The sequence below is a fragment of the Lathyrus oleraceus genome, chromosome 3 (assembly GCF_024323335.1).
Source record: "Lathyrus oleraceus cultivar Zhongwan6 chromosome 3, CAAS_Psat_ZW6_1.0, whole genome shotgun sequence".
In the NCBI taxonomy this organism is placed as follows: Eukaryota; Viridiplantae; Streptophyta; class Magnoliopsida; order Fabales; family Fabaceae; genus Lathyrus; species Lathyrus oleraceus.
Window position 1 is genome coordinate 327,873,888 of NC_066581.1, and position 72,089 is coordinate 327,945,976.

General features: G+C 38.0%; 1 long non-coding RNA gene across 1 annotated transcript; it reads right to left on the reverse strand.

Moving 5' to 3' along the window:
- Positions 1 to 21,836: 21,836 nt before the first annotated feature.
- On the reverse strand, positions 21,837 to 24,012 carry LOC127127456 (uncharacterized). Its single transcript, XR_007805351.1, has 3 exons — positions 23,683 to 24,012; positions 22,850 to 23,037; positions 21,837 to 22,249 (listed from the first exon to the last, which is right to left on the reverse strand). It is a non-coding gene; the product is annotated as an uncharacterized LOC127127456 (long non-coding RNA).
- Positions 24,013 to 72,089: the final 48,077 nt, after the last annotated feature.

Here is a 72,089-nt window from a genome sequence, read left to right on the forward strand (position 1 = left end):
AACACTAATCATTAACCATTAACATTTACTTTTTGCTCTTTACTTTTTATGCAATTTACTATTCTTGTACATATTATTCATTTGCTTTTTCCTTTGCTCACTTGAGCACATGTTTATGCTAATGCCATTTGCCTTTTGCTCACTTGAGCATATAATTGTATATATATCTTTTGTGTTTGTGTTTGTCTGTTTGTTGTAAACCAAATGCAAAGAATTGGACAAAATGGACTTAGATCTTAGGACTTTACCCAAGCTAATGGAGTTGAAGAGCAACTAGGCCTCATGCCTTTAGAATGCTTAAATGTCAAAGAGCAACTAGGCCTCCTGCCTTTAGAATGCTTAAAGCTTGAAGATGAACATTGAAAGGACCATATTCTAAACTCCCTCTTGTCCATTCTTTGATTGTTAATAGAACTTTTTGATGTGTGTTGTCTTTGTGCTAGGGACTCTAACATTGAGCCAATTTGGGGAACCATTGCCATGGGCTTCCAAGAGAGAGAAATCCAAGATTCATTGAGGAGTTTGCTAAGAGACTTGTTTGTTGATTGCTTAAGTTTATGCTTATGTGATTGCTTATTCCAAAGGGTGGGAGCTACTTGGATCATCAATATGATCTCAAGAGAGGAACTCCATTTTTGGTTTTGTTTCTTATTCCTTACCTCTTTGTATGTTTAGGACTCTAGCCATTCTTCTTCTTCCCTCCACTCTGACCCAAGCCAAAACTTTTGTGCAAACATCTAACACTTGTTTTTTTCAACCTTAGAAACCTAAGCCTTATGCTTTTGATTTTCAAACTTTTCTTTTCATAACACTTATTTTGAATTGAATCTCTAAGTCAACTTTGACCGTATTTTGTATATACTTTTCATTGGTAAATATAACCCATTCAAATGTTTTTTGTGGTTTCAATGGCCAGTTGATTAATCAAATTTTTCATAACCTTTAGCTATTAGGTTTGAGTTATCCTTGAGGTAGATGTAATACTCACCTATATCCTTAGTGATGGACAATGAGTCTTCCATGCTTATTATAGGGTTAACCCCTCACTAGCATGTTGAAGCTATCCTCACATGGTGGATTTGTGGTTTTAGGTTGAGTTTTCTCCCTTGGATAACAAAAGACCTTAAGGCTTTTGGACCAATCAATTCACCAACTCATTTTGAGATTTTTACCCCAAACTACGAGGTTTTGATCCTACCTTTTTAAGATGGTACGTAGGCAATGGGTTTATCCATCCAAACACAAAATGTAAATAAATTTGTACATTCTCCTCTCATCTCTTCAATCATGTTTGCACAAACAAATTTTTCACAAAACAATAACCTTACAACAAATGTGAAAAGGGCTTCCTAGGAGTACCTAGGATGTTTTGGGTGCCTAACACCTTCCCATTGCATAACCAACCCCCTTACCCAGATCTCTGACTCTCTTTTACTAGTTTTTGATTCGATAAAACTTTTAGGTTTTTGTTCGCTTTCTAACCATTCCTTTGGATAAATAGAAGTGCGGTGGCGACTCGACTTGTATGATTTACCTTGGATTTAGTCAATATCTCTAATGGTAACAAATACCCCGCTACAGAGAGTATGTTTATCTGAACTTGGAAGGAGCTAGCTGAGGCATTTCTTAAACATTATCATTATAACACGGATATGGCTCCAAATCGGACCCAACTCTAAAGCTCGACATAGAAGACTGATGAGTCATTTAAGGAGTACGACAAGCGGTGGAGAAAGCTAGCAGCTAGGGTTCAACCCCCGCTCCTTGATAAAGAGTTGGTTGACATGTTTATGGGTACTCTTCAAGGTCCATATCTGGAGAAATTGATAGGAAGTACTTCTGTTGGATTCTCAGATCTAATAGTCGCTGGAGAAAGGATCGAGAATTGTCTGAAAAGTGGAAAGATACAGAGTGTTGTTGGCCCATCTAATGGGACAAAGAAACCCTACGCTAGTTTCACCAAGAAAAAGGAAGCATAAACCAATAATACATCAGTGGCTAGGGGAAAGCGTAGAGCATATCGAGCGCCTTATCAGCAAGTGGTTGATGTGGCATTAGATCCATATCAATAACAGCCTTATACCATACCAGCAGAGCAGAATGTTGGTCAATATCCAGCTCTGTACCAATAACTAGGGGTGTTCGTTGTGCGGTTTGGGCGATTTTGACGATAAAAATCATTCGAACCGCAAGAGAAAAAAACATGTGGTTCGGTTTGGTTCGGTTGGCTTTTAGAAATAAAACCAAACCAAACCAATGCGGTTTGGATTGGTTCGGTTGGTTCAGTTTTTTACAATATTTTTATTGAGCCATACATACACCTATAGAGAACAACATAACTTTGTGTTTAGTCATTCATACATTACTAAATAACATCAAAACTTATCATATTGAGACAAAAACTTCTCATTCAATATACAAAAATTAGATTAGACAAAAATGAAATAAAAAACATATATAAAATAGTAGAATAAAATAATATCAAAGATATTATAATAAAACATAAAAAACATATGAGATGAGAGATTGGAGAAGATGAAAAAAAGAACATAAGAGATGCGGGATTGAGAAGAAATGTGCGATAAAAACATAATTGGAAAAGAAAATAGTAACATAAAAGATAAAAAATAAAGAACATAAGAGAGGAAATATTAGAGTAGAAAAGGCGAAACGTACATGGTAAAGAAGATGAGAAGAATATGTGATACTACTATGAGAGACTTAAGAAGGTTGAAATTGAAACCCTAAGTGTGAGTAAGAGAAAATCATTTTTAATTGTAAGGTTAAGGCATACTAAGTTTGAGTTTTAGGTTGGATGTGGGATAATTGAAGTTTGTTTTGTAACATAATGCGGTTTGGTTTGGTTTAGTTCGGTTTGAAAAACACAAACCACAAACCAAACCAAACCATGCGGTTTTGTTAGAAAATGACCCAAACACATCCAAACCAAATGCGGTTTTTTACGGTTTTGGTTTGGTTTGCGGTTTTCTATTAGGTTGGTTTGGTTTTGAACACCCCTACCAATAATCATACGCTCGTCAACAACAATAATACTATCAACCCGGACGATATAGGCAAAGGAGGCCCGAGTGGAAATTTGATCCCATCCCGACAACTTACGCACACTTATTGCCATACTTGCTCAAGGGGTCTTTGGTACAGTTGAGGGAGTTGAAGCCTCCAACTGATATTCCTCTTGGACCTGATGCCAACGCCCATTGTGAATTCCACTTAGGAGCACCCGGCCATACAATTGATAATTGCAAGGCTCTAAAATATAAGGTACATGATTTAATTGACACTAAGGCTATTTCATTTACGCCAAATGGTCCCAACACCAACAACAATCATATGCCACCTCATGTCGGGCCTTCCGTAAGTGTGATAGAGGAAGGAAAAAAGGTAATGTTCTGTATGGATGAGATAAAAACATTGTTGGTTGTTGTTAAGGAGCAATTATTGATGAACAAGATACATCCTGGATGTGGTATGGATCGTGAAGATTGCTTGATGAATCCGCAAGTCTGTGGAAAGTTGAAAAATGGTATCCAGAAGTTGATAGATAAAAGAGTTATGCTGGTAGAACATATATCCACCATAGATGAAGTGGCTACTCTCGAGATTCCTTATGATCTGACACATGTGCCTATCGAGATTCCCTATGATTTGATCCCGATACGTGCAACAACGTAGCCCGTTACACCACTTATGATTATAGTACCGTCTCCATTTGCTTTTGATAGTACAAAGGTTGTGCCATGGAATTACGACTCAAAAGTCTATATCTATGGGCAGGAAGTGAAGGAAGAACAAATGGAGTCCAAGGAAGCTAGTGTGAATATTACTAGAGTCGGGGGTATAACCCGAAGTGGTAGAGTATTTGCACCAGCACCTCCCTCAGACAATAACAACCGGGGATCTTCGAGCAAGAACCAGGGTGTCATACCCCAAAATTTGCCCATTAATATTTCAAGACATTTTGCAAGGCATTCCGACTCATATATAACACTGATCTTGAAGAAACAAAGGCCCAGCTCACGGATGGCCCAATCCAGAAAATGGCCCAAACTGGCCTGTTCGCTACGCGCTCGCCTAGTGAAGCTGACAGACAACAAAAATTTCGGGCTTCATTCTGAGCCCATTAGGTCACCATTATCACTATAAATACCAGCACTTCAGTAATAAAAATAAAAAAAAAAAAAAAAAAAAAAACGAAAAACGAAAAAAAAAAAAAAAAAAAAAAAAAAAAAAAAAAAGAAATTTTTTTTAATTAATTAATTAATTAAATAATTAAAATAAATAAATAAAATATAACAAATTATTTTGGACTTGGGTCTCCCTCATTCCAAGCCCATTACCCACGAAATCAGTCTATAAATACTGAAGTTTCAGTAGAGGAAAGGACACTTGGAGTTACACTGGGAGATTCACTGAAAAAAAAAGAGGAGGAGAACAGAGAAGAACGAATAGAAGTTTTGGCATAGGAACCCTGCCTACCCGGAGAATTCAGAGTAAAGAAACCCTGAAGGCAGCCCATCTGCACCGAAGCCATCGCCGTCCAATTCCCGCTGCCTAACTTATTCCGATACTACAAGTGGTCAATCCCTTCAACCTTGAATTGGCAAACAGGTTTGCGTATCTCTATTGTTTATACTTTCAATTGGCCATATCTACATATATAATGCATCATGATAAAATGTTGATATATAATTTGCTTTCGTATGGGAATTTAAATATGCCTGAATACCCTGAATGTTTGACCATGTTATTCCTGTGATAAAATGCCATAAAATTCAAAGTTCCTAACATGGGGCTGTTTTCAAATTCAAAATCCGTGGCCGCTCGCTAGCACCTCGCTAGGCGAGCCTGGGGCGAGTATTCGCCTGGCCTTCGCTAGGCGAGGCAGAGGCGAACGAGACAGTAGCTGACTTTTCTATTCTTTTTTTTTTATGTTTTATCATAGCCATGCATTATTCATCCTATCCTATTTATTGTTGTGATATTTCTCCGGTGTAATCTTCGATTGCACCCTGATTTGGTGTTCTGACATGTTTCTTTTTTTTTTTGAGTTTCGTAAAGGTTCGCATATCCCAGGAAAAGGTTATTGGCTAGGTATTCCACTTTAGTTGTGGGATACCCTTGTGGAGTTTCACCCTAAATTAATTTTTAATGTATTAATTTCTAATGTATTAATTTTTTTTAATATATTATTTTTAATAATTTTAATGTGGAGTTTCATCCTAATTATATAATTAATTGTAAAACTTTGCCTTTGAATAAGTGATCTTGGACCTCTCTTTGTTGCCTTACGATTACGATATTACGGTCATGTCCCGCGAACGTGGGGATACCCTTAGCAAAGACCCTTCGGTTAAATCATCATAAAATAAATTATAGTCCCTCGGATGTTGCCTTCGAATATACAACTTTGTCCCTCGATGACCCTCCGATGTTGCCTACGGTTAAAAGATGATAGTCCCTTCGAATGCTAAGATATCCTCGTAACTGTTGCCTTCAATGACCTATCGATGACCCTACGATGACCCTTAAACATCCAAAGGATAAAACTACTTATTTCTCAATAATAAGGACAGTTTTACCCTCATAAGGATAGGAAATGCTCATAAAGACCTTGGGTCGGTATGACTCTTAATTGTTGGCTCACAATCTAAAAACAATTTTCACACCTCACACCTTTCAAAATATCTTTAGAAAATCACCACTTGGTATATATTCATACTAGAATCATTACCGAGTTATATTTTTCTAAACAATTTCCAAAACTAAACGAGATAACTACTTTGTATATATTCATACAAGAATCATTACAAAGTTAAATTCGCTTTCCAAAAACAATTTTCCAAACAATTCACAAACACTTTTTTTTCAGACAAAAATAATATAAGTGATCGAGCAATTAAGAGCCCATGGATAACCATGGATACAAAGGGTGCTAACACCTTCCCTTTGTATAACGTACCTCCCGAACCCAAAATCTAAATTAAGGTCTTTCCTGTTCTTTTCCACCTTTCCTTATTAGATAAAAGAAAAGTCGGTGGCGACTCTTGCTAACCGCGACATTGCGATTAAAACCACAAAAAAGTCCAGTTCACCGTATGACACAGGGTAAACAAGTGGTGAATGATAGTCAGGGGTAGAAAGCAACTCCCAGTGATGAAGTTGAAGAATTTCTCTGACTCATCAAAAAGAGCGATTACAAAGTGGTTTGTCAACTCAACCAAACGCCTTCAAAGATATCTATGCCGACATTGTTAATGAGTTTTGAGGCGCATAGGGAAGCCTTGATGAAATTCGTAAGAGTCGCACACGTGCCTCAAGAGATACTGATGAACCAACTTGAAGTTGTCGTGGCCAATATTTCTGCGAGCAGCTGTTTGGGTTTCAATGATGATGAATTGCCACCCGAGTGTAAGAACCACAACAAAGCGCTGCATATTTCAATTGAATGTGTGGATACTCTTTTATCCAGAGTGTTGGTGGATATTGGCTCATCATTGAACGTCCTAGCTAAGAACTTGTTGTCCAAGTTGACTATCAAAGGATTGGTGATAAAATCGAGTACACTCATAGTGAGAGCCTTCGATAGCTTGAAATGATCAGTGGTGGGAGAGGTTGACCTTCCTATGAATATTGGACCTCACATATTCTTTATCACATTTTACATAATGAACATATACCCTGCCTACAGTTGTCTCCTCGGACGTCCATGGATACACTCAACTGGCACGGTAACTTCAACCCTCCACCAAAGACTAAAGTTCATGATTGGAAATAAACTGGTAGTGGCGGAAGGATAAGAGGACATTGTGGTGAGCCATTTGGCATCATTTGAAGGAGAGATCCATGAAACTCCTTTCCAAGCATTCGAAAGTGGTGAATATGGAAATGGCTCCACCAGTGAAGGAATCTCAAGGCACAAAACTTTCTATGGCTTCATGGAAATATGCAAAGATTATAATACAGGCCGGACATCCTGCAGGCTAGGGCAGAATACTTGAACTACCGGTGAACAAAGGCAGATTTGGGTTGGGATTTCGTTCCCATCAGTCGACTCAGAAGAAGGTAGCCACAAGTGTGATCAAAGGGAAAATTACCACGATACCTAATACTTTTACCAATGCAAGGCATCTCAAAGACAATTCAATTTTTGTAGTGGGAGGAGAAGGCGGTGTGTCTAACGAAGTGTGCTTCGTGTACCAAAAGACTGAAGGACAAACACTCAATAACTAAACTATCGTGGATATAGCAGAAGTCACTTTCATTGAAGAGTAATTTTCTTTGTTTTGCTTTGAAAACTCTATGCTCTTCCCAAGGCATAGGGAAAACTTGTAGGGCCCCATATTTTTAAAAAAAGTTCATTAATGAATAAAATAAACATCTTCGCATTCAATTTGTGCTCCATGTCGTTAACTATTTCCTTTTTATCAAAAAATAATAATATGGCAATGTTTTTCATTTATCATCTTTTCCTTCCCACCATCCTAAAATCAAGCATAAATCATGCATATCCGCTTCAGGTTCCATTGATAACCAAACTGCTATAGTCCTATATGACCTTGACAATCCGATTTACCAAGATGACGAAGATGGTGAAGAAGATTGTGAACTCCCTGAAGAGTTGTCCAGGTTATTACGGCAAGAATCAAAGGTCATTCAACCGCGTCAATAAGCAGCGGAGATTATCAATATCAGGTCGGACGAGGAAAAGAAAGAGGTCAAGATAGGCACAACCCTAGATGGCGAGGTAAAGAAGAAGTTGATTGAACTCCTACATGAGTATATATATGTATTTTCCTGGTTTCATCAAGATATGCCTAGGCTGGATACAGACATCGTTGTGCATAGACTACCCCTCTGAGAAGAGTGTTCTCCTATAAAGTAAAAACTGAGGAGGTCTCGTCCTGATACGGCCATCAAGATTAAAGAAGAGGTCCAAAAGCAGTTGGATGTCGGTTTTCTTGTAGTGACAAATTACCCTCAGTGGGTGGCGAACATAGTACTTGTGCCAAAGAAAGATGGTAAGGTACGTGTTGATTACCGAGACCTGAATAGGGCAAACCCTAAGGACGATTTTCCTCTGCCTCACATTGATGTGTTGGTAGACAATACATCCCAATTCTCGGTATTCTCATTCACGAATGAGTTCTCTGGGTATAATCAAATAAAGATGGTTCCCGAGGACATGGAGAAAACCATGTTTATTACCCATTGGGGGACTTTTTGCTATAAGGTTATGCCTTTTGGCTTGAAGAACATTGGTGTGACATATCAACACGCGATGGTCACTATCTTCCATTACATGATTCATAGAGAGATTATGGTATATGTGGACGATATGATCGCAAAATCCCAAATGGAGGAAAAACATATGGTTCATCTAGAAAATATGTTTTCACAACTGAGGAAGTTCAGGTTTAGACTAAATCCCAATAAATGTACTTTTGGGGTAAGATCTGGCAAGTTGTTAGGTTTTATCGTCAACCAACGTGGGATTGAAGTCGACCCTGATAAAGTCAAGGTTATCCAAGTTATGCCAATTCCAAAGACTAAGAAGGAGGTTCGTAGATTTTTAGGGAGATTAAACTACATCTCTAGATTTATATCTCACCTTACAGCCACGTGCGAGCCTATATTCAAATTACTCCACAAGGATCTGGCGATCTATTTTGAACGATAATTTCTATAATGCATTTGAAAAGATAAAAGAATATTTGCAAGAGCCACCAATCTTGATGTCGCCCGTACCAGATAGACCTCTTATCATGTACCTCACAATTCTTGAGGGATTCATGGGTTGTATTCTTAGACAGCATGATGAAACAGGTAGAAAAGAACACATAATCTACTACCTGAGTAAAAAGTTCACCGACTGCAAAAGCATATATTCATTGCTCGAGAATACGCATTATGCATTGGCTTGGGCCGCCAAACGCTTGAGGCAATATATGTTGATGCATACAACTCTCTTGATCTCCAAAATGGATTTGATCAAGTATATTTTTGAAAATCCTGCTCTCACAGGAAGAGCCGCTCAATGGCAAATGGCATTAACAGAATATGACATCGAGCATGTCACATAGAAAGCCATCAAGGGTAGTGTGTTGTCTGATTATTTGCCTCATCAACCCATGGAGGATTATCAGCTTATGCATTTTGACTTCCCCGACGAAGACATTATGTTCATTAGAAATTTGAGCATTCTAGATCTAGGGGAAGGACCAGAACTAGGATCGTGATGAATGATCGTGTTTGATGGTGCTTCTAATGCTCAAGGAAACGGAATTGGGGAAATCATCACCTCTCCGACTGGTTTCCATCTCCCTTTTACTACAAGATTATGTTTCGATTGTACCAACAATATGGTGAAATATGAAGCATGCATCTTTGGCTTAGAATTAGTTATTGACCTAAGGATCAAAATCCTAGAAGTCTATGGATATTCAACCTTGGTAATCGGGAAAATTAAGGGATATTGGGAAGTTCGTGATCACAAGTTGATCCCATACAAAGTACATGTCTTGAAGTTAATCTCATATTTTGATGAGATTACATTTCACCATATTCCTCGAGGGGAAAATCAATTGGCAGATGCCTTGGCTACCCTGGCATCTATGTTTAAGTTTAAATGGAATAATGAAGTTCCATCTATCCACATTGACTACCTGGATGAACCGGCATACTGTCTGGCGGTTGAAGAAGAATCTGACGCCCATCCCTGGTTTCATGACATCAAGAGGTATCTGAAAAAAAAAGAATATCTAGAGGATGTATCCATCACAGATAAGAAATACCTTTGAAGGCGCTCAACTATGTTCTTCTTAAGCAGGGATGTATTGTACAAGAGAAATTATGACTCGGTTCTGCTCAGATGCATGGATATACACGAAGTGAACCGAATCATAATGGAAATTCATGAGGGATCCTTTGGGACACACGTCAGTAGGCATACCATGGTTAAAAAGATCTTAAGGGTTGGTTACTATTGGATGACTATGGAGGTTGACTGCTACCGCCACATCCAAACATGCCATAAATGCCAGATTTATGCAGACAAGATCCACGTGCTACCGGTTCCGCTCAATGTCTTAACATCACCTTGGCCTTTTGCCATGTGGGGCATCGACGTAATCGGGGGCGTCGAGCCAACTGCCTCGAATGGGAATCGCTTTATCCTTGTGGCCATTTACTATTTCACTAAATGGGTGGAGGTAGTCTCATATGCAAATGTTACAAAGTAAGTGGTGGCTCGCTTCTTGAAGAAGGAAATTATATATCGTTATGGGGTCCCAAACAAGACCATTATGGATAATGGGTCTAACCTCAATAACAAAATGATGAAAGAATTTTTCAAAGACTTCAATACCAAACACCACAGTTCATCGCCATATCCTCGAAAGATGAATGTCGTTATTGAGGCAGCCAATAAAAACATCAAAAAGATCGTTCAAAAAATTGTACAAACATACAAGGACTGGCATGAAATGCTCCCATTTTCTTTGCATGGATATCGTACTTCGGTACACACCTCCACTAGGGCAACTTTGTTCTCTCTAGTGTATGGCATGGATGCGGTACTGCCCATCAAAGTAGAGATTCCTTCTTTAAGGATATTAACAGATGTCAAATTAGATGAAGTTGAATGGGTGCAAGCGAGATTGGATCAACTAAACCTAATCCAAGAGAAACGACTGGCAGTCATATGACATGGTCAGCTATATCAGAGGCATTTGAAAATGGATTTTTACAGGAAAGTTCACCCTCGAAATCTCGAGGTTGGAGACTTGGTAATAAGGAAGATTCTGCTGATTCATCCGGATCCACGGGAAAAATGGACGCCTAATTACGAAGGATCATATGTTGTGAGAAAAGTCTTCTCTGGGGGAGCTTTAATCTTATCAACTATCGATGGTGACGATCTCCCATCCCTGGTAAATGCAGACATAGTAAAAAAGTACTTCGCCTGAAAGAACCCGCTAAGTTGATCTCCCAAGGGGCAACTTAGGCAAAAATGGGTATCCCGGTGGACCATAAAAAAAAAGGTCCAGGAAAAAAATAGGGATAAAACTAAAAGAGATAAAAGAACCCACTAAGTTGATCACCGGAGGGGCAACTTAGGAAAAAAAGGGTTTCCCGATAGACTGAAAACCCGAAAGGGTAGTCTAGGAAAACACTAGGGATTTGAAAGGCAAGAAGTTGCAGTCCATGAAGGATTCGTACATCCGTTACTACAAATATGGAAATATTGAAGGGGAAGAATGAATCCAATCACCTCACTCGGAGGCGAAGAAAGAGGATCTCCAAGGACATATGTACTATAATAAGATGGGAACCCGGTGGATACTCAAGTGTTGCCATTATATTCTCTATTTTTTCTCTTTCACAATTACCTCTTTAAGGAATTTCCTCCTGTTGTAAATCACCCATTCATGGGGTTTTTCATCAATAAAAAGTGTTGTCATTCAGATACGCTCAATATTTTTACTTTTTCTGATTATTTGCAAGGATGAATCTATTTGTTAATAAACAATGTTTTGAAAATTTTGGGGAAATACCAATAAAGTATTCAAAGTAAACATGAAATTAATTTTTCTCTGAAGTGTCCAAAGAATAATCACGGTTTCCAAATGATGTGTCTTGGTACACGAGGAATTTCTATCAATCCTTGGGCTCGCCTTAACTTGGTGGTTCTTCACGAAGAGTAGCAGTTAGCTTGTTGGCTCTAACCTAGCTTGGACGCTCCAGAGGATCCAGATCTTTCTAGGGAATTCTCATGGTGTTTGAGGAGACCATGATGTCAAGAAGTCAGATCCCTACAAAAAGCCTAATCATACTTGGCAACTCCAAAGTCCAGACCATTGCATAAACTGCATCAGGCTCTTGCATAAGCAATCATTCATTACAAAATATTGCATCCTGAAACGTGTAGCATGTTCCATCAGGGTGGAGCATTATGCCATTCGAAATAAACATGTATAACTGCATGAAAGTCTTTCTCGAAAGTATAAAAGAATCCTCTGTTGAGACATTCTTCCTCCCCAGTTGAGAACATTATCATGAAACTCTCAAGTGGTATTCACGACAGGTTTTCTTGAACTATCTCTTCTTCGTGTTGCCTTTTGCAGTACCTTTTGAACCTTTCATCAGTTGCTTACCTTTCCTAAGTATCCCCCTGCCTTTTGCACGGGAATCCTTTTGTCACTTGCTTACCTTTCCTAAGTATACCCCTAGCCTTTTGCACGGGAAGCCTTTTGTCACTTGCTTACCTTTAGTAAGTGAAATTCTGGCATAGTCAGAATTCAGATGTTCTACTCCAAGTAATGACATCTAATCCAACTTTGTTACTAATACAACAAGACAGTTATACAAATTAAAACCCAGTACTGATAAGCACACATTCACAGATGTCACGACATCTGCTACTATATCACCATAGAATGGAAGAACACCCAGTTCTGTCACTTTCGATGTCACACGAGTTGTTATGACATCCAATTCTACGCAGACAAGAATTAAGCATAACTTATTAAGTAAGTGCAGTAAATAACACAAGTAATTGTTAACCCAGTTCGGTGCAACATCACCTACGTCTGGGGGCACACCAAGCCAGGAAGAAGATCCACTATCAGCAGTATTAATTCAGAGTTAAACTCCCCCGTTTATAACTCTTCACTTAATCCCTACCCAATGCAATCTATACCTAGGAACTCCTAGATAGAAACCTCCAGTTTCCATTCCTATCACTACAAATACAATGTAATGCTAAACAACTTGAACTTGCTTCACAGCTTCGTTCAAGATCATAAAAACTCATGCCTACAGGCTTTGAGTCACAAATACTCTCAGTGTTGGAACACTGAGAAACACATGGTAACCTTCCCACAGGTTGGGAGGTTTTACCTTACACATACCTCTAATTTTACATTCTAAGAGGCTTACAAAAACTAGGTTACGATATGCTATTTATAACCTAATCACCCAACTAGATTTGGGCCTTCAGAAATCGCAGCAAACTTCTTCTTTGCTGTTACAGAGTCAGCAGAAACTTTCTGCTACAAACAAGGTCTTCAATCTTTTAGTTCCTAAAATATCTCCATATTTAGTTCCTAAAATATCTCCATATTTAGTTCCTAAAATATCTCCATATTTAGTTCCTAAAATGTCTCAAGACCTCCACAAATAATGCCACATAGGATTCTAACTAATTTCCACATATTAGTGTGCTAACAAATAGGCTATTTGTTAGGTTCCTTAATTGTAGCTCAGTTGCTAGTTTCCTGGATTTTAGATCAATTGTTGGATTCCTGAAGAATAGCCTGAGAAAAATCCTGAAACAGAAAAACTAAACAACCTACAATTTAGCATATGCTGTCAGGAATGAATGTCACAACATTCAGTTTGACGTCCAGAACATTAACCATATGCTAAGTTTGTTTTTCCTGAAAACAGACTGTACAATTTGTTGTACTGTACAGAACCAATCTGTCCATACTTCAGTATCAGCGTACAATAATAAATGTCAAAACCTCCAATTTGACATTCACACATAGAGCCTTACATCAGGTATGTTATCCTCTTGATAAGCAGACTGAGTTGTATACTGAAATGTAGCATAAAACCAATATGCCTATTGTTCAGTAAATGCTGTCAATGAATGTCATAACATCCAGTTTGACATCCAGACAGTAGGCCTTATGCTAGGTTTGTTATCCTCTTGATAAACAGTCTGAAACTAAATGCTGAGTTATAGCAGAACACCCACTATTCTATTCCTCTGTATCTGCTGACAGGGATGAATATCATAACATCCAGTTTGACATTCAATAAATCCTGTATTAGCTAAACCTGCAGTACACTACTCAGAATGTCATGACATCATCCAAGACATCAGAGTACAACTAGATATTCTAACATACAATGCAGTCAAACAAACATCTCCACAGCATGTCATGACATCAGTCAAGACATTAGAATCCAGCTAGTGTTTTACCATACAATGCAGCCAATTAAACATCTACAAACTCCCCCTTTGGCAAATTTTTGGCTAAAACACTTTGGTCTCACAACAGAGTCCATAGCAGCGGAAATCTCACATCTAGCAGGAAATTAACCTAGCTTATACACTCAGAGTTGCAGCACACTCACACACATGGAAGTTAAATAAAAACTTCACATATCAGCACACATACAGAAGTTAAATAAATACTTCTAATTGCAGCACACATAAACACACTCACACTCAATAGAAGTGGAACAACAGCTGCAGCACAACCTCTGGGTTAGAGGATCTTCAATATCTGTTTAACACATAATCTGTTGTCCTGGGGCATCATAGGTGTTTCTCCCGCTTTTTGTCAAAAATGTTGCCAAAGCAACACTTTAAATTACAGACCAAAATAAAACAGAATTACACATAAATGTCAGACAGACAATCTTGATTTTACTTCACAGTTTTAATCAAGAATACCCCCTCTTGATCTTGCTTTACAACTTTGATCAAGACATCACCCACTTGATCTTGCTTCACAACTTGGATCAAGTAGTCACACACTCTTTCCTAAAACCAATTTCTTATCTCCAGTGGTAGCTTGACATCTAGCACCACTACAACCAAAACAACAGTAGATGGTTACTCCCCCTGTACCACACAACTGTAACACACAGGCTCATTCTAATATATCATAATGAGACACACAACATCCATATTTCCTTATGACTGTAAGTTTTGGAAGGAAATAACAATATTGTGCAAGGCAATGTCATGACATCCGGTCAGACATTTTTCTGCTCACTCAGCCTTGACACACACCACATCATCCCACTAACTAACAAGGTGCCATACCTTGTTATCTGAGAACACATAGACCATAAGCTTGATGATTACTTGCAGCGCAAAGACAGAACTCCCCTTGTCATGAACAACCAACTCTGCTCTTGAAACATGGAGATCACACATGAACATATCCAACACCCCAAAGTTGGACCTTCACATACTTCCTGATTCAAAGAGAACCCAGACCACTTGATGAATGGAAAACATAAGACACATCTTCATGTCTTCAAGAGAACACCCTCTGTTCAACCCTCTTGGCTGAACACATCCACACTCTGTGTCAATCTCTCTTCTAACCATAACAGAAAGCCACTTCACAAAGTGTTCTAACATTAGTTAGGACATCCTTCACAACATAACAAAGAACACCATCTGATAGTCTTCAGATATCACTGAGTCACCAGCTTGATCCAAAAGAACCCAGACATAAATTGGGACATATACATTGTCATCCCATTACAAGAGATAATCTTCCATAGATAGCTCAGAACTTCTACCACAAGCTCCAAGAGATGAATAGAAAACACCTCCTTTTGTCTTCAACTTACTACTTTTCTACTCAAAAGTAATTTGTCTCAGACTTTCCTCAAGAATAATCAGCTGCCATATGTTGATTATCTTGATTCTTCGAACTCACTTCTGAGATGGACCAAATGCCACTGGTTGATTACCTCCTTCATGAATCCTCATATGAAAAAGTCAAATGCCACTTATTGACCTCTCCACGTTTATCAGACTTCTCCCAAAGATATTCTGACCTTCCAAGTGAGACTTGAACTTCAAGCTACATGTTACACAAGACTTAGATTCTCTAAGACATGAACATGTAACATCTTCTCCATCCAGCAACTCCAAAGAACTTCAATGAGCACGATCTTTTTGAAGTACCCAATTTACAACTCTGTAGACCCTTCTATCTTAAGTTGATGTGCCACTTCACCGACTAAGATTCTGATGTTGAACCAAATGTCACAACATTGTGTTTTAACATCTAGCTGTTGAATTCAGCTCCTTCTTCTGCCACTTGAAAGAACTTCCTCCCTCCATCCTGCAGGTTTGCAGTTAAGTCATCCAAGCTCACACCTTGATGAATCCCTACTTCTTCTCCAAAGACATCAGACACTCCGATGCATGAGTCTTCAGAAGGACCAGTTAGAAATTAACCCTTTAGCTATACCAAGGATTTCACTTCCTAAAGCAAGGCTGTTTCCATGATGTCAAGAATGATGCCACTTATTCTTAACTCCACAGTGTGCATTAGCCAATGCACTTCCTTACCTAGATCAGAAGTAAACTGATCCAAGTAACCACCATCAAGACTATGATGTCTTCTTCTTCTTGTACATACCAAGGCTGAACATGTTTCTTGCCAGGAAACCTTTTCAGAGATCATATGCTTTTGTTGCCACCAAAGAGATAGATCAGAAGCCAATGTATTATCCTTCCTGTGATTCTGCACAGGGTCTTGAAGAAGTGATGTTCCAACATCTTTAAGAACATCAGTTATCTTGAGCTCCAAGGATAATCAATTAAACACTTGTACTTGGCACAAGTAGACATTGATCTTAAGTCCTTTCATAATCATCCTTTCAGATACTTCCACCATAAGAATACTTTGAACGTACTCTTCTCGTGTCAACATCTTCTGTTTGCAAGCACCTCGACAATTTTGAAAGTCTTCCCAGATTAAATTCATCCTTAGGAATGAGAGAGATGAATTCTTCCTTGCAGATGTGTCACACAACCACCAGAACCCATGTGACACAGGTCAACAGCCAACCAGACCCTAGGTTGTCCAAACGTGAGGAGGTTAACCAAAACTCCCCCTCAAATTAACAATCATGGAAACTCCACACCAATATCCATGCATTATACACAAATGTCTCAACATGACATACAACATCCCTACCAGTGTCAACTAACTCTATGAGTTACACCTATACTTACTCCAATCACACCAATCAGACTCCAGCTGACCATAAGTACTAGGAAAAAACAGTCAATAGTAGATATGCATTGCCAGAGCATACTACCTCAACCAACCTCTGAATCTTCATATTCTCACTCCTTGAAGGAACTGCCACTTCTGAGTGTGGTGTTTGAATAACAAGATTCATGGTCCCACTCCTTTTAAATGAAGTAGCAATAAGGTTACCCCATTATTGACTTCTAACATTCAGGGGACTTGTCTTCCACCATAGCATAGTACTTCAGGGAACAACTATCCAACCCTGATCAATCCATAGGAATAAGACAAACAGCAGGAAGTTGCACACTGTCATATTTCAACCAACTCCACTTCTAGAGATCAGACGTCTAAAAGTGACCTTCTTGAGCACACACACAGTTGACCCTACCCTTGTCAACTTAGCACACACAGATGTCTCCTCTTCCAGGTCAGGAGTAGTTTCCAAACAAAAGTATCCCTTTGTTTGACACCTAAACAACATCTGCTCTTCAACTAGTAGCTGCATACTTGTTGAACAACATGTTCTAACATCCCATAGAACATTAGTTCCACCTCCTTGGAACAAACCCTCCTTGAAGGACTTCAAGGTCTTCATATACACTACCCAAGAGAGTAAAAGAACCAGTGATCAGATGATTCTTATCATCCTAAAGTGAGAACGTCATGATGAGTGGACTTGAGGATACTCAAGTATCTTTGACATCTTCAGTAGATTATGATGAAATCTTGAATGCAATAACCTTTCATCCATATGAGGGGAAACTTTATCAGAGTTTGAGTTTAGCCAGGTATTATGCAGCGGAAATCATAATACAACTCAACCTATGACCACACACTTCACCAGATCAGCCTTCAAAAACTTACCAAGTTTGAATATGGTCCAATACTAGCATAGCTTTTCCACACAAAGGCCAATTGCCAACCTCTAGAGACAAGTATACGCAGTTCCTGTCATGAATAGTCCAACCACCTACTTCAAGGGACCATTCAGGGGAATCACAAAACCTTCCAACGGTTCCACCATCAGTACTAACATAACTCCTTGCAAGATACCAGAAAGTATCACCCATGGATCTCATCCAGAAACAGAAAAGGATGCCTGCTCTGATACCAATTGAAATTCTGGCATAGTCAGAATTCAGATGTTCTACTCCAAGTAATGACATCAAATCCAACTTTGTTAGTAATACAGCAAGACAGTTATACAAATTAAAACCCAGTACTGATAAGCACACATTCACAGATGTCACGACATCTGCTACTATATCACCATAGAATGGAAGAACACCCAGTTCTGTCACTTTCGATGTCACACGAGTTGTTATGACATCCAATTCTGCGCAGACAAGAATTAAGCAGAACTTAAAAAGTAAGTGCAGTAAATAACACAAGTAATTGTTAACCAAATTCGGTGCAACATCACCTACGTCTGGGGGCATACCAAGCCATGAAGAAGATCCTCTATCAGCAGTATTAATTCAGAGTTAAACTCCCCCGTTTACAACTCTTCACTTAATCCCTACCCAATGCAATCTATACCTAGGAACTCCTAGATAGAAACCTCTAGTTTCCATTCCTATCACTACAAATACAATATAATGCTAAACAACTTGAACTTGCTTCACAGCTTCGTTCAAGATCATAACAACTCATGCCTACAGGCTTTGAGTCACAAATACTCTCAGTGTTGGAACACTGAGAAACACATGGTAACCTTCCCACAGGTTGGGAGGTTTTACCTTACACATACCCCTAATTTTACATTCTAAGAGGCTTACAAAAACTAGGTTACAATATGCTATTTATAACCTAATCACCCAACTGGATTTGGGCCTTCAGAAATCGCAGCAAACTTCTTCTTTGCTGTTACAGAGTCAGCAGAAACTTTCTGCTACAAACAAGGTCTTCAATCTTTTAGTTCCTAAAATATCTCCATATTTAGTTCCTAAAATATCTCCATATTTAGTTCCTAAAATGTCTCAAGACCTCCACAAATAATGCCACATAGGATTCTAACTAATTTCCACATATTAGTGTGCTAACAAATAGGCTATTTGTTAGGTTCCTTAATTGTAGCTCAGTTGTTAGTTTCTTGGATTTTAGATCAGCTGTTGGATTCCTGAAGAATAGCCTGAGAAAAATCCTGAAACAGAAAAACTAAACAACCTACAATTTAGCATATGTTGACAGGAATGAATGTCACAACATTCAGTTTGACGTCTAGAACATTAACCATATGCTAAGTCTGTTTTTCCTGAAAACAGACTGTACAATTTGTTGTACTGTACAGAACCAATCTGTCCATACTTCAGTATCAGCATACAATAATAAATGTCAAAACCTCTAATTTGACATTCACACATAGAGCCTTACATCAGGTCTGTTATCCTCTTGATAAGCAGACTGAGTTGTATACTGAAATGTAGCAGAAAACCAATCTGCCTATTGTTCAGTAAATGCTGTCAATGAATGTCATAACATCCAGTTTGACATCCAGACAGTAGGCCTTATGCCAGGTCTGTTATCCTCTTGATAAACAGTCTGAAACTAAATGCTGAGTTATAGCAGAACACCCACTGTTCTATTCCTCTGTATCTGCTGACAGGGATGAATATCATAACATCCAGTTTGACATTCAATGAATCTTGTATTAGCTAAACCTGCAGTACACTACTCAGAATGTCATGACATCAGCCAAGACATTAGAGTACAGCTAGATATTCTAACATACAATGCAGTCAAACAAACATCTCCACAGCATGTCATGACATCAGTCAAGACATTAGAATCCAGCTAGTGTTTTACCATACAATGCAGCCAATTAAACATCTATAGTAAGTATACCCCTAGCCTTTTGCATGGGAAGTCTCATCACTTGCTTACCTTTCGTAAGTATACCCCTATCCTTTTTCACAGGAAGTCTCATCACTTGCCTACCTTTCATAAGCATACCCCTACCTTTTGCATAGGAAAACTTTCTCTCGCTAAAGAGTCGTTGCTACCTTTGGCGCGAGATAACTATCCTTACCAGTATTCCTTTTAACCTTTTGTTGAGAAATTTCTCACTATCTTTTGTATGAGAATCCCCAGCATTGTGTCTAAAAATCTATCGTTACCTTTTGTACGAGCATCACACCCTTTCTTCTTCTTGACCTTTTGTCAAGGGGTTCTCATTACCTTTTGTAGGAGAAGTTTAATTCCAGCCTTATTCTTTAAACTGTTGTTAAGGAGCTTCTCATCACCTTTGGTGCGAGAAAGCTACCCATCTTTCTTCTTAACCTTTTGTTAGGAAGTCCCCTTTGTTCTCTTTCTAAGGATCTGTTAATTCCTTTTGTATGAATAATCATATCCCTATCAAAGTCATCCTTCACCATCATCTTCTTCTTGACCTTATGTTAAGAAGTTCCTCATCGCCTTTCGCATGAGAAGTTACAGTCACCTACGTGTGTTTTCTTAGCCTTTTGACGAGATTGTCTCATATACCTCGTGCATGATAAAATACTATACTCTTTGCTTGCCTTTTACAAGTATCCTCTACCTTTTGTAGCAGGAAATTTAACCGTTCTTCAGTCAGATCACTTGTCTTTTGCAGGACGTCTCTCTGCCTTTGGCAGAAAATTTCAATTGTATTTCTATATCCTCTGTTACTTGTCTTTTTCAAGTACAAGCTTTTACTTTTCGAAATCCCGCGGGAATACCTTGACCATCGGTTACACGCCAAAACTTGTCAGCGGAAGCAAGAGAAAAAGAAGAAAAGAAAAAAGGAAAGGAATAAGAAAGATGGAAAGACGGGGAAAATATCGATCATGCACTACATACATAGCATATTGCATATGGCATATGTCATACATATCTAACCTCTCATAATTATCCATTTACTCGCAAATAACCTTTCAAACCCCCAACAACTACCCTGCACAAAAGCCAGTTTGTTCATCCTTCCCCCCCAGTGAAGAGACTCCTTGTGCCTTATCTTCACATTAAATTACATTTGTTCCTGGTGGGATTTTTTCGATATTTTAGTATTTAATTCTCTCCTACCTTGAACGTCCGGAAGTCGTTGATGTCCATACGTTCAAGTCCAAGAAGATTAAATATGGGCAGCTTTTATACCCCAAAATTCACCCTACCCTTCACAATGTTCATCTAGCTCACTAACCCTATTCAATTTCATATCCCCGTGAACATTTATTTCATTTGCATAAGCATGGTTCAACACAAGAGGACAATCCACTTAGATTCATGGCTTTGCGTTTACATTTGGTGAAAACTAGGGTTTCTCAGCAACTTGAAGTGGCTCAATCAACCAAACCCTAACTTGGAGATAACTCTTGATGCTTAGGTTTTGTGCCTATCCTTGGTGATTCAATTATGGCGTCTTGAGGAATCAAAACTCTAGTTTGGGAGGTCCTCATTTGATCATGGATTCACTAACCCTAACCATGTCCAACACCCATTGTGTGGCCTCATAACCCTGATTTTAACTCATCCATCATCATGCATGGTGCTTGATTCCCTCGCTTGGTCAAAATACATTCAACGACCTTTGGTCATGATCCATTCTTATGGGTCTTCTTAGTTTTGAACCCTATTTTCAGTGTCCTCTCCATCTTATTTATGTCCTTTGGTTTGAGCACAAGTACATGGTCCCATAACTTTAATCTACTTCTATTCTATAGCATTTCATCTGGGTCATCTTCATGCCAATTCCTAGTCCATGCCTTGCTATTTCATCTGGCCAATGATATGCATGTTTAGTGCTTGATATTTGGTCCATGGATCTTGGGTCCGCTCATGTGTCCATTTTTTGCTTAATATGATTCATTCAAGATTTGTCACATGTCATCGTTTTATGGGCCTTTGTTTGCTCCATCCATTTCAAGTCATGACTTCATCCAAGTTATAAGTCGTATTCAATTCATGTACAACCCTCAAATTCATTCACTTCAAGAATCAAGATCAATTCAAATATTAGTCTTATTACCTAACCAAATTTCATTCATTCAAAACCATGACTCATTATAAGTTCCATTTATCTTTCATTCAAAAAAATCATGTCCAACCACACAATTCCAAAATTTGATACAAATTCCAACCATGAACCAAATTACATACATTTCTATATAAGCCTTATATGACCGCAAACTATGTCCTTAATTCCTATTACAATATCATTTACATCATTCTTACAAAAAAAGAAGAATACAAAAAAACTGAATGACAAATTTGACCAAAGTTGACTTTGGTCAACAATTGACTTTTTGGTCAACTTTGACCAAAGTCAACTTACACTTTCTCACTAAGGTCCGAAGTCCTACATTCTATTGTAACTTCATCCTTGTGGTTCCTCCATGTTGCAATCTCCTTTTTTCTTGCCCTTTTTAGTAAGCTTCACCATAAATATTTCAAACTTTGACATGCCAAAAAATCTGCATTTTAAACATGAGAAGTTAGAATATCATTAACATAATTAAAGCATGCTCTAATCAATAATAAACTCGTGATCGGATGGCATTGTCTATACATTACCAACTACCAAAACAAGTGGCATGTACATGGTTGAGCATCAAGGTAAGAGGCAGACCGAGCAAACCACTTCAGCAGGACAATTAAGTTGTAATTTAGCTTTTTTTTCATTGAAACCAAAGTTAAACTAACAATTCAAGCATCAGACAACACTATTAACTCACGTTAAATAACTTTCTCATAAACCTCATAACAAACTCTAACCGGTTCAAAAACCATCTACCTTCGAAACTGAATGGTAACAGACTTCAACCACTTCCAACTACTCTAAACTCCCAATAGAAACTACTAACCAAAAAAACGAACTGTAATAATTCTTCAATACCTGGAATCTCCCTCTAAAAAAGGCTAATCGATTATAATCAACCTCCAAGAAAAAAAATATGTAACTTCTGACCCTCACAAGAAACCACTAAGCATCACATTAGCATACCAAATCACTTCATAAGTACATGAACTAACTAAAACAACAATGAACCAAGGTCGGGATCAAGGATTTTTACCCGCAGTGCGACACAACCCAGGTGAATCACTTCATAAAAAACTAGGAACAAAACTTGAGGTAAGTCAGAAATGAGGCCACGCTATTAGGATGTGATCTGCAAACATTCATCATCAGAGCATGTTAGGAGGACTTGTTATATCAGTTCAGGCCAAGACTACAAACCACAATGCTCCATTGGATACTCATCTGCATAATGCATAAGCCAAACCCAGTAAGTGACCTTGAAGCAGAACTAGACCCGAATTGAACTTGATGTTCACCATAACTAAATTCGACTTGACTGAACCATATTAAAGTATGCTTTGAAGTCCTTCAAAAACCAGTCCAGAATGGCCAGAAATGAATGTCAAAGCATGAATAATTCAATATTGCAAACATCATCATAACAATCCCATTGAAACCTAAGCCAAGCATTGCACAAGAAACTTAAACCGACCCTAAACCACTTGAATAAACCAAGCCTAAAGAAAACCGGTTCACTAACTCATCTAATTTGATCCAAGAAAATGAGATTTTTCAGTATTTTTCATTTCGATTTAATTCAATAAAATCTGAATTTCATGTCTAACTCACTAATCTTTTTCCCAATCTACCCATTGGATCGCTCTATAAAAAGGAAATCATTGCCAATCATTGTGCCCCAGATCATTCTATCTGACACCAGGATTCTCACTCCCTTATTCTCACCCTAGTCTCGTTTTCATCAGAACAAAAAAAGGGACTAACCAACTCAGCAGCATGAATAAAGGAGAAGAGGGAAGAATGTCAAAATAATATGCATAAGCATCACAAAGAAGTAAGAAGAGAGCATAAGTCGAAGAAGTTTTGTACCTGAGTTTCTTCGGTCGCCACGGTAAGAACACTTCCCTTGATCCGTATTTGCCTAGTTTTCATTTTCATTTTCGTTTGGATTCAATCTGTGAGTTGTAGTAGGAATTAGACGGAGTCGTATTTGGATTCGGTTTAAGCGAGGCGAAGAAAGTGGAGTGGTATACGGTTGAATCCTCACGTGCTCCGCCGCTGCCGGTATAGAGCTTCGGTGTGGCAGAGCTATTGAATACTCTAGTGTGATGTTGGGAAATGGAAGAGTAAGGATACGCAGGATCATGAATGAGGCTAGGTTATGTTCTGAGCCTTATTGATCCCTTTTATGTCTTATGCATTGGCCTCTTAGTCCCACTCAGATTCATTGTTACACTTCCAAACGGAATCACACCTCCCTTTGCTTTGGGGAAACGAGGTTATTGGGCCTCTTCCTGTGAGGCCCACCGAATACCTATTTCACACCCCTGCCGGTTTCACACCTCATGGCCAGTTTGTTACTTATTTTCTTGTTTTTTTTATATTTTATTTTTCCATTTTTCTCTTCTTATTATTTGTTGGTTTTCTTTTCAATGTTATTCTTGTTCTCTTTTGTATTGCATTTTCATGGAATTTTAATATTCTTGTTATTTTTATGCAATTTATTTTTACTATGAATAATTGTTTTGTGGTTTGATTTGTAGTCTCATTTCTCTTTGCAAGCTTGATGGATCCTTGACTATTAACATCTAACCATTGACTTGTATTTCTTTTCACTTTGTTTTGATGGCTTGATTGACAAATCTTCCACATTTCAAATTATTGATAGATGGATATTTTGGTTGATTTGATCTTATTTTATTTAAACTTATTGATAAATGATCATTGGATCATTCTTGATATGAATCATTGATAGGTTATCCCTTAATACACCATATTTTGAGTCCTTTGGTTTGTGGATAGATAGTCTCAAGTAATCGGTTCCTTTTTAAATTAACTTATAACATCTAACTTCTAACATTTATATTACGCATCTAACTTCTAACATTTAAATTCTTGTAATTTATTTCTTTACTTTGTGTATTATAATTCTCATTCATCATCGCCATTCTTCACCATTATTGCTTTATTTTGTTAAATAATCTAAAATGAACAAAAACATGATAAAATGGAAAATACTAAAAGACTTAATTTGAGGACTATTGGACTATGGACTTGATGTTTAACCTTAGCATTAGACATGGAGTATTATGGATCATATGGACTTTGTTTGGAGATTTAGAGGACTTATTTGTACCTTAGGGAGACATGCTTTGTAATTTCGCTATCCAGATGTTAGCTTAGGACATAATGCACACACAAGGCTTTCTCTTGGACTACCTTACAACGAGAATCTTTATTTCTCGCACAAATCCCTTGTATTTTTTATGTATCCATCTCCCCACTTTGGTGTACTTCTTACTCGCTTTCCTTTGTCTTGTTGTTGCTTGTTAGCAAACTCTAGGATATAGGATCATCACTATTTCATAAACAATAAACAAACCCTTGATCTAACGTCAAGTGGTATTTTCTCAAATCAAATTCAAAATCCAATAAGATGTGATTAGGATTGTATGCCACGAGCCTTAAGTGGTAGAGAAGGGATGAGAATGGAGCTTTCATACACTCATTCTGAGTATTTGGGACACAAGACGCTTGGCTTGGTAGTTTAGAATATTCACCTCTACCCATAGTCTTTAGTGCAATCCAAAGTCAAGAACAATCTCTTTTCAAAACCTAAAATCAATATCAACTCATCAAGCCTTTTGTTTAAGCCTTAGGGCATCACTCTGAAAACCCTTTTTCAAGGTATAAAATCAATAAAACAAACAAACATTTTATACCATAAACTACGGGGCTCTGATTTTTCACTTCAACGAGTGAGCATACGTAGGCACGATAACCTAAATCCTTAGCGAGCACACTAATAAAAAATCCATTTTCACTCTGTAAACTGTTAGCAAGTAAGCATTAAGATAACGACACCTATTCAAGCGTAGACATCTTAGATGGTTCCCATCGAGTATGATGGATGTGAGGGGTGTTAATATCTTCCCCTTGCATAACCGAATTTCAAACTTGTTCGTGGTTGTGATGACCATTCTTTTGGGGTATTCTCGATATTTTCCCTTTCCTTTGGAATAAATAAAATTTGATGGCGACTCTGTATTTTTCGTGTAGCGAAAAAATTAACCAACTGTTTCTTCAAATAAAGTTCCTTCTGATACATATTGTCCTCCTTGTAGACATATTATCCATTCCTCAACAATAAATTAGCTTTGTTCCAGTACTTATGAAATAGACCAACACACCTATCTTCCACCTCGGTCCCTATGGTACACACTGTTGCATGAGCCTTTTTATGGAGAGGAATGAACAAAGAAGAACCTATTTTCAAAATGCTCTAGGTTCTTGAAATTTTTTTGAAGTTATAAATAACCTGCACCAGATTATTCAAGTTATGGCTCCGCGTTTGGTTCGTAGATATAAGTTGTACTTTGAAGAGATGGAATAAAAGAGACAAAAAGGGTTTTCTCCTTTGATATTCACACAAATACTGGAAGACTTTAATATACGTCCAACTTGCAGGGTGCATGTGCGAATGAGCATCCATCAAGTGATTCAAAACTTTTATTTCAAAGTTGTTGAAAGGCAACCGATTATCTAGGATCGAGAAGGTACATTCATATAAAAGAATGACACAACACATCCAGAGAAGGAATGACCTACGTCTATAAAGGACCTATCAAGGCTACCTTTTCAAGCAAAGATAGAAATATTTGAGGAGGTGACATGATTAACCCATGAAGCAGAAACATCTTATTTGGATTTTCAACTCATGATAGACACTACTTTCTCCAATTACACAAAAGGGTATGTGTGTGTGTAAGGAGTGCATATAATAAAGAAGCAAATGTAACGTCTCAAGAAAATGCAAAACTGACTCTTTGAGAAACGTGTTATGACTTACCAAAAGAAATTAAACATCATTGAAGCTCTAGATCGCCTTAGAAAGATACATGAGTATTACGGTTTCCAAGAACCTACTAAAAGACGTATGAAACATGGGGTGAATTAATGGCACAAATTTGATCAACATCACATATTGGTTTTCAATTCAATCTGGATATGGCCGACACGAAAGATCGAATACTACAAAAACCCTCACACTACCAAAGGCTTAAGGGAAATTGTTCTGGACCGACCGAAAAAGTCAATAGATCCAGCCCATAAAAGGCAATGAATCGTCTAAATCACATGCAGCGTATCATACCCTAAATTTTACCCTAATTTTTTCTTTTCATCTACATCAGCATGACATGAGCATTCCATTTTATCATATATTACACCACTCATTTCATTGCATTATTCAGAGGTTCGAAGATTGACTTTGTTGACTTTTATTGCCATCTCATTTGCATTGTATTAATTTTATAGTTTTTCTCGGTTTACGGTTTAAAATTGATTTGTGTCTTATTACTTAATTTTAATCTAAATGCTTTAATGAGATTTGAAGTAAAAATAAGAATAAGATGCAAAATAAAATAAAGTTAAATAAATTATTTCAATAGAGTCAAAGCTTTATTATTTAAATCCATGACCAATATATTTTTAGTCCAATTATTTGTTTTTTAAGCTATTTTGTTTTTATTTTTATTAATACCATAAGCCAGGTATATAAAATCACATTTTAATTCCAATTTCCTTCACAAAATTGAATTTCACATACATTTACATTTGCATTTGTATTCAAATTGGAATTTCCTACACATTTGCATTTACATTTCATTTCTAATTAACTAAAACCAAGTGAAATGCAACTTCAAGTAAACCAAATTGAATTTATATTTCATTTCAAACAAAGACAAAATTTACATTTCATTTATATTTCATTCCTGACTATCTTAACTACCCTTAACTACCTTAATCACTCAAAACTAGCACAATCTCCAACTAATTTGAAAATTCAATCCTAGCCACTCTTAAACCCATCACAAGGATCATTATCCAATGGTTATGAATCATCTTCCATAACTAACTTTAACTCCATTTTATTCCTATTTAAACTTCATCATTCTCACCATGAGGAGACTAATCACACTTTATAAACTCACTCTAAAATTCACAACTTCACAATCCACCAAAAAAACCATATTTCACCAATCTTCTTCATTCTTCCATAATCATAATTCACCATAAAAAGTCACCAAAACCTTCATCAATCATCATCTTCCATAAGCCCAATTTTCACCAAAAAATCACAAAATTCTTCACCATTCTTCAAGAACCTTCAACCTTGAACAAGCCTTCATTTCCTCCAAATAACTAAATTTCAAAATTCTTAAAATTATTCACTAAACCTCAATCCATCATCATCAATCTTCAACCTTTCTTCAACCTTAATTGTAAGACCCCGATTTTAACCGTAAGATCCCTCATGATATCTCATCATATACATTGACTTTGGGATCACACCTTGGCATCCTCCTTATCCCCTATTCATTGGGTTTGCATTGGGAGAGGTCACCAAGAATATTTTATTATATCATACGTTGTTTTTAATTATTTACTAACCAAAATACCAAAAATATGTTTATGTATAGCTTTGTTTCTTTTATAGGTAGTGTGTATGCTCACCAATGCCTCATCAAGATCATACCTAGGGTTTAAGACCCTTAATAAAAGGAGACTAATCAAGATATGATTAAAATTGACTTTAGATATCATATTTGAGTCCCCATGATCTTCACATATCATTTTGATCAAGAAATCATCAAGAGTTTGAAGCTTGTTTGCCTTGGAAGCCCTAATTCATCTAGGTATCTTGTGTGACTTCCTCAGCAAGTTTCTTCATAAATTGATCAAATATTTCAAGGTATACTTCATATTACATCATCTTACACATATATGATCCTCCATGAGTCCCAAAAATCAAGGTAATGTCAAGCTAGCAAGATGGTTCATGGTGGTTGACCAGAGAAAGTCAACTGGTTAAAACTGGGGTTCCCTAGACCCTATCTCCTACAATTGTTGTCATATGAAAATTATTCCAAGATAAACGTTACGCATAATGACAGTCCAAACAACTTTCATGTTTAAGTCGAGAGCTAGTTTTGCTTGGAAAGTCACTTTTTATGGTGAAATATTATAGGTCATTTTGTGTGAACCCTAGTTAGGAGGTCAACTTCCCAAGACCATAACTTGCTCAATTTTTATGAGATGAAAGCCATTAAAATTCCATGATACAATTCAAGATGTCCTCTTAAACTTTGATGTTTGGAATAAGTTAAACTTCAACTTGAAAATGCATGTGCCAAGAGGAAACATTATAGGTCATTTTTTGCCATTACCATTGAACAAGTGATTTTCCTCAACTTCTAAAATGCATAACTCCTTCATGCCAAATCCAAATGAGTTCAAATTCATTACCACATTTAATAGGTTTAAAATAGATACAACTTTTATGAAGGAAGTTTTTCCGTTTGAAGTCCATAACAAAAGTTATTTAAGGTGGAAGAAGTAAACATTTGACTTGGTACTCAGAAAATTTTCATTTAATGTTTGATTTTCCAAACTTCCACCTCAAAATTCATAATGATCCAAGATTCAAATGGAAATGTGTTCAACATAAAACTTGTTCCTCTTGATCTCACCTTTCCAAAAAGTCTAAGATCATATCATTTGGATCAATATTGAATGACTTACGCATCGGTGTAATGCTTGGTACCATTTGGAAGTTTCTCATGTTCAATTTCATTTCAACATTGCATGGCTTAATGCATTGCTTTCAGCGTCACATGTGCACGATTTTGGACCTTTTTCAATCATTCTTTGGGATTTGTACACGCCCATGTAAGCTCATGATGCAAATTTCTATTTTTGGATTTCAAATGAAAGTGTGTAGAAAGCATTTGAATTGGCTATAAATAGAAGTGCAATGAGCACAGAACTTCATCAATACCTTGCCCAAGCTTTGCCAAGACGATTCAAACCCTTCACTCCATAAAAATTCTTGAAGATTTCATTGAAATCGAGTTTGAATTTCACTTTCTGTTTTGAAATTCAAACTCCAAGAATTCATTGCCCTTTCCATCTCAATTGATCACTGCAAGCAAGAGGAAGAGGAATCAAGAAAATCCAGATCAAGATCAAGCAAATTTGAAGCAACTCGAAGGTGAAAATTCAGAAACTTCATCTCTTTGATTCTCTTAATTCTTCACTATTCTTTGTGATTTTTAGTTTGCTGAAGTCCTACCAATGTAGGCAACAAGATTGAGTTGCTTTGAGGTCAAATCGAAGCAACTCAGATCATGAACCTCAAATTTCAAATCCATGTATCTTTCAATATCCTTGGAATTGGAAGAAATGGAGGTCTGATTCGTGCTCCTGGGCATTTTTTCTTCAAATTAGTGTATTCATTTTTCATGAAGTTTTGGTTGGACCAGTCTGGTGGTCCTCATCGGGGAAGATGACCGGAGCTAGGGCTCCGGTGGTGTGTTGGTTAGTTCCCGACCATCTGATCTTGATTCCACGTTTTAATCATGCCCTTTGTTTTGTTTAATTCATGTTGCAGCACGCTTGACTCATGTGTTTGGTGCACCTTAGCGCGTGGCCATCAGATCTGCCATCTCAATTAATAAGGGAGATCTAATGACCCTTGTTTTTTTGAATTTCTTTTTATTTTCTGATTTTTCATTTAATCCCTTTATTTTGTTTAATTTATATTAGTTTCATTTTTAATCCAAAAAATATGGGACTTTCACCAAAAATCTTTAAATTACATTAGTTTTATTTTGTTCTGAATTAAAATTATTTTTTGGATTAATTTTGATATTTTTCATGAATTAAATGTTTTTGTGCACATTTTTAATTGTTTAAAAATACTTATGACTTTTCAAAAATCATGAAATTTTTTGTCTTAAGGTCCTTTGACCTTGTTTGACCTAGGATAAATCTCTTGGCCATTTATTTGGTGTTCTGAAGAGGTTTTAGGTTTTGACCAAACTAATTTGTATTTTTATGCATTTTTTAATTTGATTTTTAATTGATTAATTGGGTAAAAATTATGTTGAGCCATTTTTATGGTCTTGTGATGTTTGACTATTTGCTTGGGCATTGGTTAAGGTTGATTTGACTTTTATTGGATTAAAATCATTGGATTTAGGGGATTGATGAAATGTACATTTCATCTCCCAAAATGAATGAATGATTTTAATTTGATAAAATTCCTCCCATGACCAATTTGTGTTTCTCTCATCTCCCCTCCCTCTTCATCTTCATCCTGATTCTTTCCTATCCTTTTCATTGACCAATGAATTCTCAATATTCTAAGGCTAATTCGTTCATCAATGACCTTGTGTCAGATGAACCAATATAAGTATGGATGAGATAGGTCCATCCTTTGTGATCTTTTCTTTTAGTGTGTGGTATGTTTTAGGAGTTTGGTTCATTATACCAAATCTCTAACATGCATTAGCACCTAAATTTTTATTGCTCGGCCTCAGATAGTTGTGACGTCTACATAAGTCCAATTACGATTGCTTAACATAGAGGTAAATTTGACCCTAAAGGCATAACATTCCAGTAAGTGAGATTGCAAGTCTCCCATCTTTCATGGTATTGTGTGGAAACTTGATCTTTTTTCCTTCCTTTTGAAGATGTCTTGGTTCAAGGATTCATGCTTGTGAATAGATGGTTGAGTGTTCTCCAAAGAATGACTTAATCAGTTGAAAAGCAAAACACCACTAACATAATTAACTTTGACTAAGATTTGACTAATTCTTATTAATATTTCTTTACTTTCAATTCATTTACTTTATGCAATTTAATTTCAAGTCATTTATCATTCATTTTCCTTTACATATCATTTAACTTGTTTATGTTTATGCCATCTTCACTTTGCCCATTTGGGCCATATATTGTGATTGTATATATTTGTTTGTGTATTTTGTTTGTGTTTGTGGTCTTAGGACCTTAAAATACCTAATGAACAACAAAAACCCTAAAAAATGTTTGTGTGGACTATTGAGCTTGATCTGAACTTTTGGACTTGGGATTAGGCAACATTCCCTATGCAAAAGGACTTGGCCAATGCCAATATTTTGAGACCAAGTTATTGTGATTTGAACCTTCATCTGATGCAAGTATTGGGATCTACCTGAACTTATATGCTACATGGTTTTGATGTAATTGTTAGTGGGATTTTGTGTCTAATGTCTTATTCTGAGTTAATCAATGAGTATTTCATCTGATACACGAGAAGACAAAGAAGACTTCTAGCTATGAGATTTGCTTGCTTTGATGTGGCCATATTTATTTGATGCCTTGACCTTCATGATGTCTGATATTGCTAATTGCTTGTTGATAATTTCTTGATTCAAAGTCCAAAGGGAAAGTACGTTTTCTATATGACATTCTTGTCTGTTGGATTGCATCTCATTGGTCAGATCTTTTCAACTCTTAACTTTTAATTTTTATGTTTAGGATTAGTCTCTTCATCTCCTCCCACTTCTTAAATTTCAAAATCTCTCCCCTTTTTTTTCAAAACCTTCTTTGCTTGTGATTTCAAACTTAGACTTCATTTCAAATTAGAAACTTTGGCCTTATGCCATTGAATTTTCAAACTCTTTTCTTAAATCAAACTTGTAAATAAATCTAATCATATTGACTTAAATTTTCAAAATACAAAAAGAATTAACACCCATTCAAACTGTTGGGCCCTTTGTGCCTCATTTAACTTAAAACCTTTGATTAAAAGCAACTCACTCATTTTGAAATTGTTACCACAAACTACAAGGTTTTGATCCCTCATTTTTATGTTGGTACGTAGGCACAAGTCCGAAGGTCTTGTCAAACACAAAAATATAATCAATAAGTTCTTTTCTTATCCCCACACTATATTTTTCTCAAACATCATTTTATGCCAAACACACATACACACATAAAAAAGGGCTCCCTAGGAGTACCTAGGACACTTTGGGTGCTAACACATTCCCTCTGTGTAACCAACCCCCTTACCTATAATCTCTGGCATTTTATTAGTTTTGATTTAAAAACTTATTATCTTTGGGTTTTGTTCGTACTTTTCCCTTTTCCTTTGGAAACAATAAAAGTGCGGTGGCGACTCTGTTTTTATTGACGTTAAGCTTATCCATAACTTGATGGTCATGAATTTACCGCTACAGAAATTAAGTGGCGACTCTGCTGGGGAGTAGCCCTCATTGGGTTTAGCCTAATTTTTTATGTGTATATATATTTGTATAGTTGATGCTTGTATGATTGTTTGTGTGATATAATCTGCTTGTTATGCTTGGTGATCTCTGAGTGGTGAGATAATTTCTAACCCGAACTTGAGTGCAATTAAGATAGGAGGATGGTATAGTCTGTTAGTTGAGTAGCACCTAAGAGGGGGGGTGAATTAGGATCTTTGAAAACTTTTTCCGATTTATGAAAAACTTTGTTCTTTCTTTTCTGGTTATGTTAAGCGATGAACGGTAAAGTGCAGAAAGATAAAAAACACTGAGAGATATCCTGGTTCCCCTCACAGATCGAGAGTACTCCAGTCCCCTTTCAACATGAAAGAGATTCCACTATCTGTTATGACTTGTACACGACAGACACAATCACCAAGAACAACCTCTTGTGATTCACCAAGTTGATATGAGAACAATCCTCTCAAACTCAACTCTCTTGCTTCCAACAATCCTAGACAACAAGGTGTTTACAAAACACACAATCTTATTTTTCAACAATTCTAAAAATAAGATACGGATTACAACAATGGTTTGAATGTAAAGTTTGTAGTATAATGATCACTCAAAGTGATATATCAATTTGCTTGATCTTCTCTTCCAATGAAAATAATTCACAACACAAAGATATTAGATTGCTCAAGAATTTTCTGTTTTGAATGATATGAAAATATGCAGAAAATATCTTGAATGAAAGTTTAAAACAATAAGTGTGAATTCTGAAAATTCTAAGAGATTGATTGGAAGAGGTGAAATTTGAATTTGAAAGATCATGTATTTATATGCACATAACACCTCAAATGAAACATGGTAATGTTCTGAAAGAATCATGAACAATTGTCAAAGATGAATTGAAAAGATTCCATGAAATGGTGCATGAAGAGGTGTATGAACAACCACTGATTTTTCAGAAACGCACAGTGGTAAATCGATTTACATAATGGGTAAATCGATTACCCAGTTACAACGTTTAAAATTTTTCAAAATCTTTCAGTGGTAAGTCAATTTCCCTAAGAGGTAAATCGATTTACCTAGTTAAAAAACTTAAAATTTCGCTTCTGGAAAAGTAATGCTCTAGTCGTAAATCGATTTCCCTAAGTGGTAAATTGATTTACCTAAGTGAAAAAATTAATTCTTTGCATTTAAAAAATATGAAGGCTTCAGTGGTAAATCGATTTCCCTTATAGGTAAATCAATTTACCCAGTTTGAAAATGAAAAATATGATTCTAAGACATTTTCCAGGCACTATGAAAAGTTATGCAATAGCCATATGAATACTTGAGCATCTAAGACTTTAGTGAAGGTAAGTATTCTCATTATACCTTCTTGAAGTGAAAAGCTTAACTTCTTGAATCAAGATTCTTTATCATTGAATAAAATCTTTGCCTTCTTATTGCTTGGAGTTTTGTCTTCATCAAAAACATTTATCATAGAGAAGCTTGACTTCACATAGTCATGTTTAACTTGTGTGTAGTAGTCCTTAACAAGTTGGCTTGAGACCCATTTACTCAATGGAGACCCTTTTGGAGTTACTAATGTCACACAAGGTATTTGTGGTTAGGCATTACTTTCTATGATTTAGGGTCCGAGAAGCTGAGGACCGTAGAACATTTAACCCAACTTGGCCTATTTAGGACATAGTGCAAAGATTGTTCAAGTGTAGACCTGATAACAGTTGTTACACGATACTAGACTCAGACGACTTTCTCTTGAGAATATTATGGGTTGATGAATCAGTCATCCTAACCTATAATATCCGATAAATGTCATTAAGACTCTGAGAAATTTTTAGAACATGATCTACAGGTTGTTATCCTTAGTACACTCCTTTGGGATGGTTCTTAAGCTGACTCTATGCTCGTGACTCACAATAAACCCTTTGATTCTCTGTTGATCCGATCAAGTCTCATCAAAATTAATGGAACTTGGATGTTGATAAGGTGAAAACCATAATCCACCAAAATGGATGATTGATCTTGATGATGACTTGATCCATCTCGTGACCTTTGTTTGTGTTTGCCTTGTGTGTGATCCCTTGTTTGTGATTGTTGCATTCGTACATTCATTCACATCATAACATTCCTAACAGAAAATAAATTTCAAGGAACTGAGGTCTTATTTGCAAATATTTTCAGACCATGGATTATGGACGAAGGAACACTAAGAAGTACAGTTTCAGATGTCCTGACTTGAAAGAGCTAAGGAAGTTGTCATCTTTTGTATTAGATCCCTTGGACTTCAAGCAACGTCATGGGAAGATTTTATTTGTGTTATCTGCTAATGTGGTTGAAGGACTCTTGAGTGTCTTGGTTCAGTTTTATGACCCTCTCTATCGTTGCTTCACTTTTCTCGATTATCAGCTTGTGCCTACGTTAGAGGAATATGCCCGTCTCTTGGGAATACCCGTTTTTGACAAGGTACCTTTTAGTGGGTTGGAGGAGATTCCCAGATCTCATATCATAGCTGAAGCTCTTCATTTGAAGAAGTCTAAGATTGAAGCTCATTGGGTGAAGAAAGGAGGAATGTTTGGGTTGACTTCTGAGTTCCTTATTGGTAAAGTTATTGTTTTTGCTCAAGCTGGTAGTATGGATGCTTTTGAAGCCATATTCGTTTTTCTCATCTATGGTCTAGCTTTATTCCCTAACATTGACGGTTTTGTTGATGTTAACGCCATTAGAATCTTCTTGATTGGGAATCTTGTTCCGACTCTATTGGGTGACATGTATTTCTATTTGCATTTAAGGAATTCTAAAGGTGGTGGGACTATTGTGTGTCGTGTTCCTCTTCTGTACATGTGGTTTATTTTGCACTTGCCTCAGACGTCTGCTTTCTTGGAGAACAAACAATGTCTAAGGTGGTCCCAGAGACTTATGTCTCTCACTAATGATGATATTGTTTGGTATGATTCTATATTGAGTAGTGTGGATATTATTCATAGTTGTGGTGAATTCTCTAATGTGCCTCTTATTGGTACACAAGGAGGAATCAACTATAACCCTGTTTTGGCTTGTCATCAGCTTGGTTCCCCTTGAGAGACAAACCTAATAACACTTAGTTAGAAGGTCTTTTCTATCAAGAGGGTAAAGATCCCTAACATTTGAAGCAGAAGATGATATATGCTTGGCATAAGGTGCATAAGAAAGGAAGACACGAGCTTGGTCCATGCAACTGTGTAGCTTTGGAAGCTTACACTACTTGGGTAAAGAAGAGAGCTTTGAAGTTGAAAATATCATATGCTTGTGAAAGACCTATGTCTTTGGTTGTGGCTGAGCCATCAACTCTCCCTAACCAAGATATATAGAAGTTTGAAGATGCACTCACCAAGATGAAGCAAGAGAGAGATATGTGGGAAGAGCGGTTCCATGCTTTGAGCCAAAAGCATGAGGAGTTGCAGCTTGAGTGAAAGGAAAGGACGTGCTTATTGAACTTATTGAAGACCGAGCAGTAAAGAGAGAGAGAGAGAGAGAGAGAGAGAGAGAGAGAGAGAGCCAGAGGGTCTATATTCCTCTAGTATGCCTCAGTCTTCCGGTGCTTGGAAGAAGATTGTTGATCAGGTTGTCCTTGAGAAGGCTCGGATAAAGACATCTTTTGAGTCTGAGATACGATGCATCTGAAGGAAGTACGCGCCCGCAGCCAGATCATCTGACATTATTGCTAGGGGATCCTTATGATGATTAGTTTCCTTTTCTCTTGTATTTGTACTTTGGTTTCTGAAACTGTACTCAGTGTAATCCTTCCAAATTTTATGAATAAAAAGAGATTTTATGGTCAATCAAATTGTTATTACTATTATTATTTAAATATATTTGCAAATAGGACTTCATGTGTCCCTTGAAAACAAAAATATTGCATTACATGCATCATATGCATAGCAGGTTTTCTTCCGCCAGATTGTCTTATCGGTTATTCTTTTGTGTTTCAGCCAAGATGACTCACCGATACAACACTCGCGCCAATCAACCCAAGATCATGGAACATTTGGAACAAGAGAATAGAGAGATGAAGGATGGGATTACACAGTTGACCGCTATGATGGAGTTTGTTCTTGCTGCGCATAATCAGTCTTCACCAACTCCCGCAACTCCTCCCCAGAGGACTGTTATTTCTGACGTTGCTACCTCAATTGTTACCATTTCTAGCCAATCCGGTCCTTTCATGCCTGCAGGATTCTTGTGGGGAATGTCGTCCAACTTTGTGCCTGAAGGGTTTGCACCCACCTTTGTCTCTATGCTGGCATCTAGCCCGGTCATGTTTGTGCCTCCTCCAGTTGTTCATACTTTGCCTCATGTTGAGGACACCATCTACCATTCTGAGCCATCTGAGGGCCCAGATGTATATGCGAAGATGGACGAGATGGAGGGTCAGTTCCTTGAGCTGTGAAAAGAATTGAAGACTCTGAGGGGAAAAGACATGTTTGGGAAGAGTGTTGCTGAGCTCTGCCTGGTACCAAATGTGAAGATCCCGATAAAGTTCAAAGTCCCTGACTTTGAAAAGTATAAGGGAAACACTTCTCCACTGAGCCACCTTGTTATGTATGCCAGAAAGATGTCAACTCAAACTGATAATGATCAGTTGCTGATTCACTACTTTGAAGACAATTTGACTGGTGCTGCTCTGAGATGGTATATGGGGTTGGACAGTGCAAGTGTTCGTACTTTCAACGATCAGGGTGAAGCTTTTATTAAGCAGTACAAATACAATGTTGATATGGTGCCTGATAGAGACCAGCTGAGGTCTATGTCTTAGAAGGATAAGGAAACATTTAAAGAGTATGCTCAGAGGTGGAGGGAACTTGCTGCCCAGACTAATCCTCCATTGGAAGAGAAAGAGATGATGGAGATTTTCTTGAAGACCCTGAGTTTGTTTTATTACGAACGTATGATTGCCAGTGCCCCTAGTGACTTTACCGAAATGGTAAACATGGGGATGAGGCTAGAAGAGGGAGCCCGTGAAGGACGTCTGTCTAAGGAAGAAGCATCGTCTAGTAAGAAGTACGGTGGTAGTTTCTCCAAGAAAAAGGAGGGGGAAACTAATTCAGTATCTGTTGGGAGGCAGAGGAGGCCTCATGTCATAAGGAGTTCTCAACCGCGTCAGCATCAACATCAAGTTTCTTCAGTGATTCCTGTATTTTCCAACAATTCCAACAATTAATTTGTTCTGATTCAACAACAACAACATCAACAACAACCGCAACAAAGAACCAACTACAACAACAACAATAATCAACAACAAAATTTTGATAGGAAGTAGGTCTCCTTTGACCCTATCCCTATGTCCTACGCAGAATTATATCTATCTTTGGTTCTCAAGAACCTACTTCAACCCAAAAATCCACCTCAAATTCCCGAGCCACTTCCATGGTGGTTCAAACTTGAACTCCGTTGTGTCTTTCACCAGGGAGCCCCTGGCCATGACATTGAGAACTGCTACCCGTTGAAGTACGAAGTACAAAAGCTTGTGAAGAGTGGGATGGTGTCCTTTGAGGACCGCGCGCCTAATGTGAAAGCTAATTTGTTACCCGCCCATGGTAATGCTTATGTAAATATGGTAGATGGTTGTCTTGGAGAGTATAAGGTTTATGATGCCCGCCATATCAGACAGTCTTTGGTTGCAATTCATAGAGATATTTATTTGGTCAGTGATTGTGAGCATGACCATGTTGGTTATGTGATATGCAACATGAACCCTCGAGGATGTGTTATTGTCAAGAGGGATATTCAGAGGTTGATGGATGAAGGGTGTATCCGAATTTATCAGTTGAGAGATATAAATGATGTCAATGTAATTGTTCCTGTGTTCAAGACCCTTGAGTGGATAGTAATCCAATTTGATAGCAGCAGCAGCAATAACATTAATAGATCGGTATCATCATTGGTAATACGATTAGCGGGACCTATTCCGTATGCATTCGATAAAGTGGTGCCTTATCAGTATAATGCCACCATGGTGGAGAATGGTCAAGAGATTCCTTTACCCGTAGCAGATTCTATGGTGAATATAGCTGATATTGCAAAAGTGACCCGTAGTGGTCGTGTCTTCGGTCCGGTCTTTCTGAAGGAGATAGAAGATGTTTCAATCAGTAAGAAGGTGGATATGCCAGTGGTAAATCCAGTCAGTGCTCCAGTGTGTCAGTCTGGTGAATCTAGCAAACTGAAGACGAATGATGATGATGAAGTTTTGAGGTTAATAAAGAGGAGTGAGTTCAATGTGGTGGAGCAGTTGCTCCAAACCCCGTCAAAGATTTCAGTGTTGTCTCTGTTGATGAATTCTGAGGCACATAGAGAGGCATTATAGAAAGTGCTCGAGCAAGCCTATGTTGAGCATGATGTAACTGTGGATCAGTTTGACCATATTGTTGCTAACATTACTTCCTGCAATAGTTTGAGTTTTTGTGATGAAAAGCTTCCTGAGGAAGGCAAAAATCACAATTTGGCGCTCCATATTTCGATGAATGGAAAGGAGGACGCTATGTCCAACGTATTGGTCGATACTGGTTCGTCTCTGAATGTGCTCCCGAAACCAACTATGTCCAGACTTACTTATCAAGGCGCCCCAATGAGGTATAGTGGCGTGATTGTCAAAGCGTTCGATGGTTCTCAAAAATCCCTCATTGGTGAAGTGGACCTTCCAGTCAAGATAGGTCCGAGTGATTTTCAGATTACTTTTCAAGTGATGGATATTCACCCGACCTATAGCTATTTATTGGGAAGGCCATGGATTCATGAAGCGGGAGCTGTGACATCTACTCTACACCAGAAGCTTAAATTTCTGAATAACGGCAAGCTTGTCGTTGTTGGTGGAAGAAGGCGCTTTTAGTGAGCCATCTGTCATCCTTTTCTTATGTTGAATCTGAGGAGGAAGTTGGAACTCCATTCTAAGCCTTGTCTATTGGTGAAGTGAAGAAAACTGGGACACCCATGTCACCTTTGAAGGATGCTCAGAAAGTTATTGAGACTGGCAGCACTGATCAGTGGGGTCTTGTGATAGAAATTGTTGAAAATAAGAATAGGGCTGGATTGGGATTTCAACTAGGGCCGTTTGTAGCGGTAAATTCATGATCATCAAGCTATGGATAAGCAAGACATCAAATAACAAGAGTCGCCACCGCGCTTTTATTGTTTCCAAAGGAAAAGGGAAAAAGTACGAACAAAACCCAAAAATAAGAAGTTTTCAAATCAAAACTAATAAAATGCCAGAGATTACAGGTAAGGGGTTGGTTACACAGAGGGAAGGTGTTAGCACCCAAAGTATCCTAGGTACTCCTAGGGAGCCCTTTCTTGTGTGCATATGTATTTTGTACAAAGTGATGTTTACAACCAAGTAGAATGGGGGGATGAGAAAATAATTCATTAATTATATTTTTGTCTATGACAAGACCTTCGGACTTGTGCCTACGTACCAACATAAAAATGAGGGATCAAAACCTCGTAGTTCGTTATACAAATTTCAAAGTGAATGCATTGCTTTTAATCAAAAATTAAGTTTAAAAGGCACAAGGGCCTAGAAAATGGTTTGAATGAGTTAGTTCTTTTTGGCTTTTGAAAATCTTAAGTTAGATATAGTTAAGTTTATTTACAAGTTTGATTTACGAAAAGAAGTTTGAAAATGCAATGGCATAAGGGCCAAGTTTCTAATTTGCAAAATGGTCTAAGTTCTAAAAAAGACAAGTACAAACAAAGAAGTTTTTTTTAAAAGGAGGGGGAGATTTTTAAATTAAAGAGATGGGGAGAAGATGAAGAGACTAATCCTAAGCATAAATTTAAAAGTTAAGAGTTGAAAAGATCTAATCGATGGGTAGCAATCTAATAGACAAGAAAGTCATATAGAAACCCCAAATTCCCTTGGATATTAGAATCAAGCAACAAACAATGCATACAATATTAACTTGAAGAGTAAGGCATCAAATAAAGATAGCCACATCCAAGCTTTATACACTCCATGATCTTCTTCAAATTGGCCAATGTAGCAGATGAATTCCCTAAGTCACAGGTTCAAAATAACAGCTTCTCAATGATCATGTTGCAGATGAACTCAGATGGATCTTCAATGATGTATCAGATGAAGTTTCAAACTACAAGCACTTGGTTACATGAAAGTTGACATTATCCAAGTCCTTTTGCATAGGGATGTTGCCTAGATTCTAAGTCCAATTGTCCAAGATCAAACCAACAGTCCACACAATAGTTTTTAGGGTTTTTGTTTCTTATTATGTACATTAATGGTCAAAGACCACACAAACAAACAAAATATACACAAACAAGATATATCACACAATATGGTCCAAGTGGACAAAGTGAAAAGGCATTAATGTAGACAATTAGAATGGTATGTATAATGGCAAATGAATAGAGCTTAAAAATTAAAGTGCATTAAAAGTAAATGGCTTGAAATTAAATGCTAGTTGTTAATGAGTTAAAAGTTAGTATTGTTTTTTCTTTTGCTTTTCATTTTAAGTCATTCTTTGGAGAACACTCAACCCACTTATCACAAGCATGGATCCTTGAACCAAGTTCCAAAGGAAGGAAAAAAGGCCAAGTTTCCACACAATACCATGAAAGAGGGGAGACTTACAATCTCACTAACTAGAATGCTATGCCTTTTGTGTCAAAATTTAGCGCTATGTTAAGCAATCGTAATTGTACTTATGTAGAAGTCACAACTATTTGAGGTCAGACAATAGAATTTTGGTGTTAATGCATGTTAGAGACATAGTATAATGGACTATGCTCATGAAACATACCACACACAAAAAGAATATGCAAAAGAGGTGGCCTAATCTCATCCATACTTATGTTGATTTTTCAATCAACTAGCCTTAGGACTTTGAGATATCATATGCCAAATGAAATGGATGTATAAAGAAGGGGAATTAGATGAACAGTGAGAGGAATAGATCAAAACTCAAATTGGTCAAAGGAGGACTTTTACCAAATTAAGATCATTCATTCATTTTGGGAGGTGGAATGTACATTCCATCAATCCCCTAAATCCAATGATCTTAACCTAGCAAAGTCAAATTAACCTTGACCAAGGCCCAACAACACAAGTCAAACTTACACAAATCATCAAGATAGCTCAACACAATTATTTGGCATTTATTCAATTTAAAAATACTAAAAATAATGCATTAAATTAAATATGGTTTATCAAATTCCTAAAATCTCATCAAAACACCAAAGAAATGGCCATGAGATTTATCATAGGTCAAACAAGGTCAATTGACCTTGGATAAAAAATTTCATAATTTTTGGAAACTTAAAAGTATTTTTAAACAATTAAAATATTCACAAAATCAATTAAATCATGAAAAATATTAATAATGATCCAAAAAATAATTTTAATTCAAAATATGAAAGATATTTTATTTAAATTTTTTTGGTGAAACTCTCATATTTTTTGGATCAATATTAAAATTAATATGAATTAATGAAAATCAAATGAAATAAAATAAAAATCAAAAAATCAAAAAAACGTGGACCACTTGATCTCCCTCATTAATTGAGGTGGCTGATCAAGTGGCTGAGTGTAACACCCTTCTAAATACCCCAAATATTTAATTAAAACAACAACAATTAAATCATACATATCAGAGTAAATATTGCAACTCAAGGGTGTCACATAACAACTTCTTCACAAATTTCAACATAAAAGCAGTCATACTCAATTTTATTCAACATAAAAACTTCTTTAACAATACGCAGCGGATAAAATATTTCAACATCTGTAATTCATCAAAATTAACATTTATTCAACAAATAAAACATCCCGTCCCGATGTTACATCTATCAGAGCATGACCCACTAAAACCACTCTAGACTTCAAGCACTAGCTTCTACTCAACTCACTGCTCGTTACCTGAAAAATATAACTGTAAGGGTGAGTTCCTCAATCGATATAACAAATATTATAAATCATCATGTTATGTTAAGTAACTTTACACGTTAATCACCCACATCATATCATGCATTCGGTAGCAGCATATTCAACTCAACATCATATTCAAACACAACGTAAATGCAACTCAAATGAGACTCGACTCTTCATGCATGTGGTACCATTTGGAGTAAAACTCCCAACTTAAAATCATTGCCAGTTTGGTGGGCATCAAGGCATAAGCCTTCAACTTTCAACTTAAAAATTTGCCAATCCAGGCCAACGTGGTGTGAGCAAAAGCCCCATAATTTTGCCAATCCAGGCCAACGTGGTGTGAGCAAAAGCCCCGACTCTATGCATATGAATGTATATGGCATGTACGACTTGCAACTTCAACAACATAATAACAACAGCAACACAACAGCTTTTTCAACAAAACAACTTAAAATCAACGTTGGCTCATCAGCCTACAACTTAGTATTTTCTACAAAACAACTTATCAACATATTTGCATCAATATTTCACAACATAAACTCAACAATTTTATTCATCACAATTAACTGCAATAGGCCAACTACCAATTGCATTTACAACATAAAAATCAACTATTTTTCCACACTGCAACAGTGTTAACCGGTTAACGCTATAGGTTAACCGGTTAACGCAGGACAAGAATACCATTTCTGGCAAAACGCAACAGTGTTAACCGGTTAACGCTATAGGTTAACCGGTTAACGCAGGCAAAACTCAACATTTTCTCAATTTATAACAGTGTTAACCGGTTAACACCCTGGGTTAACCGGTTAACGCAGGCGAAACAGCAGTTCCTGCGCTAACACAAGGCAGAATGCAGAGTTTCCGCATTTTCCGCCGTTGGAGGACTTCCGGACCTCCGATTCAACTTCCGTAAAAAGCTATACGCTCAGAAATTCACAATACACTCAAACACAAATTCAATTTCAGCTTTAATACAACTTATTCAACATAATTTCTCAACATTCTAAATCCCAATTAGGGTCAATCGACGGTTTATCACTACCCATTACATGTTAATCGATAATACCCATTAAACGACGATAAACCCCCCTTACCTTAACAATCCGGCAACTCTTCGAGCTTCAAGCTTTTCCGTTCTCCCACCTTTGCTCTACAGCTCTTCTCTTGCCCTTTTCCTCTTCTCTGCAGCTTCTCAACTTTTCACGTGAAAACCTTTTCCAACAAATGAAAACCTTTTCTTTATTCCCACTTATATATTTTCCAAATATTATTATTCCAAAATAATAATAATAATAATAATCCAATTTATTTAATTAAATTAATAAATATATTATCAACTTAATAAAAAATTCTTTTTTTCTTTATTTGGGGTGTTACAACTCTCCCCTACTAAAAGAGTTTTCGTCCTCGAAAACATACCTTAAGCAAATAACTCTGGATAGGACTCTTTCATCTGACTCTCCAATTCCCAAGTCACATTGCCACCTGCTGGTCCTCCCCAAGCTACCTTCACTAAGGCAATCTCTTTACCCCGCAACTGCTTCAACTCTCGATCTTCAATCCTCATAGGCGATGTTTCAACAGTCAGGTTGTCTCTCACCTGTACATCATCTACTTGGACTACATGCGACGGATCATGAATGTACCTCCTCAACTGAGACACATGAAAAACTTCATGCAAATTCGCAAGTGACGGCGGTAAAGCGATACGATAGGCTACTTCTCCTATCCTCTCCAGAATCTGATAAGGACCAATAAATCGCGGTGTCAACTTCTTCGACTTCAAAGCTCGACCAACACCTGTTATCGGAGTAACACGAAGAAACACATGATCTCCCTCTTGGAACTCAAGTGACTTCCTCCTCTTATCATGATAACTCTTCTGACGACTCTGAGCAATTCTCATCTTTTCCTGAATCATCTTAATCTTTTCTGTAGTCTGTTGAACAATCTCCGGTCCAACCACAGCACTCTCACCGGACTCATACCAACATAACGGTGTCCGACATCTCCTACCATACAAAGCTTCAAACGGCGCCATACCAATGCTCGAATGAAAACTATTGTTGTAGGTAAACTCAATCAAAGGTAAATAACAATCCCAAGCACCTCCTTTTTCCAAAACACAAGCTCTCAAAAGATCCTCTAATGACTGAATCGTCCTCTCAGTCTGACCATCAGTCTGCGGATGATATGCAGAACTCAATCTCAGCTTAGTTCCCAAAGCCTTCTGCAAACCTTCCCAGAATTTCGATGTAAATCTAGGATCTCTGTCCGAAACAATACTAGACGGAATACCATGCAAGCTTACAATCTTCTCAATATACAACTCGGCTAGTTTCTCTAACGGATAATCCATTCTAATCGGAATGAAATGAGCCGATTTCGTCAATCTATCAACAATCACCCAAATGGCTTCAAAATTCTTACTTGTCCTCGGTAAACCAGAAACAAAATCCATACTGATACTATCCCACTTCCACTCTGGAATAGCCAACGGTTGCATTAGCCCAGACGGCTTCTGATGCTCAATCTTTGACTTCTGACAAGTCAAACAAGAATAGACAAAACTTGCAATTTCTCTTTTCATTCCCGGCCACCAAAATAACTTTTTCAAATCATGATACATCTTCGTAGCTCCAGGGTGAATACTCAACCCACTACGATGTCCTTCTTCCAGAATACTCTTCTTAAGTTCGGCAACATCCGGAATACACACCCGCTTACCGAATTTCAGAATACCATTCTCATCAACTCTGAATTCGCCACCTTGACCTTGATTCACTAGAGTCAACTTATCAACCAAAAGCATATCAGATTGCTGACCCTCTCTGATCTCATCCAGAATACCACTTGTTAACTTCAACATTCCCAATTTAACACTATTGTGAGTACTCTCACACACCAAACTCAAGTCTCTAAACTGCTCAATTAAATCCAATTCCTTAACCATTAGCATGGATATATGCAATGATTTCCGACTCAACGCATCAGCCACTACATTCGCTTTACCCGGATGGTAATTCAAACCAAAGTCATAATCCTTCAGAAACTCTAACCATCTCCTCTGTCTCATATTCAGCTCTTTCTGATCAAACAAATACTTTAAACTTTTATGGTCACTGAAAACTTCAAATCTTGACCCATACAAGTAATGTCTCCATAACTTCAGAACAAACACCACAGCTGCCAACTCTAAATCGTGCGTCGGATAATTCCTCTCATGAATCCTCAGCTGTCTTGAAGCATAAGCTATAACCTGCTTATTCTGCATCAACACGCCACCCAAACCCAACAATGAAGCATCACAGTAAACTTCAAATGGTTCCGACGAACTCGGTAATGTCAGAATAGGAGCAGTAGTTAACCTTCTCTTTAACTCTTGGAAACCTTCTTCACATTTTGAATCCCAAATAAACGCTTGCCCCTTTCTAGTCAACATTGTCAACGGTAACGCCAACTTAGAAAACCCTTCAATGAACTTCCTATAATAACCAGCCAAACCAAGAAAACTTCGAATCTCAGCAACAGACTTCGGGGCTTCCCACTTAGATACCGCTTCTATCTTAGAAGGATCAACAGCAACACCACCTCTTGAAATCACATGACCAAGAAAACTTACCTCTTCTAACCAAAATTCACACTTGGACAATTTAGCAAATAATTTCTTTTCTCGTAGAACTTCCAAAACCACTCTCAAATGCTCAGCATGCTCTTCTTCCGATTTCGAATACACCAAAATATCATCAATAAATACCACAACAAACTTGTCTAGGTATGGATGGAAAATCCTATTCATATACTCCATAAATACTCCAGGTGCATTAGTCACACCAAAAGGCATTACAGAATACTCATAATGTCCATCCCTTGTCCTGAAAGCAGTCTTCTGAATATCCTCAGTCTTCACACGTATCTGATGATACCCAGATCTCAAATCTATTTTGCTGAACACACTTGCACCAACCAACTGATCCATCAAATCATCAATCCTCGGCAAGGGATACCGATTCTTGATCGTCACTTTATTCAGTTGCCTGTAGTCCACACATAACCTCATAGTACCTTCTTTCTTCTTAACCAACAACACTGGTGCACCCCACGGTGACACACTCAGACGAATAAATTTCTTATCCAACAGATCTTCCAACTGACTCTTCAATTCAGTTAACTCAATAGCAGACATACGGTACGGAGCCATCGATATCGGTCTAGTACCAGGTACCAAATCAATCGAGAACTCCACTTCGCGTTCTGGTGGTAATTCATTCACCTCTTCAGGAAACACATCAGGAAAATCACACACCACGGCTAGATCGCCAATCACCAGTTTATCTTTAGCCTCCAAAGTCGCTAACAGCATAAACAACTCTGCTCCATCCACTACTTCTTCATTCACCTGTCTTGCTGATAGAAACAAACTCTTTCCTTCTTCAATCTCAGGAAAAACCACCGTCTTATCAAAACAATTGATAGAAACTCGGTTAAACACCAACCAGTTCATACCCAGAATAACATCAATCTGCACTAACGGAAGACACACAAGGTCTATCCCAAAGTCTCTACCAAAAATACTCAAAGGACAGTTTAAACAAACCGAAGTAGTAGTCACTGAACCCTTCGCAGGAGTATCAATTACCATACTACCAAACATCTCAGATATCTCAAACTTAAGTTTCACAGCACACTCCAAAGATATAAAGGAATGAGTCGCACCTGTGTCAATAATAGCTACAAGAGGAAAGCCATTAATATAACACGTACCTCGGATCAAACGATCATCTGCAGAAGTCTCAGAACCCGATAAAGCAAAGACCTTGCCTCCTGACTGATTCCCTTTCTTCGGCTTCTGACACTGGCTTCCAATATGCCCTTCTTCACCACAATTAAAACAAATCACTTCCTTGTGCTTGCAATCAGCTATTGCATGCCCAGTCTTACCGCAACGAAAACACCTCTTTACTTCAACAGTGCATACATTACTCTTATGACCAGCCTGACCACATTTGAAGCAAACTATACCAACAGGAGTACCTCCCCCACTAGTTCTCTGGGTCGGAGCAGCTCTTTGTTTCCCTTTTCCAGCTGGAACATCATACGGCTTGCCACGACTTTGATGCTGCTTTCCCCTGCGGTCACTGACAATCTTATAATGAGCATTATTGTCCTCTTCAAATATCCTGCAGCTATCAACCAATTCAGTAAAAATGCGTATCTTCTGATACCCAACAGCCTTCTTAATTTCAGAGCGCAGTCCGTTTTCAAACTTGATGCACTTTGAAAATTCAGCACCAGCACCAGTGTAATGAGGATAAAATTTGGACAACTCCACAAATTTTGCAGCATAATCCGTGACAGACATGTTTCCTTGCTTCAGCTCAAGGAATTCAATTTCCTTCTTACCACGGACATCTTCCGGATAATACTTCCTCAGAAATTCCCTACGGAATACATCCCAAGTAACGTCTTCACCTGCCACAGTCAACCTCTCGTGAGTCTCTAGCCACCAGTCATCAGCTTCGACTGCTAGCATGTGAGTACCATACCGAACCTTCTGAGCTGGAGTGCAATCCATAACACGAAAGATTCTCTCAATCTCTTTCAACCATCCTAAAGCTGCATCTGGATCATGCTTCCCTTTAAACACCGGCGGATTCTCTCTCTGAAAAGTCGCCAAGCTACGTGATCCAGCATCTCCACCAGCATTTGGCAAGTTCTGCACAGCTTGTGCCATTGCTTGCATTGCGGCAGCCATTGCAGCGTCATTCCTTCCAGCCATTTCAACTTGTCACTACAACACAACTTAAAAGTTAGACTAGTAACAATTACACAATTGTTAGACAGTAACGACACGACAACTGGCCGGACAGACCGACCTGCTCTGATACCACTAATGTAACACCCTTCTAAATACCCCAAATATTTAATTAAAACAACAACAATTAAATCATACATATCAGAGTAAATATTGCAACTCAAGGGTGTCACATAACAACTTCTTCACAAATTTCAACATAAAAGCAGTCATACTCAATTTTATTCAACATAAAAACTTCTTTAACAATACGCAGCGGATAAAATATTTCAACATCTGTAATTCATCAAAATTAACATTTATTCAACAAATAAAACATCCCGTCCCGATGTTACATCTATCAGAGCATGACCCACTAAAACCACTCTAGACTTCAAGCACTAGCTTCTACTCAACTCACTGCTCGTTACCTGAAAAATATAACTGTAAGGGTGAGTTCCTCAATCGATATAACAAATATTATAAATCATCATGTTATGTTAAGTAACTTTACACGTTAATCACCCACATCATATCATGCATTCGGTAGCAGCATATTCAACTCAACATCATATTCAAACACAACGTAAATGCAACTCAAATGAGACTCGACTCTTCATGCATGTGGTACCATTTGGAGTAAAACTCCCAACTTAAAATCATTGCCAGTTTGGTGGGCATCAAGGCATAAGCCTTCAACTTTCAACTTAAAAATTTGCCAATCCAGGCCAACGTGGTGTGAGCAAAAGCCCCATAATTTTGCCAATCCAGGCCAACGTGGTGTGAGCAAAAGCCCCGACTCTATGCATATGAATGTATATGGCATGTACGACTTGCAACTTCAACAACATAATAACAACAGCAACACAACAGCTTTTTCAACAAAACAACTTAAAATCAACGTTGGCTCATCAGCCTACAACTTAGTATTTTCTACAAAACAACTTATCAACATATTTGCATCAATATTTCACAACATAAACTCAACAATTTTATTCATCACAATTAACTGCAATAGGCCAACTACCAATTGCATTTACAACATAAAAATCAACTATTTTTCCACACTGCAACAGTGTTAACCGGTTAACGCTATAGGTTAACCGGTTAACGCAGGACAAGAATACCATTTCTGGCAAAACGCAACAGTGTTAACCGGTTAACGCTATAGGTTAACCGGTTAACGCAGGCAAAACTCAACATTTTCTCAATTTATAACAGTGTTAACCGGTTAACACCCTGGGTTAACCGGTTAACGCAGGCGAAACAGCAGTTCCTGCGCTAACACAAGGCAGAATGCAGAGTTTCCGCATTTTCCGCCGTTGGAGGACTTCCGGACCTCCGATTCAACTTCCGTAAAAAGCTATACGCTCAGAAATTCACAATACACTCAAACACAAATTCAATTTCAGCTTTAATACAACTTATTCAACATAATTTCTCAACATTCTAAATCCCAATTAGGGTCAATCGACGGTTTATCACTACCCATTACATGTTAATCGATAATACCCATTAAACGACGATAAACCCCCCTTACCTTAACAATCCGGCAACTCTTCGAGCTTCAAGCTTTTCCGTTCTCCCACCTTTGCTCTACAACTCTTCTCTTGCCCTTTTCCTCTTCTCTGCAGCTTCTCAACTTTTCACGTGAAAACCTTTTCCAACAAATGAAAACCTTTTCTTTATTCCCACTTATATATTTTCCAAATATTATTATTCCAAAATAATAATAATAATAATAATCCAATTTATTTAATTAAATTAATAAATATATTATCAACTTAATAAAAAATTCTTTTTTTCTTTATTTGGGGTGTTACAACGAGCGCGTGCAATCTATCATGGACCTGAGTCAACTAATCACACGCGTGGTAATCAGTATGTACGCTCAAGATTAAAACAATTTAAACAAGATTAATGGCTCAGAACCTGTCCAGCACACCACCGGCGCTGGACCTCCGGTCACCTTCTCAAGCGAGGTCCGCCGGACTGGTTCACTCATCACCATCAAGAAAATGAAAAAAATGGACATGATCTGAAAGAAAAAATGGCGTAGAGCACGAATCTGACCTAAATTTCAATTAACTCCAAATATATAGAAAGATATGAGGAGTTGAATTTTGAGGTGTGTCAACTGAGTTGCTTCGATTTGACCTCAAAGCAACTCAATCTTCTTGCCTACATTGATAGGACTTCAGACAACCAAAGATCCAAGAGAATTGATGAGAATTTAGTGAGAATCAAAGAGAAGAAGATTTCTGAAAATTACCTTCAATGCTGTGCAGAAATAGATCTTGCTTGCTTCAAACTTGACTTGATCACACTTGAGGAGCTTGCAGAAGTGGTTTGGCAATGGTACAAAGCTTTGGATCCTGGATGTTTTGAATCTCTAAACAGTGAGATTCAAACTCAATTTTGAAGTTGAAAATTCTCAGGTTTTCCTTTGAATTGTGAGGGTTTCAAATGGGGGGCAAAGCTGGCGCGCAAGGTGTGTTTGAAATGAGCTCAGAGGCCTCGTATTTATAGCCTTTGGGATTAATAATTGCACACTTGAAAAATTGCTAAAAATGGAAAGGGTGATGCACAAGCTTGCATGGGCGTGCACAGGCCCATGAAGCAATCCATTATGATCTAATTGCAACTGTACTGCAGTTCAAATCATGCTGTAATGGCAAGGCAAAGTGAAATGGAGTTTTGGACATTTGATTTTCTCCAATGATGTAGACCTGTTAAGACCATGAGAAGACCTAGGAAACGTCATCCAAAATGCATGAAATAGAACTTTTTAGAAAGCTTAGATCAAGAGGAACAAGTTTGATGTTGAACACTTTTTCTTTTGGGACTTGTATCATGGTGAATTTTGAGGTGGAAGTTTGGAAATTTCAACATGTTGAAAAAATTTCTAAGTGTCAAGTCATATACCTCAGTATTCCACCTTGCTTAACTTTTTATGTGAGCTCCAAAAGGGGAGAAGTGTCTTCATCAAAGTTGTAGATATTTCAAATACCTACAAAATGGTAACCAATTTCATGTCATTTGGATTTAGAATGATAGAGTTATACATTTTTGAAGTTGAGGAAAATCACTTGTTCAATGGTATAGGACAAATATGACCTATAATGTATCCTCATATCACATGCTCATAAAAGTTGATTTAGCTCTCACTCCAAACATCAAAGTTGAATTAGAAATCTTGAATTTAATTTTTCAACTTGGAAATCTTTCATCTCATAAAAATTGAGCAAGTTATGGCCTTGGGAAGTTGACTTTCAAATTAGGGTTTAGACAAAATGACCTATAATGTTTCAACATGTAAAATGACTTTCCAAGAAAAATTAGCTCTATACTTCAACATGAAAGTTGTTTGGAATGTCATTTAGAGTAACGTTTCTCTTGTAATCATTTTCATATGGTGAAAATTGTAGGAGATAGGTTCTAGGGAGACCCAGTTTTGATCAGATGAATTCATCTGGCCAACCACCATCAACCAACTTGCTAACCTTAAATTCTCTTGACTTTATAGGCTCATGGTAGACCATATATGCATAATATGATAAACTTTGAAGTGTCCCTATATAAATATGATCAGTTGATGAGATAGCTTATTGGAGAAGTTACTCAAGATACCCAGTCAAACTAGGGTTTCCAAGGCAAATCACCTCCAAACTCTTGAACAATGCTTGATCAATATGACATGTAGAGATCATTGGGACTCATATATGATGCTTTTAGACTTTATGGATCAATCCTTGATTGTACATTTAGCCATGAGGGTCCTAAACCCTAAATATGAGCTTGCTAGATCAATGGGGATCATGCCCTACCTACAAAAGAGTTAGGCAGATACAAAGACATATTTTTGGTATTTTGGTTAGTAAAAATGATAATATAAAAGTATGATACAATCACATAGTGCTTGGTGATCTCTCCCATAGCAAACCCAATTAAAGAGGGGTAAGGAGGATGCCAAGGTATGATCCCAATGCCAATGCATATGATGAAATTACATGAGGGATATTAGGATCAAAATTGGGGTCTTACAGCTGCCCCTATTTAAGGACATTCTAACTAAGGAGGTGAAGGTTAAAATCTTCATATCGACTCAATAGAATGGGCTTAAATTACAACATAGAAACAAATTTTGGTCCCTAAGATACCTCATGATGCATATGATATGAATGTAAAAGTGAATTCTCTGTGGGAGAAATGTTGCCACAAAGGAAAAGAAATCAGAGAGACTGGATATCTGCAAGAGCATAATGTATTCCATTAGGAGAAACTCACTAGGGAGACAGAGACTCTGAGGGGAAAAAAGGATTATGCGTAGGCCAGGCTACGACTTAAATCTGATGGGGGGGACTAGGCAGATTCCATAAAAAATGGAAAGACTTAGCCAGGGAAACAAAACATCTGTTGGGGATACGAGTAAATCAGGGTAAAACTGACATACTTGAATCATGCAGGAAAAGTGATTTCACTAAGGAAATGCGCACTCAACTCAACTGGGGAAGAAATAAACTTCAACACAAGAGGAACAGAAATCTATTATCCACTACTTGCTACTTGGTAAGGAGATAATAAATATTTGACAGAGAGGTCATCCGTCATCGGTTAGGATGAACATATCAAGGATGACTCGCTGAGAACTACCAGGAGGGAGTATTCATTACCGGTTACTGTGTAAGAATAGCCTTGTCGGGGAAAACTGCAGAAAATAGGATTTACAACTACCAGTTACTGGGCAGAAGACCGAAGATGAGAATACCCGTCACCAGTTAGGGTGAACATATCAAGGATAGACTCAGAAGGGAAGGAAATATGTCATCGGTTAAGATGAGTATATCAAGGATAGACTTCCATGGGGATGTCAAGGAGGATAGCCGTCATCGGTTAAGATGAACATATCAAGGATAAACCAACTGAGAAAAAAGTAGGAATTACATCTATCGAATGCTGGATAGAATACCATCACATGGAAAATTTGTCACCGGTTAGGATGAACATATCAATGATAGACTCTGTTAAGGAGAAAAATAGGAATTACATCTATCAGTTACTCGATAGACTACCATCGGAGAGAAAAATCCATCACCGGTTAGGATGAACATATCAAGGATTAACTCTGCAAAGGGGAAAGAGAAGTAGGATTTACAACTATTGGTTACTGGGTAGAAGACCGCAAAGAGAAGGAAACCCGTCATCGGTTAGGATGAACATATCAAGGATTATCTCTCTAGGGAACAAAATAGGGATTACAACTACATTTTTACTGGGTAGAATACCAAAGATGAGAATATCTGTCATTGTTTAGGATGAACATATCAAGGATAAACTCATATAAGGGAAGAAAATATCCGTCATCGGTTAGGATGAACATATCAAGGATATTCATCCGGGAAAAGAATGAATCCACTAGGGACTCTACCAATAGGAAAAATAGGGGTACCCTCGCCGGGTATTGGGCAAGAAGTAACAAACTGCAAACTAAGAAGAATATTACCAGTTATTGAGTAATAAACTCTTAGGGGACCTAAAACATCTATCTAGGTAAGAACTAGAAAGAAACGGTCAATCAAGACTCAACCCATAGAGGATATAACTCAAGGGGAGTGATTTCATCCAGATAATCCACTGGGGAGGAAACTAAAACAAAAATCATTCACGAGGAAATAACTCAGTGAGGAAAGGAGAAAGGTTAAAGTCTTTCTGCTTAAAGGGGCCGACACTCTACAATTGAAGGAGGGCAGACACCAGTTTTGTATGGGGATAAAGTACCGCCATAACAGAGAATAAGAGTCTCAAACAATGAATCAACCAATATGATGATATAATTATGCAATTATGAAATTATATGAGTGTATATGTATATATATATGATGATTATGCTGACAAAACGATCACAAAGAATACAAAGGTGTTGCAAAAATTTGATTCATCGATACAATCCTCGGTCAATCCATAAAAAAGGGGAACAACTACCGGAGCAAAGAGATCAACATCCCAAAGGCTCAACCCAAGTTGGGGAAGGAGGAGATCTGTTCAGGAAAGGAAATGTTATCGAATCTGCGGAAAATTCTAGGTCAACACCATATCAAATGGGGTACAACCGTACAAAGGATAAACACAAATAGTTGCTCAAAAACCAGGAGGAAACTCTGACTAGGGATTGAGCAGGATGGCAACTGGTAGAGAAACCAATGCAATCTACTGAGGAAACCAATCTCACTCTGTTGGAGATCAAAATCAACATCAACCTTACTAAGGAATATACAAACTTTGTTGGGGAATATCCACAGACTCTACTGGGGGAAAGTATCAACCAACTCGGCTGGGGATAACTTAAGGGTTAACTGCTCGGGGGAACCATTAATGCGCTACACTTAGGACTTGCTACTTTCGAAATGCTGTTGATATTTCTTTTTAATTGCTTTAAAATTCTTGCTTTTATATGTTTAAGAAAATGATTTTAATTAAAAAATTAATTTCAAAAATGATCATAATAAAAATTTAAACTATTTGGCTGAAGTAAATAAGAGTGAAACAATTGGACAAAAGCTCAACTTTATTTAATAGAATGGTAGTCTATAAATGACAAGACTCCATAGATCTTTACAAAGTTGAAAATGGTAATTTACATGGAAAAGGGTTACATTGAATACAAATGACCATTAATCCTTCTACCAACTCTTGATATCCATTGTGCTTTCGGCCGCTACTGGGGATGATGAATTGACGTTAACCCTTATGCTCAACAAAGTTTCTCAAAAATTGAAGATCAGCAGGATGCTGTTACTTGCCATAATCCCTAATTTTTGCATAAGTTTCCCCAGGGTGGGGTACTCAACTTATCGGGAAAATTCTTTTTTGTTTTATGTCTCTAATTTTTGCCTGGATCGCCCTTTCGGGTTTTCAATCCACCGAGATGCTCATTTTTGCCTAAGTCGCCCTTTCGGGTTTTCAACTTAGCGAGTTGTTCTTTTCTTTTCATGCGAAGTATTTCTTGACTACATCTGCGTTCACAGGACGAGTGAACTCTTCACCATCCATAGTTGTAAGAATCAAGGCATCGCCTGAAAAGGCTCTCTTAACAACATATGGACCTTCATAATTAGGAGTCTATTTTCCCCTAGAATCTGGTTTAAACGATAGGATCTTCTTGAGCACAAGGTCACCTTCCCTGAATACCCGAGGTCTGACCTTCTTATCAAAAGCTTTCTTCATATTTTGCTGATATAACTGACCATGACACATGGCAGTCAATCTCTTCTCTTCAATCAAATTCAACTGATCAAACCTGGTTTCACACCATTCAGCCTCAGCCAACTTGGCTTCCATGAGCACACGCAATGAGGAATCTCGACCTCTACGGGGAGCATCGCTTTCATACCATAAACGAGTGAGAAAGGGGTTGCCCCTATTGAAGTGCGGATGGATGTACGATACCCGTGCAAAGAAAATGGGAGCATCTCATGTCAATCCTTATATGTGACAACCATCTTCTGGATAATCTTCTTGATGTTCTTGTTTGCAGCTTCAACAGCCCCATTCATCTTAGGTCTGTAGGGAGAAGAATTATGATATGCAATCTTGAAGTCTTTACAAAGAGCTTCAACCATATTATTATTCAAGTTCGATCCATTATCAGTAATGATCTTACTTGGCACACCATAACGGCATATAATCTGATTCTTGATAAACCTTACAACAGCTTGCTTGGTTACATTCGCATATGATGTCGCTTCAACCCATTTTGTGAAGTAGTCAATTGCCACCAAAATAAAACGATGTCCATTCGAAGCTTTAGGCTCAATCATGCCAATCATATCAATTCCCCACATGGAGAAGGGCCATGGGGAGGAAATAACATTCAACAGTGTCGGAGGAACATGAATCTTGTCCACATAAATTTGACACTTGTGGCATTTCTTCACAAACTTGCAACAGTCAGATTCCATTGTCAGCCAATAGTAACCTTCCCCCAACATATTCTTTGCCATTGCATGTCCATTAGAATGAGTACCAAAGGAACCTTCATGGACTTCAGTCATAAACAGGTTTGCTTCGTGTCTATCCATGTTGTCGCAACTGGAGTGCAAAAAAAACAACCGGTGAAAGAAAAAGAAACAAAAGAGTCGCCACCGTTCGTTATTTATCCCAAAGGAGGGAAAGGAAACGATCGAAGAAAACCTGAAGAGAAGGAAAAGACAAGGTCTCGCAACCAAATCTTGGGTTCGGGAGTCGATTATGCGAAGGGAAGGTATTAGCACCCCTACGCATCCGTAGTACTCTACAGGATCCACTCTTGTTATTCTAGTCTAAAAGGTGTAGGTATATCTAAAGTACTATCTGCTAAAAGAAGGTTAAAAGAAAATGACTCGCAAGGATGTCGCATCCGCTGCCTACGTATCTCATCTGAACATGAGAATCAGAGTCTTCGTAGCTCGGCTACCTATGGGTTAAAGAGAAGTGTACTCGGTAAGACATCGCGTCTTATGCCTACGTATCTCATCTGGAATGAGAATCAGAGCAAAACGTAGTTCCGCTAACTACAGGAACAAGGGTCTCGATTGCAACTAGGGCAAGAGAAAGGGAAGGTCTCGATCGCAACGAGGGCGAGAGAAAAGAATCGTAGCGAGGGCGAAAGCAAGCAAGGATTAGTTGTTAGTTGTCAGTCAAACTCGGCAAGACATCGCATCTCGTGCCTACGTATCTCATCTGAACATGAGAAGCAGAGTTGTCGTAGTTCAACTAACTAGGGGTTAAGGATTGCCATCTGAACATGGACTTACAAAAGAGGACACCAGTTGTGTCAAAGGAAAGTGGGAAATATGTTCAACATCCTAGCAGTAGGTGTCGCAGCTCGCTGAATCGAGTCTTAGGCAGTTACCTCTTTGCACTAGAATGGATTGACATGCCACAGGATCGGAGACGCACGGAAGGTCTAAAAGTGGGGAAGCTCTGCCATAGAGTTGTCATGCAATGTGGGCCTATGTGTTAGGATTTACAAAGGGAACATCTACCTAATGTTAGCATGCGAAGAATAAGGGAATTTTACCTATGTTATCATACAAAGGGTTCTACCTAATGGGTGCTACCTAAACGGAACAAGAGTCGACGGATGGAGCAGGGAGAGGAGCCACGGATAAGGGTAGATGGCGACGCCTGAGGCAATCGACTTACAGGTAGATGGCGATGCCTGAAGCAATCGACTTACGAGAGAAATGGTGATGCATGAAGCAATCGACTTACAAGAGGATGGATGAATATGTGCTGGTTCTGTTAAGTTTTGAAAATGATTACTCGACGTTGGATCGAGTTTTTGATCTTGTTTTGAAATGATTATCGGATGTTCGTTTTAGTTCTTGTATTAACAGATGAATAAAGAATAAAAGAATAAATATTATACACTTCATGGGAGAGGGGTACATTTGTTATGAATGGGGATGGTTCATGGCAATTCAAATAATAAGAATATATGCCTCATACATCATACAAGTAGGCAACAGTTAATCAAACAATAAGAATATACAGGTGTATAATCAAGTCAAAGAATCAAAGAATGGAATAGTAGAGCATTAAACAAGGTATGAGAAGTATGAACATGTTAAACAATCAAACAATAGAAGCATGGATGAAAGAAACAAGCATAACAAATGACAGATGAATTAGACAGATGAAAATATGCACGAAAGGTTCATTGAATAATTAAATCAAGAAATGAGGTAAGGATAAAATAAAATCAAGATAAAAGGCCTCTAATACATGGCATATGAGATGGACAAGGGAGGATCAAAAGATCTCTTCAATTGTCATAAGCAATCCCTAAGTCAAACATCGATCATAAAGAAGTCAACTGAAAATTCAAGTCAGCTTAAAAAATATCAAATAAATAGCAAATTAATCAAGAAAATTATGAAAAATTAAACTAACTAAGGTGGGGTCAGGACATCATCATCCCCCAAAAAGATCTTAAAAATAATGAAAATTGGTACATAAATTAATTAAAATAAAACAGAAGTCAAACTAAAAGTCAACCAATCAAACTAGGTTAGAAATAAATCCAAAATAAATTGAAAATGGGAAATAAAATTCCAAGAAAAGGTCAGGTTGACCATGGGACAGTGGTCAACCTTCATCCCAAAAATCAAAAGCTAAAAATAATTTTAAGACATAAAAATAAAATCAAGAAAAAAATGTGTGTTAAAATGGACCCTTTAGAATAAATAATTAAAATTAATTATTAAAATTAAATAAATACGAAAATAAAAATTAAATAAAATTAAATAAGACACTAAGAAGTATGGAAAATATTTTTGGATATTTTTATGAATAAAGAAAATATTTTTTATTAGTTAAAATCAAAACAGAATAAACATAAGAATTAAAAAGAAAATGAAAATGGAAGTGAATTGGTATTTATGGGCCAGGCGTGGGGTGTTGAAAGCAGAAAGAGGAAGGCCCAAAGTCCAACACAACAAATAAATCCAGCGTGACACGAAATAGAATGAACATTTTATTAAAAAAAAGCATGTAACATCATATCAATTGGGCAAGGTCCATTAAGTGACTAAAGGACAAAAAAGTTTGCACGGCCAGGATTAAAACAAGAGAGCTTGATCCAGCGGCTTATAACATGACACATCATCGTCTTCTTCATGGAGAAACCCTAATGCCATGCAGCCACGAAAATACAGTGGATTTTCTCAAACTTCCACTCAAGAATGCGACCACCATAGGGCACCAAATGACACGAAATAAAAACCAAAACTCAAGTACAAAATGTGTAGATTAACATGGTATCCTTGTTTGAGTAAAATGATATCTTAATCATGGAGAAAAGTTGACCACAAGAGGTCAACATGGACACGGGCAAAGGCAAAAAATTCAGCATGCATAAATTAATAACAAGAACACAAGCATGTGGTTGGCATTGTAAACAAGCATGAAACAAATATGAGCACATGAACAATAATGATAATAATGATGAGCATGGTAATGATGATGATGATGAACATGGATATATCCATACGTGGCCATGGAAGATAGACTAAGAGTTTACCTAGTGGAAGTTAGGTCCACTGCCCCTTTGATAGAAGAAGATGATGGAAGAATATGATGCCTCCTTTGTGTTTCAAGAATCCTAACTCAAGAGCTTGTTGAGAGAGAATGGAAGCTAACCTTGCCTTTCTTGCCACGAAATTCCAATGCTCTTTTTAGGTTTAGGGTTTGCATCTCTTAAATAGGGTAGATCACATGCTTAATAGGCTTAGAAATCCATGATTTGTCCATAAGAATAAAAATGCAAAGTGAGGTGTATTAGGAGGGCATGTGAGATTGTGTTATTTTGGCAAAGTTTAAATGAATGGATATCCAATGCATGGCCAAAAGTGGAAACAAACATGACTTGGTTCGTGCAGCATGCAGCATGGTTGGTTTGGCAAGCAAGAAAACATTCCAAGATGGTGACTTTATGGCCATGTAACTTGATGATCAAGCTACCAATTGATGAAATAATGCAAACAGTAGAAAGACCTCATGGAGCATAGCATCTTTCATGTTGAGCACAAGTTGAAATGATGAATGGAAGAAGGTGAAAAATGGCCCTCAAGTTCAGGTCTCACCATGCAAAACTGATTGGGCCAGTTTGGCCTAAAATCTGCCTAGAAAATCAAGTCATGATGCCCACTTTAGGTGAATGCATCTCTCAAACCATAGATCCAAATGAGATGATTCAAAAAGGAGGTGAAAGAGGACATGACAAGGTATAATTGTTGTGAAGAAAACATTTTCAAATGATGCCTTGAAGTGCAAGCAAACTGGCCAAGAAATATTTACAAACTTTGAAGATTTTGAGACTTAGAAATTTTTCTAAGTGTCCTAAAAATATGTCTCACTTTGACTAAGCATAACTTTCTCAATTTTAATCCAAATGGAGCAAACTTTATATCTCTAGAAAGCTTGGAACAAGAGGAACAACTTTCATGTTGAAGAAATATTCAAATGGAGGTTTTATATTGATGGAAAATGGGCTTAAAGTGAGTGCAACAACCATGAAAACTTGCCCTAAATGGAAAGTCAACCATTTCCAAATTAAGTACCTTTTCCAATTCCTGATTAAATGATGAATCCATGATCCAACCTTGATCAGATTTCACATGTAGGCTCCCTTAGGCATGGATTTTGAGATTCCACTCTCAAAATGTCAGGAGTTGACTTTTTTGGTCCCATAGTTGACTTTTCCCAAACTGTCTGATTCCCAATTCCAGTGATCAATTAAAGCACCTCTGGCTCAAATAAAGAGCTATTTTTTGTATGTAAACCCTTGTGGACATATGGAGGGCCATGGAAAAGAGTTTCACCCAAAGAATCATAAATAAATTGATTTTAAACCAAACCCTAGTTTTAGGGCAAAACTGATCGGGAACTGATTGCACTGCTTGCCAATGGATCTTTCTGAGATAATTATGAATCTTCCTAGGCCAAGATGCCTCTCCAATCATGACATGGATATGCCCCTCTACTTCCAACCAAACATTTCCTGTTGTAGGGAACCATGAAACCGTAATTTCCTGAGTAAATCCAGATGAACACTCTGATGGCTCTGAATCCTTCACTGTTGAACTGAGGACCAAAATAAGATACCTGGAGACCCCTGAGACCCTTGAGACTTGTATACTTAAAAAATGAAGTCCAATTCTCAATCTTGCTTTGTGTGGGCTCCTTCTGTTAAGGAGTGATTAGTCAAAACCTGATTTCCAAGTCACTAATGCAGTATGCAATGAGTATGACCTAGTATGATGCTAATGAAATGTAAAACATAATCCCATGCTTCCAATAAAAATGAAGGGTAAATTTTGGGGTATTACACATGCATCTAAGCAAAACCATATCGAAGTTCCTCTTGTACAATACATCTCCATTAAGGTAGAAATTGTCGGCTAATCTCCTCAAAGTCTTCTTATCTTTCACAGATGCTCCAAACGGGTACATTTGACTTTGGAGAAAACGCTTGATGTCGTAATACCACGGCTTTTCATCTTTGATTTCTTCCATAGTAAACACATGAGTTGGCCTATCAAGACGCATCACGGTCAAATTGGGAACTTCAATCCAATACTTCACTATAATCATTGATGCCAATGTTGCAAGAGCATCTGCCATCCGATTCTCATCTCGAGGGATATGATGAAATTCAACCTTGGTAAAGAAAGTTGAAATCCTCTTCGCATAATCTCTATATGGTATCAAACCAGGTTGATTCGTCTCCCATTCACCTTTGATCTGATTCACAACCAAAGTTGAATCTCCAAAGACATCTAAATGCTTGATTCTGAGATCAATGGTCTCTTCGAGCCCCATAATGCAAGCTTCATATTCTGCCATGTTGTTTGTACACTTGAAAGTCAATCTAGCTGTAAAGGGAAAATGCGTGCCTTGAGGAGTAATAATCACTGCCCCAATGCCATTACCATATTGATTAAATGCTCTACCAAATACCATGCCCCAACGAAAACCAGGTTCTGGACCTTCTTCAAGCAATGGTTCATCACAATCTTTCATTCTCAGGTACAAGATCTCTTCGTCCGGAAAATCATACTGCACTGACTGGTAATCTTCAATCGGTTGGTGATCCAAATGGTCAGCCAAGATACTACCTTTGATCGCTTTCTGAGATCGGTATTCAATATCATACTCTGATAACAACATCTACCAATGGGAAATCCTCCCAGTTAAAGCAGGATTTTCAAATATATACTTGATTGGATCCATTTTGAATATCAACCAAGTGGTATGATTCAACATATACTGACGCAGACGCTTAGCAGCCCAAGCCAATGCGCAACAAGTCTTCTCTAGCATAGAATACCGAGTCTCACAGTCGGTGAACTTATTATTGAGGTAGTAAATTGCAAATTCTTTCCTTCCAGTCTCATCTTGATGACCCAAAACACAACCCATACTATCTTCAAGCACAGTCAAATACATGATCAGCGGTCTTCCTTCCACAGGCGAAGACAAAATCGAGGCTCAAGCAGATATTCTTTGATACTGTCAAAAGCTTTTTGGCAATCTTCAGTCCAATCATAAGATTGATCTTTCCAAAGAAGCTTGAATATAGGTGCACATGTGGCAGTCATGTGTGAAATGAATCTTGAGATATAATTCAAGCGGCCGAGAAAACCTCTGACTTGCTTCTCTGTTTTTGGCGCAGGCATCTCTTATATTGCTTTGACCTTGGCAGGATCAACTTCAATACCCTTCTCGCTGACAATAAAGCCCAACAACTTACCGGAACGAACACCAAAAGTACACTTATTGGGATTCAAGAGAAGTTTATACTTTCTCAAACGCTGGAATAGCTTCAACAAATGTTCAACATGTTCCTTTTCATCAATTGATTTAGCAATCATGTCATCGACATAAACTTCAATCTCTTTATGCATCATATCATGAAAAAGAGTAGTCATTGCTCTTGGGTAAGTTGCACCAGCATTCTTCAAATCGAAAGGCATCACTCTATAATATAATGTTCCCCAAGGTGTAATGAATGTGGTCTTCTCTATATCTTTGGGTTCCATCTTGATCAGATTATATCCGGAAAATCCATCCATAAATGAAAAGACTTTGAATTTAGTTGTATTGTCTACCAACATATCAATGTGTGACAGAGGGAAATCATCTTTCACACTGGCTTTATTCAAATCTCTATAATCAACACACATGCGGACTTTTCCATCCTTCTTCGGTACAGGCACCATATTGGTCATCCATTGCGGATACTCAGCGGTCACAAGGAAACCGGCATCAATCTGCTTTTGCACTTCTTCTTTGATCTTCACTGCCATATCAGGATGCGTTCTTCTCAACTTCTGCTTGACTGGCGGGCATTTTGGCTTCAACGGCAATCTATGCTTCACAATCTCAGAATCCAAACCAGGCATGTCTTGATAGGACCAAGCAAACACATCTGAATATTCTCGAAGAAGGTCAACCAACCCCTTCTTCGCATCTGGACACAGTCGAGACCCATTCTTGACTTCCTTCACATCATCCTCGGAACCCAGGTTGACTAACTCAATTTGTTCTTTGAACGGCTAAATGACTTTTTCATCATGCTTAAGAAGACGAGATAATTCATCACTCACTTCTTCATCACTTTCCTCCTCGGCCTCAAACACAGGGAATTCAAAATTTGGAGAAGGAGAAGGATCATAGTACTCAATGGGGTTAGAAACCAACCTGCATAATGATTTGATATTTTGATTTTAGAGAAGTGAATTTGTGACCAAATATTATGCAGATGGACAATTATATTGTTTATTTATGTTTTTTGTGATTACCATTTTCAGAATAAAGCAAAAAGTAAAAACAAAACATCATAGATGTGGATGAATATAATTAATTTTATTGATGATCAAATTTGAAAATGCCCAACAATGTTCACTTATCCCTTAGGCATAGGAGAAGGATTTTAAAAAAAACAAATAAAAGCAATTACTTAGATTGGTGCAAAATAACAGGAATATCAACAGCAGTCCAATTGTTGTAAGCCTTTCCATGCGTCACAAAATTGGTGTAATCCTCTTCTTCGTCATCCTCTAGCACATCAGCTAAGTGTTGTTCATTGTCATGAATGAACCCTCCGCTACGGAAGCTAATTTGCATATCTTTAGCTCTAGCAATTGATGAACCTTGATAAAAAAAACCAGGTCGGTTCTACCTTTGTTGTCGGAGACCTCTACCATGCGCCCCCACTGATCCACATTACCTTCTTCAACAATCTTCCTTGCATCTTTCAATGAGGACATAGGTGCCCCAACTCTCTTTTCAGTAGCAATAGATAAGGCTTGGAATGAAGTTCTAACCTCATCTTCAGCTTCAACGTAAGAGAAAGATGACAGGTGGCTTACCAACAATGCCTTTTCCCCACCTACAATGACTAATTTTCTATTCTTCACAAATTTGAGCTTCTGAAGTAATGTGGAGGTAACAGCTCCTGCCTCATGGATCCATGGCCTTCCCAACAGACAACTATAGGCCGGGTGGATATCCATTACTTGGAAAGTAATCTGGAAGTCACTCGGACCTATCTTTACTGGAAGGTCCACTTCACATATCACTGTTTTGCGTGAACCGTCAAAAGCTTTGACGATTACACCACTATACCTCATAGGTGCTCCTTGATATGACAACTTTGAAAGAGTTGACTTCGGCAGCACGTTCAACGAAGACCCAATGTCAACCAGTACATTGGACAAAGCATCATCTTTGCAATTCATGGAGATAGGCAGAGCCAAATTATGATTCCTACCCTCCTCAGGGAGTTCTTTATCACAAAAGCTGAGATTGTTTCAGGAAGTGATGTTAGCTACTATATGATCAAATTGATCCACTGTAACATCATGTTCCACAAATGCTTGTTCTGGAACTCTTTACAGTGCTTCTCTGTGCGCTTCTGAATTCATGAGCAGAGACAGTACTGAAATCTTTGAGGGAGTTTGGAACAGCTGCTCCACCATATTAAACTCGCTTTTCTTGATCAAACGAAGTACCTCATCATCATCATTAGCCTTCAAATTGCTGGATTCACCAGACTGACACTTTGAAGTACTAGCTGGATCTACAACAGGCACTTCCACCTTCTTACTGACAGTTGATTCTTCCTTATCTTTTGGGAACACCGACTCAAACACTCGACCGCTACGGGTCACCTTAGTAACATCAACAATGCTTACTATAGAGCTAGTCGTAGGCAATGGAACCTCTAGACCATATTTCAACATTGTCGCATTGTACTGATACGGAACATCCTTATCGGATGAATACGGGACTGGACCCGCTAACCGTATGACCAACAACGATACCGATCTCTGACTGATCTTGTTACTATTAATGATGTCGTACTGAATGACTACTTTTTCTGGATTCTTGAAAACGGGCACTGTGACATTCACATTATCATCTACATGATGGGATTGAACAATTTGAATCACACCTTTATCCATCAGCCGCAGGATGTCTCTTTTCACAACCATACAACCCATTGGGTTAACACTGCAGATAGCACAACCATCATGGTCATGCTCACAATCGCTCACTAGAAAAATGTCTTTATGCATCGTTACTAAAGACCTTCTGATGAAACGGACATCAAACACTTTGAACTCCCCAGGGCAGTCGTCTACCATATTGACTGATGAATTCCCATGAGCTGGCAGTGGGTTAGCTTTCACATTAGGCGCACGTTCCTCAAAGGACACCATTCCACTCTTCACTAGCTTCTGAACTTCGTATTTGAGTGAATAGTAATTCTCAATATCATGTCCGGGTGCTCCTTGATGAAAAGCACAACGGAGTTCAGGCTTGTACCACCATGGAAGTGGTTCAGGAATTTGTGGCGGATTCCACGGTTGGAGTAGGTTCTTGAGAACCAAAGACGGATACAGTTCTACATATGTAATAGGAATTGGGTCGAAAGATACCTTCTTTCTCTTAAAAGTTTGTTGTTGATGATTGCTGGTATTGTTGTTGTTGAAGGTGTTTGCTCGTTGCTGAGGTTGTTGCTGTTGACGCTATTGTTGTTGAACTGGTGTTGACTGACTTGCTGAAAATACTGGAATTACGGAGGATACTTGATGATGGTGTTGACGAGGTGGTTGATTCCTTCTGATCTGAGGCCTCATCTGCCTCCCACTAATGACTGTGTTGGCTTCACTGGCTTTCTTCTTCCCGAAACTGCTGCCATATCTCTTACTTGATGATGCCTCCTGTAACACCCCGATAATAATATAATAATTATTTAAATTAAGTTAATAATATGTTTATTAATTTAATTAGATAATTGAATTATTATTATTATTATTTTGGAATAATAATTATTGGGATAATTATTTATTGGAATAAAATAAGTTGGAATAATAAAAAGTCCCATTTTTGGTAAAAAGGGTTTTGCACGTGAAAAGGAAAACACAGAGAAGCAGTTGAAAGTGGAAAAAGGGCAAAAAGGCAGAGCAGGAGAAGAGGAAAAGCTTGAAGCTAACGGAAGTGCCGGATTAACTCAGGTAAGGGGGGTTTATCGTTGATTAACGGGTATTGTATGATGATATGCCATGGGTAGTGATAGACCTTTAAATTACCTTTGAATTGGATGATTATGATGAATTTGTGGAAATAATTGATGAACGAAATTGGGTGATAATCGAAAGAAATTCGTAGGAATGGTATGTGATAATGTCAGGAGTTGTGAAATCGAATAGGGAATGATTCGGGTTAGATGATATGAGTGATTTCTGTGTGAATTTGGACTGTGGAAGGTGAGATCGAATAGAACTCGTAGCAGGAAAAACCATAGCAGATCTGGAAATCTGGTTTCTGGTCATACGCGTATGGCACTAGGCAATACGCGTATGGGATGGCTGGTACGCGTATGGCGCTAGGCAATACGCGTATGGATGAGGAAGATGAAATTTTGAACGTAAAATGGTCTCTGGTGGTACGCGTATGGGGAAGTGATACGCGTAGCATACGCGTATGGAATTGGGCAATACGCGTATGGCTTGGTCAGGATTTAGGCAATACGCGTATGAGCATAGGCAATACGCGTATGGGCAGGATTGTGATTTCCTGTGCTGTTGTCGTGCAGTTTTTGACTGTTCAGGCTGAGTAGTGAGACTTAGCTGAGGTATGATGTAATAGGGATCGTTTCTCGTTGTTTTGAGTAGTATAGGTATTAGTAGAATGTGCTAATACTGTGTTTGATTTTATGGCATGTTGTGATAGGCTTTTGTGATAAATGTGTTGACAATATGTGTTGGTTGGTATGCTTTATACTGTAAATGTATCAGTTATGTATGCATTAGCGAATAGACTGTTTTATGGCTTAGAGTGTGAGCATATGTCTATTCTTGAGTTGATGTTGTTGTTGCATTGCTAGGTGATTAGCATGCATAGTTTAGCCTTTGGGGCTGTAGCTAATTCCCATTGTGAGGAATTAGTGAGTTGTGGATTGTTGTTGATGCTTGCATACTAAATGAGTAGCGTGCATAGTCTAGCCTTTGGGGCTGTAGCTAATTCCCATGGTGAGGAATTAGTGAGTGAGTCATTAGATCTCAATGAGTGGGACTAGTGAGCTCAGTAGCCGTATCCAGAGGGATCGGTGAGCTTGAACTATATGTTCGAGAATAGTCGGTACCGCATGTGTAGAGTCTCATTGCATAATGAATGCATGGCATAGCCGGTGGGGCTGTAGCTAATTCCCATTGTGAGGAATTAGTGAGTAAATCGTTGTGTTGTGTTGTTGGTATGGAGTATGGGTTGAGATTGTATATAGATATATATGCTATATGTTATTGCTGAGTATGATGTTGCGTTGATACTGCCGTTATGGAGTGTGTAGTCTGGTTGGGGTGATTTGATGCGTCATTTACTTAACATTACATAATGTCGTATAATGCCTGTTATATTGATTGAGGAACTCACCCTTACAACTCTTTTTCAGGTAACGAGCAGTGAGTCGAGTAGAAGCTAATGATTGGAGTCTAGTGTAGTCTCCTAGTGGGTCATGCTCTGATAGATGTAACATCGGGGTGGGATGTTTGAATATTTTATCGATTGGTTGTGAACCATTTTGCATGTAATATGTTACATGTTTGGAATAATTGAATTGATTTCTATCCGCTGCGTATTATGCAGATACTTTATGTTTTGAATTAAATAAATGAGCATGACAGGACTTATTTGATGGTTATTGTTTGATAATCGTGTGACACCCTTCGGGGCATAATTACTCTGATTATTATATGTTATTATTTTAAATTAAAGTTTTGGGGTATTTAGAAGGGTGTTACATTAGTGGTATCAGAGCATAGTCGGTCGAGTCGAGTCATAATTATTCTGTTTCCCCTGTACGGGATAGGTGTTGTTTAACCCTATCAGTACTTATTGTTTTAGCTTGTTTGGGTTTCAGAATAGAGATGGCTGGAAGAGGTAGAGATGATGCTGCGATTGCTGAGGCTCTGGGTATGCTAGCTGGAGTACTTGGAGGAAATCCTAATGTTGTGGGAATGGGAGCTGCTCGTCAGTTGAGTGAGTTCCAGAAGAACAATCCTCCAATGTTCAAGGGAGCATACGATCCAGATGGTGCTCAGAAGTGGTTGAAGGAGATTGAGAGAATCTTCAGAGTAACTGAGTGTGCTGATAACCAGAAGGTCAGGTTCGGTACGCATATGCTGTCAGAAGAAGCTGATGATTGGTGGGTTGCTACCCGCACTGAGTTGGAAACTGCTGGAAATGCTGATATTTCTTGGGCTGTGTTCAGAGAGAGATTTCTGAGGAAGTATTTTCCCGAGGATGTCAGAGGAAAGAAAGAGATAGAATTCTTGGAATTGAAGCAGGGTAACAGGTCTGTTACGGAGTATGCCGCGAAGTTCACAGAGCTGTCAAAGTACTATACTCCTTATAGTGAGGCTGCTGGAGAATTTTCGAAGTGTGTGAAGTTTGAGAACGGGTTGCGTCCCGAGATCAAGCAGGCAATTGGATATCAGCGAATCAGGGTGTTTTCTGATTTGGTTGACTGTTGCAGGATTTTTGAACAGGATTCCAAAGCCAGAGCAGAGAGCTATCAGCAGAGGGTTGATAGGAAGGGTAAGAATCAGGTTGATCGTGGGAAACCGTATGCAGCTGGCAAAGGTTTTCAGAAGCAGAGTGGGATGAAGAGGCCTAGTGGGGGAGATTCTAGTGCTCCTGTTAAGTGTTACAGATGTGGTCGGGCTGGACATCGTGTTCATGAGTGTACCAGTGCTGAGATGAAATGTTTCAAGTGTGGAAAAGGTGGTCATTTGGCTGCAGAGTGCCGGTTGAAGACTGTGACTTGTTTCAACTGTGGAGAGTTGGGTCATATCAGTCCACAGTGTCCAAAGCCAAAGAAAGAGAATCAGTCAGGAGGCAAGGTTTTTGCTTTATCGGGTTCTGAGACTTCTGCAGATGATCGTTTGATCCGAGGTACGTGTTATATTAATGGCTTTCCTCTTGTAGCTATTATTGACACAGGTGCTACTCATTCTTTTATATCCTTGGATTGTGCTGTGAAACTTAAGTTAGAGATATCTGAGATGTTGGGTAGTATGGTGATTGATACTCCTGCGAAGGGTTCAGTAACTACTACTTCAGTTTGTTTAAATTGTCCTTTGAGTATTTTTGGTAGAGACTTTGGGATAGACCTGGTGTGTCTTCCACTAGTGCAGATTGATGTTATTCTGGGCATGAACTGGTTGGTGTTTAACCGAGTTTCTATCAACTGTTTTGATAAGACAGTGATATTTCCTGAGATTGAAGAAGGAAAGAGTTTGTTTCTATCAGCCAGGCAGGTGAATGAGGAAGTGGCAGATGGGGCAGAGTTGTTTATGCTGCTAGCGACTTTGGAAGCTAAAGATAAACTGGTGATTGGCGATCTAGCTGTAGTGTGTGATTTTCCTGAGGTGTTTCCGGAGGAAGTGAATGAATTGCCACCAGAACGTGAAGTTGAGTTCTCGATTGATTTGGTACCTGGTACTAGACCGATATCGATGGCTCCTTATCGTATGTCTGCTGTTGAGCTAGCTGAATTGAAGAGTCAGTTGGAAGATTTGCTGGATAAGAAATTTATTCGTCCGAGTGTGTCACCGTGGGGTGCACCAGTGTTGTTGGTTAAGAAGAAAGAGGGTACTATGAGGTTGTGTGTGGATTACAGACAACTGAATAAAGTGACGATCAAGAATCGGTATCCTTTACCGAGGATTGATGATTTGATGGATCAATTGGTTGGTGCTAGTGTGTTCAGCAAGATAGATTTGAGATCTGGGTATCATCAGATACGTGTGAAGACTGAAGATATTCAGAAGACTGCTTTCAGAACAAGGTATGGACATTATGAGTATTCTGTAATGCCTTTCGGTGTGACTAATGCGCCTGGAGTATTTATGGAGTATATGAATAGGATTTTCCATCCGTACCTAGATCAGTTTGTGGTGGTGTTTATTGATGACATTTTGGTGTATTCGAAATCTGAAGAAGAACATGCTGAGCATTTGAGAGTGGTGTTGGAAGTTCTACGAGAAAAGAAGTTATTTGCTAAACTCTCAAAATGTGAATTTTGGTTAGAAGAGGTTAGTTTCCTTGGTCATGTGATTTCAAGAGATGGTGTTGCTGTTGATCCTTCTAAGATAGAAGCGGTATCTAAGTGGGAAGCTCCGAAGTCAGTTTCTGAAATAAGAAGTTTTCTTGGACTTGCAGGTTATTATAGGAAGTTTATTGAAGGATTCTCTAAGTTGGCGTTACCGTTGACAATGTTGACTAGAAAGGGGCAAGCGTTTGTTTGGGATTCAAAATGTGAAGAAGGTTTCCAAGAGTTAAAGAGAAGATTAACTACTGCTCCTATTCTGATATTACCGAGTTCGTCGGAATTATTTGAGGTTTATTGTGATGCTTCATTGTTGGGTCTAGGTGGTGTGTTGATGCAGAATAAGCAGGTGATAGCTTATGCTTCGAGACAACTAAGGGTTCATGAGAGGAACTATCCGACACATGATTTAGAGTTGGCAGCTGTGGTATTTGTTCTGAAGTTGTGGAGGCATTATTTGTATGGGTCAAGATTTGAAGTTTTCAGTGACCATAAGAGTTTAAAGTATTTGTTCGATCAGAAAGAGCTGAATATGAGACAGAGAAGATGGTTAGAGTTTCTGAAGGATTATGACTTTGGTTTGAATTACCATCCGGGTAAAGCAAATGTAGTGGCTGATGCATTGAGTCGGAAATCATTGCATATGTCTATGTTAATGATTAAGGAATTGGATTTAATTGAGCGGTTTAGAGATTTGAGTTTGGTGTGTGAGAGTACTCACAATAGTGTTAAACTGGGAATGTTGAGATTAACAAGTGGTATTCTGGATGAGATCAGAGAGGGTCAGAAATCCGATATGCTTTTGGTGGATAAGATGACTGTAGTGAATCAAGGTCAAGGTGGTGAATTCAGAGTTGATGAGAATGGTGTTTTGAGATTTGGTGATCGGGTGTGTATTCCGGATGTTACTGAGCTTAAGAAGAGTATTCTGGAGGAAGGACATCGTAGTGGTTTGAGTATTCATCCTGGAGCTACGAAGATGTATCATGATTTGAAAAGGTTATTTTGGTGGCCGGGAATGAAAAGAGAAATTGCGAGTTTTGTGTATTCCTGTTTGACTTGTCAGAAGTCGAAGATTGAGCATCAGAAGCCGTCTGGGCTAATGCAACCGTTGGCTATTCCTGAGTGGAAGTGGGACAGTATCAGTATGGATTTTGTTTCTGGGTTGCCGAGGACAAGTAAGAATTTTGAGGCTATTTGGGTGATTGTTGATAGATTGACGAAGTCGGCTCATTTCATTCCGATCAGAATGGATTATCCGTTGGAGAGACTAGCTGAGTTGTATATTGAGAAGATTGTGAGTTTGCATGATGTTTTTCATGT